The 72,089-nt window shown below is 34.2% G+C and overlaps 4 protein-coding genes across 4 annotated transcripts; 2 read left to right on the forward strand and 2 right to left on the reverse strand.

Moving 5' to 3' along the window:
- Positions 1-9,554: 9,554 nt before the first annotated feature.
- LOC136229475 (U-box domain-containing protein 35-like) lies at positions 9,555-25,571 on the reverse strand. The gene is made up of 10 exons (XM_066018308.1): positions 25,214-25,571; positions 21,586-21,674; positions 21,381-21,502; positions 19,909-20,156; positions 18,567-18,627; positions 15,097-15,439; positions 14,877-14,978; positions 13,110-13,538; positions 11,538-12,299; positions 9,555-10,010 (listed from the first exon to the last, which is right to left on the reverse strand). Exons 1-10 carry the CDS (start codon positions 25,407-25,409, stop codon positions 9,957-9,959), a joined length of 2,406 nt encoding a protein of 801 aa, XP_065874380.1. The 5' UTR covers positions 25,410-25,571; the 3' UTR covers positions 9,555-9,956.
- Positions 25,572-33,168: 7,597 nt separating this feature from the next.
- Positions 33,169-36,077, forward strand: LOC136230186 (pentatricopeptide repeat-containing protein At1g03540). The gene has a single exon (XM_066019165.1). The coding sequence runs from the start codon at positions 33,215-33,217 to the stop codon at positions 35,048-35,050; it is 1,836 nt and encodes a 611-aa protein (XP_065875237.1). The 5' UTR covers positions 33,169-33,214; the 3' UTR covers positions 35,051-36,077.
- Positions 36,078-38,142: 2,065 nt separating this feature from the next.
- Positions 38,143-41,313, reverse strand: LOC136230466 (pentatricopeptide repeat-containing protein At1g73710). The gene has a single exon (XM_066019530.1). It carries the CDS (start codon positions 41,214-41,216, stop codon positions 38,235-38,237), a length of 2,982 nt encoding a protein of 993 aa, XP_065875602.1. The 5' UTR covers positions 41,217-41,313; the 3' UTR covers positions 38,143-38,234.
- A 23,563-nt stretch (positions 41,314-64,876) lies between these two features.
- LOC136230679 (uncharacterized) lies at positions 64,877-65,635 on the forward strand. Its single transcript, XM_066019835.1, has one exon. The coding sequence runs from the start codon at positions 64,924-64,926 to the stop codon at positions 65,128-65,130; it is 207 nt and encodes a 68-aa protein (XP_065875907.1). The 5' UTR covers positions 64,877-64,923; the 3' UTR covers positions 65,131-65,635.
- The last annotated feature ends 6,454 nt before the right edge of the window (positions 65,636-72,089 follow it).

The raw sequence follows: 72,089 nt of genomic DNA on the forward strand, positions 1-72,089 counted from the left end.
CAGTAAGTACAGCCAACCAGTGATATGCTACAACAAGATTATGTAAACCTTTAATACAGTAAAAGACAAATAATTACAAATGAAAAGGGTATATTGGATGGATTAATATTACCTCATTGCAGATATACGTCCCCTCAAGCCGAAGGGTATTGAAAAACTTTGCATCAAGCCGGTACATATCTAAACCATCCAAACGTATTCCCTCAGTTGATTCAGGCCCGTTGATCCACGCATCTAGCTCCTCTATCAAACATGCATCTATTCGGTGGCGCTGATCATCAACATTACAAATAGCTGGTCTTTCCTCAAACCCGCCAATGTATTGGCCACCATATAAGGCTAATGGATCGGTGTACTGTAATGGATCGGTGAACGGTGAATTCAAATACTTGCTAATCTTAGGAACCCGTTTACCTTTTCCACGTGCTCTCCCTCTACCTCTAACTGTGCCTCCACCCCGGGTTGGAACTCTACCTCCTCGGGTTGGACCCTTATCTTCACCTTTCCCAGTCCCTCAACCCCTCATTGGACCTTTATCTTCTTTTATAGCAACCACCTACAAAAGGAAAAACATGGTAATGAGCTTATCTCATTGAAGCTGTAATGCAATAGCCTGTCGCATTGGAGGTGAATTCGCTCCAATGCGACAAGCTTTAAAGTAATAGCTTGTCGCATTGTAGATGAATGCGCTCCAATGCGACAAGCTTTAAGGTAATAGCTTGTCGCATTGTAGATGAATGCGCTCCAATGCGACAAGCTTTAAGGTAATAACTTGTCGCATTGGAGCGCATTCCACAACAAAATGCGACCCAGAGATACGATTTCATGTATAAATTCAACCAACTTCTACCTCTTGGACTTCTTGGACTTGCTGCAACTTTAGTGCCACTTCATGGACAACCTCCCCTACTTGGGCAACTTCCTCAGGCACATAATCATCAAGATGGACAACTTCCTCGGGCACAGAATCGTCTAATACGACAATAACTCTCTGAACCTCCTCTCGATTTCCACCCCTATTAACCTCATCGCCATTGGTCAAATCATCTTGAACCATAGCTGCCTCTTGTTCCTTTCCATCTTTAATTGGCTCCTCTTGGACCATGTCTACATCCTCCCGAACAATACTGGTCTCAACCTCCTCATTCTCCCGATTAGTATTGGGTCGACCCATCGCCTTTAAGTCTTTTATATCCCCTTCAATCAATGATACTCGTTCCTCTAGGCTGCCCAACCTACTGTCGACCTTGCTAAATTCTCCCTTGCACCACCTATGATGCCTATCAAGCACATCCATCAGAACTTTCTGAAGTTGATTTATCTCGGTCATTTGTGACCGTGATGCAATGATATATCTATCAACTTCATCATCCCCTTCTTCATCTTCAGCTCCCTCACCTCCCTCTTCATTATCACCACCCTCTTCATCATCACCTCCCTCCTCATCACCCCCCCTCCTCCTCATCTTCCACCTTCTCCTTACCTTTCCCTATTTGGGCAAATATTGCATCTATATCAGCTTCCCTCTTCATCATCACCTCCCTCCTCATCACCCCCCTCCTCCTCATCACCTTCCTCCTCCTCATCTTCCACCTTCTCCTTACCTTTCCCTATTTGGGCAAATATTGCATCTATATCAGCTTCCCGTCCTTCAACATGGTCCACCAAATACGTGTACCAATCGAACTCTTTCTCTTCACCCTCGACCACAAGACGCGTGTCTGGAGGATCATCAACCTTACATTGCAAAAAAATAGCAATGTATTGGTAAACAAATACAAAATAAATGGAAACATATAAATCTCATTCCACTTACAGAAAACGTTTCTCCGACTGTTTGGTTTGAGGGGACTATTCTCTGGGTCCATCTCAGCAAACGTGGAAGTGGATTGCCACTTCTTCCGCTGTAATATGCATGAGTCACCTTCCACAACTCAAGAATCCAACTCTGCAAATAAGAGATAACCCTAGATAAGAACTATAACCTTGTCGCATTCCATTTGAATGCGCTCGAATGCGATAAGGTTAGCAACCCAACCTTGTCGCATTCTATCTGAATGCGCTCAAATGCGACAAGGTTAGCAACCAAACCTTGTCGCATTTGAGCGCATTCAACAATAAATGCGACACAGATGTAACTTTGGTGATCGCATTCGTGCGCATTCATACACCAAACATATATACACAAATCATACGTCAAATGGAATACCGTATATAAAAATAAAAACCATACCTAGAATACGTGTGCAAATCCAATAAGTTGATATGGAACACGTCAACTGTCTCCCGCTGCATTTGCCTTGACTGCCTTCATTCTTTTCCTAATGGCCCATTCCAATGTCCTATATGTCCTCCCAAGCCAACGTACCCTATGGAAACTCATTAAACAGTTTTGGATAATCTGCAAGATCCAAAACCCAATCCTTTGCATGCCTATCGTTAGCATTGTCCAGTACATTGTCATGCACAAAGTACAACATGACAATCATCACAACATCTTGGTCAAATCTGTCAGTCGCATCCTTCTTCTTCCATTCTACACTTTTCAAAACTTCGAAGAAGTTAATTGTCGTTATTGTCTTGTATTGCTTGAAGTACTTCTTTCGCAGCCTCTGCGGCATCTCTAATTCATACATTCTTTCCGTGAATTCTCCCGTGTTTACCCCAAACCTTAAACCACTTATCAGGCCAAACTCCCAATCTCCAAACCTCATATCAACTCCCCTCACCCTGAACCACATCTCCCTGTGTTTACTTTCTCTATGTTTAATCTCCCGCGATAGGACATGATGAACTATTGCAGAAGAGAAACCAGCAATCTTCATATCCAAATATTGACCAAAACATGTTATCCTATAGATTTCTAACTGCTTTTCACTCAAGTACTTCTTTATCATGACCCCATAATCCATATTAAACCTCACTGTTACTTGAGCATCCGAATGAGACGCCTTGGGATATTTGAAAATGGAACTATGTTCGCCCTTTTTGGCTTCCCTGGGATCATGCTGTAACAATTTTAAACATACATATATTAAATCCACTAACAAATCTGACATATTCTATGTATAATTCCTTGTTTTACTTACAATCTTGTCGCATTCGTCTGTGAATGCGCTCAAATGCGACAAGGTTTAATGTAATAGCTTGTCGCATTTGAGCGCATTTAGGTAATAAATGCGACAGGTTTAACGTAATTGCTTGTCGCATTTGAGCGCATTTAGGTAACAAATGCGACAGGTTTACATACAGTTAATATGAGCGCATTTAGGTAACAAATGCGATCATATTTCCACGGTAGCCATTAACATCGCATTCGAGCGCATTGAAACGCATTTAAGCTTCATTAATGGCGGAAACAACAAGGAAGAAGATGATGCATGCTTACCTTATGTTTCGTTCGTCCTTCCTCTTCGTTTGCCGCCACCGCCGCCTTCCGTTTTCTCGCCATAACCTCCGCGCGTAGTAGATGGAAACGGGCCCGAGCCGAGGTAGGAGATGAAAATAAAAATGAAAATGCAGAGAAGAACAACCCGGATTATATATAGTGATGAATTCAAAACGTAAAATGCAGTTGAAACGAACTGAAACTGAAGAAGATGAACCACAATGAAGTTGAATGGGAAAGGTCAGGTGAGGAAGTCGAAGTGGAAGCAGCGGAGGTAGGAGATGAACCTTCAAACTAAAACAAGGGTAGTTTTGTCCAAAATGGGTTTAAATGTCTAATTTGGTAAAATGGAAGGAAGGTGGGTTAGATATGTAAATTGGGGTCCTTGATTGGGTTAGATTAGTAATTATCCCTTATAATATTCATATTGTGTCATTTTCGGGTTCGTGCTAAAAGAGTAAACTTAAACTCAATTTAAAAACTTTCGTTTCACAATCGTATTAATATGTTCGGATTAGTATCAATTTTGTATCGTGTTTTCAGGTTTACATGTAATTTTGTTATGCATATATATTGATGATAACTTTTAAATACTTTATATTATTTTTATATTAGTATGTTAACACTAACCATCGAAAAGTCCGCTAATATTATATTAAGGGATCATCTAATGTGTTTATAACAATTTAATATTCGAAAATAATAATTATAATTTTATTATCTTTATTAATAAAGTGACATATAAAAACACGAGAGAATATAACAATAATTTTAAATATTCATGTCATTTCGTGTCGTTTTCGGGTTAGCACAACCATAACCCAACCTAAGAACTTGCGCGTCAGTTTAGTGTCAACTAAAAAACGACACATTACCTACTAAGCTAAACTCAAGCACTAAAATTGCGTGTCAATTTCGTATCGTATAATCGGGTCATGTGTACTTTTGCCACCTCTAATAAAAAAAGGGTTTAAGATTTTCCGAGAAGTGTCAATTTAGCACAACATACAAAATACCATTATTTTAACATCAAAGTTTGTAAAATGATGTAATTATAGCTCTGGATAACCGAACTTGGAGCTATATTGATATAATGTCACGAATGTTGGGGGTGTCGAGTTTTGTTACCCATTTTATAATTATACCATTTCATAAACGTTGATGCTAAAACGATGTTATTTTGTATATTAGAGCTTAAATTGACATTTTTCCAAAAACTTTGAAACTATTTTAATATATTACCTCCATATCTAAAAAATACTAACCCCAATATAATACACTATTTATTTGGGTTAAGGTGCAAAAATACCCCTAACGTTTTGGGTCAGGAGCAACTTTACCCCTAACGTCTAAAATGGTGCAATTTTACCCCTAAAGTTTGTAGCCAATAGCAATTTTACCCCTAATGTTGGTAATTTAGGTCAATTTCAGACACTATTATAAAACACAATCAATTGCATATCAATTCATTCTAAAAGAAGGATTTCATGTTTTTTGTAATTTAATAATAGAATTGGAGATTAATATTTATAAATTCGGTGAGTTTTTTTATTTTTTTTGTCTAATTCGTATAAAAGACAGTATATTTTTATTTTTTATTTTTTTTCACATCCCAACATATGTTTATGATTTGTTACTGATAAAATTACGCACATGTGCAGTATAGATGATAAGATTCATGACCGAGCAGACAGTTTGATGAATTATTTCTGAAATTAATCAAATTTATCAATGTTAGGGGTAAAATTGCTCTTGGCTACAAATGTTAGGGGTAAAAATTGCTCCATTTTAGACGTTAGAGGTAAAATTGCTCTTGACCCAAAATATCAAGGGTATTTTTGTACCTTAACCCCTGTTTATTTAGACAGATCCAGATGTTGCTATGGTTGTGGAGCACCTAAATCAAATGAGCTTCTATTCTTCTTATCGGTTAATTTTAAATGATTGTAACGTTTTTATATCTTTTTTTATAAGGGTAATTAATTTATTAGTCTTTATATTTTGACAAAACACACTGTTTAGTTCCTGTATTTTTAAAAATACATAGTAAGATCTCTAATCTTTTTTTTTTTGTGAACTGTTTAGTCCTTTTATCTGTTTGTTAGGTTTTTTTACCGTTTATGAATTCGGAAATGACTAAATTACCCTTTACTATTTATCAGTCAAAAACAATTCAGACCTTTATATCTTTCTCTCACAACTTCCGCTCACAAAAAAAAATGGAGAAAGGATTGAATCTCTAACCCATAATCGAATCACGCATGCTCACTCTTCCTGTTTGAATTGAAGGTAGAAATCGACTCAAATCTCTCTCGCTTACCAGACCTAATGCTTACGAATTTGAACGATTAAGAAGAAAATCAAGAAGAAGAATACTCAAAGTTGATTTCAGATACAGTAGGAAAATAAAAGAAAAGAAGAACGCAGAGATGAGAAATAATGAATTTAATAGTCTTATATATTTGATTTTATGGTAAAGGGTAGTTAAGGTATTACATTTTTATTTTAAATAGATTTTGACTCAAATCCAAATTGACTAACGGAATCTTTATGAGAATCTAACGACATGGACTAAATAGTTCACCGAGAAAAACATTAAGCACTAAACAGTTCATCGAGAAAAATGTTGAGGATCTTACTGTATATTTTTGAAAATAAATGGACTAAACAGTGTGTTTTGTTAAAATATAGGGACTAATAAATTAATTACCCTTTTTATAATCACGTTTCAATTTTGTTGGTGGATCTATAAATAATGTTGCTCACCTTATAGCAGGAGCAGCTTATTCTATATCATGTCATAAGGAGTGATTTTTAAGCCATTCTATTTTTATTTTTGCATACTTTATACTTGTTTTTAATTGACTGAATTTCAATGGGTTTAAAAAAAATGACGAACTATAAGAAAATATATATTTTTAATAATAAAACTTAGAGTTTAGGGGAAAGTATGAAAAAAATGCTTGTGGTTTGTCCATTTTACAAACAGAGGCATGTGGTTTAAAAGTTTACAAATAAAGGTCCGTGGTATGTTTTATTTACAAAACAAATTATTACAATTACACAGTTAAGTTCTGATTATAATCAAAGATATTTTTATCTTAAAAAAATTATTCTTACATATCAGCATAACACAACCCTCGAAAAAAACAACTTTCTAAATCGAAAAATTTAATAATATGTTGGAATTTTACGTTTTTTCTTTTATTATATAACTATATAATTTTAATAATTAATATTAATTAGACGAATGGAACTAGATTGGACTAGCTCATTCTATTTTTATAAATATTAAATTTTCTAAAAAATAATACATTGGCTTTGACTGAGTATAAACTAGATCTAATGTGTATTTTTCTTAAATGAGATTTACATAGAAATACAGTTTTTAAAAACTATTAAATAATAATTTGAATTATATCAAACCAATAAATATTTGAGTAAATTTCAGAAAAAATTCATGTGGTTTTACTTTTTTTTTTTTACACAAAAAGGATTGTGGTTTTTTCTTTTCAAATACAGGATTGTGGTTTATTTCGTTACACTATTTACGGATTTAGTGAAGATGCCGTGAATTTGTTGCTGTGGCTGAAGGGTAAATATGAGTTTTTAAAAAAATTTGGGTAAGGATTGTGGTTTATTTCGTTACACTATTTACGGATTTAGTGAAGATGCCGTTAATTTGTTGCTGTGGCTGAAGGGTAAATATGAGTTTTTAAAAAAGTTTGGGTAAATTTTTAAAAAAAAAACCCTGTGGTTTCACTTTTTTTGCAGAAAAAAGATTGTGGTTTTTTTTTTCTTTTCAAATACAGGATGGTGGTTTATTCGTTTATTCGTTACACTATTTACGGATTTGGTAAAGATACCGTTTATTTGCTGACGTGGCTGAAGGGAAAATATGGGTTTATAAAAAAAAAAATTGAACAATGAATTTTTTATAACTATTTTAGATCTACAATATTAACCAATGGATTTTTTATAACTATTTTGTGGCTACAATATTGACTATAAAATCTCACATGAACGTAAATCTCACATGGTTGTTCAAAATCTTTTATAGTCAATTTTTTTGAAAACCAATATTTGCCCTTCACCCGCAGCAACAAATAAACGTATCTTCACCAAATCCATAAATAGTGTAACAGAATAAACCACAGTTCTGTATTTGAAAAGAAAAAAGAACACAGTTATTTTTCTGCAAAAAAAAAATGAAACCATAGAGTTTTTTTTAAATTTACTCCAATTTTTTTAAAAACTCATATTTGCCCTTCAACCATGTCAGTAAATTAACGGCATCTTCACCAAATCCGTAAATAGTGTAACGAATAAACCACAGTCCTGTATTTGAAAAGAAAAAAACCACAATCCTTTTTCTAAAAAAAATGAAACCACAAAGGTTTTTTTTAAAATTTACCCTAAATATTTTTAATATATTTTAATGACTAAAATTTATAAATTAGAGATCCAACATATACATTTTAGGAATAGTACTTATTGTGATATTATATATTTAGAATTAATTTCTCAAAATGGGAAAATGGGTGAAATTTAAATTTAGATCATGGCTTAATATCTAAGATTGTAAATTGTTAATTTCTTCACATTTCTGTTAAATATTTAGTCGTTCTGTGAATAAAGTAGCTAATGTCGTTGCTAGAGCTGTTCATTTTGTGCCGAAATTTATGGAGTGAAATCTTATCCCTCCAAATTTCGTTGTTGTTTTCTGATTCTCATTAATAAATTTTTTCTTCAAATTTTTTTTTTATCACAGTGCATTATTAGATAAAAATGTAAATTCTTTTACTATTTTTATATTTATTGATTAATAATTAAAAATCAAAATAAAAAAATTAAGGTATAATATCCATTCGGCTCCTTAAACTATCAAAATCATAAATCAGGTTGAACTAATAAAAAAAATCATCAATTGAGTCCACATTCTAAACAAAAATCATCAATTGAGGCATCATAGAAAATCATTCGGTTGAACAGTTTCAGACTCTCTTCCCCAAATACATTTTGAACCAGCACAAAGATTATTACAAAGGCTAATTACAAATCTAGTCCAACTAAGAGGGGTCATTTATATATCTAACTCACTTTGCTTCCATTTTACCAAATTAGATCATTTCATCCACTTTGGACAAAATTACCCTTAGTTCTATTGATTGATGGATCGACTTCTGATATCAATTGTTAGCGATTTTTGAAGTATTATGTTTAATTTCCGTAGAAGTGCTATGTTTCTAGCTTATACGCCTGCTTTTCTCGCTAGTCTTGCCTCTTTCTTCATCTATAATGGCATTGTTTCAATTTTCTCAATTTTCCACCATTTTTCTCCATTGTTATCGCATTTGTGACAAAATTTGCCGTATTTCGTCACAAATGCGATAACAATTGTCACATTTGTCGCAAATGCGACAAGAGTTGTCGCATCTGCGATAAGTGTTGGCGCATTTGCGCCGAAATGTGACAACTATTGTCACATTTGTGACGAATGCGACAAATTTCGTTACAAATGAGACAACAATGTAGGAAAATTGAGGAAAATGGTGGAAAATATAGAAAATTGAAACGATACCATTACAGATGAAGAAAGAGTGAAGACCAGCGAGAAAAGCAGACGTATAAGATAAAAACATATCATTTCTACGGGAAATCGAACATAATACTTCAAAAATCGCTAACGGTTGATATCAGGAATCGAAGAAGAAGAAGAAGAAGAAGAAGAAGAAAGAAGAAGAGGAAGAAGAAGAAGAAGATCCATCGATCAATAAAACTAAGGGTAATTTTATCCAAAAATGGATGAAACAGTCTAATTTGGTAAGATGGAAACAAAGTGGGTTAGATATGTAAATAACCCATCTTAATTGGACTAGATTTGTAATTAGCCCTTATTACAATCAGTTTCTGATTTTAAGATAAGATGGGAATTGTTGCTTCGTTCATGGACCTGATTGATAGTTTTAATAGTTTGAGATCCTAATTGACTTTAAAGCTTTAATTTGGACCCAAATGGGTGTAATGCCAAAAATTAAACTGAAATCAAATTTAACAAATTAGTACATGTAGTTAATTGTTTGAAAAACTGATAAAATGGTTAACCGGTCGAATTAAACGTAAAATATAGTGGTTAATCAGCTACGTATGCTATCAAAACGCTTAATTAAACAAAGAATAATCTTTTATATATAAGAAAAATTATGAAGTCACACATGTACATTACATTACAAGAACCAGTGGCTCAGAATTACATGATGAAACACTTTTGTACTGAATCAAAAACAACATTTCCTTCAATACCAAAACATTGTAAGAAGCTGAAAAATTCTGCTGTGGTCCGGGTTGAAACGCAAACTTGACGCCGTTAGCAGGGAGCTTATTGTTTATATCAAAATTGATACCAATTTAGCATCAAATTAACAAAAAGAATGCAAAATTTCTTTCTTGTTAATTGTTAGTTAAAGCCTATTGATTAATTATAATTACTACAAAATGTATAAAACTTGGCATAATCTTTTAGTTATTTCGGCTTCCTGACGGATTCATGTTGAGTTCATCGCCAATCTTAAGCCATTGGCATGCTTCTCGTTGAGCTTACATCAGATAAATTTCCATCGCTCTGCAACGGGACAAAAATCACAATCGTGTTACGTTATTTATATATTTCACGTGATCATATAAAGGGCGGCCCAGTGCACTACGCGTCCCTAAGCGAGGGGTCCCACCATAAGGGTGTAGTGGGAGCGGGTAGGGATCCTCTAGAGTTGAAAACCCTCTAGAGTTGGTGGAGTTGTAATCTCAACCATTAATTGCAACATTAATTGATGAGATTTAATTGATAAATTTTAATATTTAATTAGTCATTTATTGATTAATCAAATCTCATCCATTCATTTTGTAATTAATGGTTGAGATGCATATAACTCCACCAACTCTAGAGGATTTCAACTCTAGAGGATCTCTACACAGTGGGAGCAAGCCTTCCCCTGCCAATGTTTTTTGGTAAGAGGCCGCTCCTAAGATTCAAACCAGTGACAACATTTACCATTGCGCCAATGCTCGCCCTCATTTCACGTGATCATATATGATTCAAAAATAAAAAAAATGTGTCAAATGGGTCACGTTAAGCGGATTATCTTTGTGTCGTATCAGAAACTTTTGTAGGGACTCAATTGAAAAGGAGTAAACTTATAAGCTTCAAAAGAAGCTAATAAAATTAAACCAAAAATTTAAAGATTCAATAAAAACGAACAAAAAAAAAGTACAAGTATTCGCGGAAGAAAAACAAAGAGATATGATGCAAAAAAACTCTAACGTTGACCGCTAAAAGCAATTTTACCCATAACGTCTAAATATTGCAATTTTTCCCTAAGACACACATATCACAAACATATGTATACGAGTTGGGCAAAAAAAATTCAAATATTTTTCAAATTCTCAGCTATGAACGTGAGGGGTATTTTTGCACCTTATCCCAAAAACAAATAAATTCAAACGACATTTGGTTATCATAAGATTGATAATTTCTTTATTTATTTATTTTTTGGTTGCGTGTTTGTTTGATACTAACTTTTAATATTGACAACACAATTTACAAAGACAAACTGTCTGACATGACTCGTTTAACACGGTTATCTTTTTTTTTATTGTATTTATATCGTATATAATCATGTGAATACATAGATTGCATAACATGATTATGACACGATATTTTGACACCACTTTTGCAAATAGATATGTTCTTGGATTAGGGTGAGTCGAGTCTCATGGACTTTCACCTAAAAACACTTAGCTCAACCCGTTATCAATTTAATCGAGTTCAGATCGTGCTAGACTTAGGCTTGAAAATTAATTCCCGAACTAAGAGCATCCCCACCTCCTTATATATTTTTAAATTATATTATAATTTGTATATATAATATTAATAGGTCGGGTTGGGCTACGCTGTCCTATTTTTATAAATTCTAAACCCGGCACAAAAATAGGCAGACCTAGATCGGGCACGGCCTAATTATCTTATTTTGCTTTTCCAAACTCGATCTACTAGACATGGGTCTAGACAGACTGGGTAGGTACCCGGGCTCATAAACTGGTCTAATTGCAAAACAAGTTTAAAAATCAAATTAACCCGAAAGAAAATACTTACCAGTCGAAAAGAAACTTGGCTAGGATTGGGAGAGATAATACAAATGGCGGAACTCGGATCAGCTAGATGCATATTCATTGAAGCAATTGTATTCAATCTGTTAAGTTCAGGCATTATAACAGTTTTCAGATCTGGTCTATCTTTCCGTCGCAACTCAGCACATTGAAGCGCTAATCTCGCCAAAGATTTCGCCTCTTCCACCGGCCAATCAGGCACCATTGGATCTAACATCTGTTCAAATGTGTCCTCCTCCAAAGCCATCTCAACATGATGAGTCAAAGCCATAGGAGGTTTCGCCGTCAAAATCTGTAACAACATGACTCCGAACGAGTAAATATCCGATTTGATTCCTAACATTCCTGTTTGCTGATATTCCGGATCTATGTAACAGAATGTTCCTGCCGCCGATGTCATTCTGTATTGTGTGACTTTATCGGCAATGGACGGCGGGACTAATCTGGCTAATCCGACGTCGCTGATTTTGCTGACATAGTTCCGATCAAGAAGGATGTTTGCTGGTTTGAGATCACGGTGGACGAGTGGTTCGGGTTTGGCTTGGTGGAGGAAGAGTAAACCTTTTCCGATTTCAGCTGCTATTCTGAACCTTAATTGCCATGAAAGAGGAGGACTGTTTCCTTTAAGGAATAGACGGTCTTCTAAGCTTCCGTTTCCCATGTATTCATATACTAAACAACCGTATTCCGGGCAAGCTCCGAGGAGAAGAACCATGTTTGGGTGCCTTACGCAGCTTAATACTTCAATCTGCAGAGTTAATTGTATATTTGTTATATATCATGATAATTGATTAAAAACATAATCGTAAATGAATATCAAATTAGTGATGGAGGTAGCAAAAGTACACATGACACCATTACACGACACGAAATTTTAGTATTTGAGTTTAGCTTAGCAGGTAATGTGTCATTTTTGGGTTGACACAAAACTAACACGCAAATTTTTCTGGGTTGGATTAGTGTTGTTGTGCTAACCCGAAGACGACACGAAACGACACGAATATTTAAAATTATTCTTATTTTCTTTGGTACTTTCACTTTATTAATAAAGATAATAAAATTAGAATTATTACTTAGAAATATGATTCGAACCTTCCAAATTGTTATAAACACATTACATGATCACCTAACATGATATTAACAGATTTTTCGATGGTTAGTGTTAAAAGTTATCATTAATATATATGCATAACAAAATTACGTGTAACCCGAAAACACGACACTAACCCAAATAGGTTAACACGATTGTGACACGAAAGCTTTTGGATTGGGTTTGGGTTTACTCTTTTCAACATGAACCCGAAAATGACACGACTCGAACACGAAATTGGAAGGTCTATTCGTAGCACCCCGATCACCCGAATTGACCCTTCCCATATGAGGTGCTACAATTGGGGATACTAATACATTTGTAGTCAATTCCTAAACTATTTCTGTAGATACCTCTGCAATGTATTTTCACTAATACGAAGACTGATTAGCGTAATAAGAAAGTAAGAACTAACAAGTTATTACAGTATATATATTTTGTAGATAAAATTTCGGACAACGTATGTACCTCTTGGTTAAACTGTGACCTTCCTTGCGTTGCATCCGGTCGTAAAACCTTAATAGCGACGGTTGTATGATCTAGACTCCCTCGGTAAACAGGTCCATAGCCTCCCTCCCCAATTCTCAGAGACTGGGAAAAGAAATCTGTTGCTGCTTCAATTTCTTCTATGGAGTACTTTCTGTATCTTACATCTGAATTTGATAAGACATCGAGTGCCTTTCGTTTCTCTCGTGATTCTTTGATCACTTTCATTTCTGCTTCAGCTCTCCTTCGTCCTTCGATTTCTGCAATCTTTCGAGATGCTTCTGCAGCTTCAATGGCTGCTTTTGACTTTGCCTTCTCCCTCTCAGCAGTGGCCAACGCAGCTTCCTCTGCTTTTCGTGCTTCTCCGAGTCTCCGCTCTTCTTCCATTTTCCAAAGTTCAAGCTCTCTTGCCTGGAAATATGCATGTGTATTTATAACTTAACAGTAACAAAGTCATAACAAGATACTCGAAAAATCAAAGGACGAAAATGTGTTCAATTGATGCTAAATCTGCTATAAATTCTGAATAGCCTGTGATTACTAATGGAAAATGTACTTCTACTGGCGGACATTTTCATCCCCTCCGTTATTCTCCTAAATCCACCCCTGAAATTAATTATACTCCATTGTTTTTGAACTTTTTAATCAATCGAAAATGGATGTATAACTTCAATTTGAGTTGGATTAATTGCACTTGACATTCTTCTTTACCGGAATCACGTCATTATTACTATTTATTTGAAATCACTTATTTTAGATGGAAAATTCACTATTAGAAGAAATTTGTTATTTTTCATACAACCGTTTAGAAAAATGATGGTATTAGTTTTTTTATGACAAGTTGAATTGTTGATTTTGCTTATTTAACAAAGCCTAAGCCGGTGTGACCGAGAGGTCACAGGTTCGAGCCTTGGGAGCGGCCTCTTGCCAAAAAATTGGCAAGGGAAGGCCTGCCCCCAATACACCCTTGTGGTGGGACCCCTCCCCGGACCCCTGCTTAGGGCCGCCCTTAATAAAGTCTAAGCCGCTGTTGGGTTTTCTTTCTAACGGTATAAAACACACACAAAAAAAATCATTTTCTTACAAATCCGCTAAAGATCGTTTCTACTTTTTTTTATTGTGACACATTATTGTGACATTAGGTCTCATTTGTTTGCTGGAAAATATTGTGTTTTGAAAAATATTGGGTAGAGGAAATTTTTTTGTTAAAAAATAAATTATCTTCCAATGTTTGACTAAAACACCGGAAAATGGGAAGAAATGATGGGTGGCTGTTGTTTTCAAAAGGGTAAGAAAAAATAGAGTAGGGCTCTAAATCGTTTCATAAAATGTTTTAATCATTTCTAAAGGCTAAACATTTTCTTCACTTTCTTCGTACATTTTTCTACTGATTAACCTAAAACTTTCCGTTACTTATTTTCTTAAGCAAACAAACATCGAAAAATCAGGAAAATATTTTCCTGCACAATATTTTCCAGCAAACAAACGGCCTCCTAGTTGTGTGTGTTTTCCGGGTGAGGATGAACTCTAATGTGTTTAGCCATCCTGAGCTATACAATGTTTTCAATAGTGCAATTTAACCTTTTTTAAGAGATTTTATCGATAAATTTTATAAGAAAATACGGACAAGTCATAATCCGAAATTCATCAGCATCACTTCAAAAATGACAAAAATTAATTAGGACAAAACAATAAGGGTAAAATTGCAAGCTTAAAAATGTTTAGAGTTAAGAGACAACATATATATACCTTTTGTTTTGCTGAGAGAGCTTCTTTGCAGGCTGTACTATACATCTCCATGGTTTGCTTGAGCTCGAGTTTTAGCCTCCTCATTTCGGCTTCCACATCATCCTGTAACCCGAGTTTTTATTAAATTATGAAAACGTGACCCAAAACATTCAGTTTCCGAAACATTTCAGAAATGTGAAACGCGATTAAAATTAAAGTTTCCGTACAACATAGATCATACCATGTTAGTGGACTGGGAAGAACAGGATAATCTGTCACTGTCATAAGAAATGGTTAACAAATCAGGAGGAGTGAGAATCATCTCAGCTGATTTTCTTCCACCAGTACGATGATGTTGACTCGTAAATGAATATTCGTTGCTCTCTGCTTCGGACACATTTGAAGGCCTTTGGCTGCGACCACCCATTTCGATGAAATCATATAATGCTGGATAGAACCGATCAACGCTTGGTCTGCTGCTCGAAACACTTGGTCTACCAGAACTAACAAAGGATATATCTGTGTCTGGTACACTAAGTTCTGCATACGTTTTCCCATTCGCTCCTTTCCTAGTTAAGGGGGACCTTAAGAAAAGAAAAAAAAAACATTTATATGTTAATCAGAGTTGTCGATTTCTGACAGGATAACGAAATTAAGGGACACGGTTATCATTTTATTACATTCATATCATATATAATCATGTGGAGCATCTAGGGAATTGGATTCGAAAGTCATTCTAGCATGGAAAGCTTTCTTTTCTGGAATATGAAAAAATCCTCCCTAAGGCTCACCTTAGCAAGCTAGTTCTAAACAAAACAATCTTTGTTCCATAGCAATAGTTAAATATACTGTTCTCTTTCCTCAGAAGCTTTTATTACATTCATATCATATATAATCATGTGGAGCATCTAGATCACATAACACAGGTAATCTATTTTGACACCGCTAATGTTAATGTTCATGGTTGGATATGTATTTATATATATTTGGATACTTATATATATGATTATAAATATAAATAGCTAGTAAAAAATGGTTATATATAACTACAACCAGATTTTTACTAATAATTAATAGGGATAAGGTGCAAAAATACTCCTAACATTTAAAATGGTGCGATTTTACCCTAAAGTTGGCAGCCAAGAGCAATTTTTACCCCAACATTGGCAAGTTGGGTCAATTTCAGATATTATTATAAAACACACATATTTTGTTCCTTATTCAAAAGATTTCAAATTTTACGTGATTTAATAATAGAATTGGAGATTAATATTTATAAACTCGTGGTGAAATATTTTGAATTTTTTTTGTCCAACTCGTACAATAGACATTATATTTTTTAATTTTTTTATGATCTCTTACTAATGAGTGATAAAATGACCCTACTTGTGAAGTGTAGATAACAAGATTCATAACCGAGAAGTCAGTTTGATGAATTATTTCTCAAATCGACCCCACTTGACAACGCTCTTGGCTGCCAACGTTAGAGGTAAAATTGCATCATTTTTTACGTTAGGGTAAAATTACTCCTGACTGTAAATGTTAGGGGTATTTTTGCACCTTATCCCTAATTCATAGTTTTATATAAATATTTTATGTGGGGATGGGGTTTCCTATTACCCGTGGGATTTGTGGGAAGTGAGGATGGAGACAAAAACATCTCCGATATCTCTAACGGAAATTCTTCGTATCTGTCCCCAAAACTGTTCGGAATGGGAAATGTCTTCCCGTTCCCGCCCCACCCCCTTGGCACCCCTATATTAGCCATTGAGAACAAATGCGTCAGTATTATGTTTTATAGTAAATCACAGAAGCATCAACATTAATAAGCCCTCATTAGTTTTTAACTTATGGTAATATCACTCAAAAGTTTCTCCGAAGTTAAAAAAGAAATAAGGCAAAAAGCATAATTAAGCCCCTGAACTTTGCCCTTTTCTTTTCCACATTGACCCTTGATCATTGATTTTGTTATGAATTCAACCCCTATTTAAGTTTTCCATCGAGTTTGGACGACAGCGCCGTTAAGGGATTCAGCCTATTGACGTGGACATTTTTACTTCTATGTGGACAAATAAAAAAATAAGTTTCTTGACTAGGATAGAGAGAGTAAAAAGTAAAAAGAAACTACAGAAATCGATTTCCAGTATGTTTTTCTAAGATGGAAACTGAGCTTGGAAGAACCTACTAGAAATAGATTTTGGTGTTAGGGGAGAAGATCATGCTGGAAATCCCGAAATTGGAGAGGAGAAGATCGAGCTTGGAAGAACCTACAGGAAATTAATTTCTATAATTTCTTTTTACTTTTTAATTTTTAACTCTAGTCAAGAAACTCTTATTTTTATTTGTCCATGTCAACCAGCCGAATCGTCCTAACAATGTATGCAGCCCAAACTCGACGGAAAAGTTAAATAAGAGTCTGATACATAAAAGAATCAATCATCAAGGGCTCAATATAGAAAATTAATTGATCAGGGCTTGATCCTCAAAACAGGTAAAGTTCAAGAGCTTAATTATGCTTTTGGCTAAGAAAAAAAACTTAATCTTACAAAAAAAAAAAACTTAATTTAATAAGTTAAGGTATTTAACTTAGAGCCAGTTTGCCATTGTTGTGGATGAAAGTTCGACTTTCCTTATAAGTTGTGAAAGCAGCATTCCCGAAAAGCTACAAATTGTAGCTTCTCCTAAAAGGAGCTTTTACAATTTTCCCAACTTCTAGGGAAAACAATTTTCCATTTACCAAAGGCTACTTTTTAGCTTTCATAGCTTTTAGAGTCTGAAAAAGCAATATCAAACTGACTCTTACAATTTGAAGTATAGTTCAATTTTAGACGAAGACTACCCTAAATTTTTATTATAATAAATATTTATATATCCTTTAAATATATTTATATTACTACTTCTCAGAAATTTCCACAAATATAATTTTATATCTCTAAATTCAATACTTTACTTTTTTTAGTTTCTTATTAAACAGTTTTTATATTCAACACATAAACTAAGTTTTTATATTCAGTTGTACCAAATAACACATATCTTGAATTGGTTGAAAAACTAAAGATAAATAGATTATTGGGATAAGGTCCTATTTTGCTCCTATCGTTTTTGGAGAATGACAGATACGTCCCTAACGTATAAAATGGTAAAATTTTATCCCTAACCTTCCAAAGCAAGATCAATTATAATCCTACCTAACAGAAAACTTGAACAAATTGGTTTGACCGTTATTTGATTACCATGTTAGACCTTTTAAACTAGTTTGTCAATAAACTGAAACATTTTCGCGCATTTTGGCAGGTTGTTTGTAACTGCGTTAATAACATAGTAAACATTTTAGGTAGTTCTTTTGTGATTAACTTATATGCGGCAGACTTAGGTGATTTGTAATTGTTGTAGTAACACAGTAAACATTTTAGACATAATTGAAGTTTGGAAGGTCCAATTTAACGGTTAAATAACGAATCAAACAACGATAAACCAATGGTTCAAATTTTCTATTAGATAGGGGTAAAATTGATCTTACTTGGGTAAAATTTTACTATTTCATATGTCGGGTAAATTTGGACCTTATCCCTAAATCATTTGACAACAACATTTCAGAACTTGTTTATTTCATCTTTCTCTATATATATGTTCCAGTATTTTTAAAATTGAACAAAATTAAATCTAGTTTTAATTTTTTAATTAAAATGAAAAAAAATTGATTTGAAATACCTGAAGAAGTCAGATTCTTCTGATTTCCGAGGTGGATCCACTGTTGGTGGCTTCTCTTGAACTGACAAAATAATCATTAATTTCATAAGTAGAGGACATTAATAAGAAAATGAAAAGAAAAAGAGTTGAAAGATGGATAAAATACATTGTTTGGGATTATTTTATGAACTTCATTTTCTTTAATAAAACTAATGAATTTCACATTTGATTTCAATAAAGTATTCTGACCAATTTGTGCACAACAAATCCCTCAAATATTGAGGTGACATAAAAGACAGTTGACTATATACTAACTATGTGCTATATGACTCACGTGGCAACCATGTGTGTGTGTCACATCTAGGGTTCATGGGTCAATCCAATGGTTATTGGATTAAAAAAACCAATTCAATCCAATCAATCGAGGATTCATGGATTGATTGTAAATAACCAGTCCAACCGATGAATACTCTGTGAAGTTGGATTGGATTGGTTATTAACAAATAACCCATTAATTAATTTCACATAAACCTATATGTATTATTATTTTGATTAAATTAAATAATTAAATTTATTTTATTCAATCCAAATAAAATCCAATTTATTACTGGAGTTCCAGAAAATACTGTTCCAGATTATACTGGAATTCCAAAAAATATTGGAATTACAGAAATCCGTAATTCGAGAAAATACTGAAATTCCAGAATCTAGAATTCGAGATTCTAGATAAAGAAACCTGGAATTCCAGAAAATATTATTGGAATTCCACAAAATACTAGAATTTCAGAAATCTGGAATTCCAGAAAATACTGGAATTCGAGAAAATACTCAAATTCCAAAAAATACTCTGAAATTCCAGAAAATACTGAAGAAGGTAGCGAGTTGACTCAGGAATTGATCGAGTGGAAATTTTTGGGTGAAGGCGTAAATTAGGATATGTATGTGAAGATTTTGGTTCTTTTAGGTTTGATGATTGTAAAAGTTAGGGAAATAGTTTGAGCTGGTTTAGTGGATTGGTTAATTAACTAGTTAAATAATTTTATACATGTATTAAAATTGTATTGGTTTGGTTATAATCAATCCAATAGAATAAATAAACCAATAAACTAGTTATTTTGGTTTTGGATTGGGTTAAATCCATGGATTGGATAAAATGTTGAACACCGCTGATGAAATCCTTGTATAAGTATATAATCAATTTGTGCTACATCAATATTCCAGTAAGTTTTTATACAAAAATTTATTGAAAACAAATGTAAAATTTAGTTATTTTATTGAAAGAAAATGAAATTCAATAATCCAAACTTCAATAACTATCAGTGCATTTATCTTTGAAAATAGACAAAGTTAAATAAAAACAAACCTCTTTTATTATTGGATGCATAATTATTGTTGTTGTCATTAAGGGGAAGGAAAGTCTCCATGATAGGCTGATTATTGGCATGTTTGGAGATAGGCTGATTGGTATGTTTGGAATGTAATGGGAAGACAGCTGGCGCAGGCTTAGTGGCTGATCTTGTTGATTGAATTTTCCCTTTTGAAATCACATGAACTGTACAAAATTCTGGTGCTGTTTTCAATACACTGCTTGGTACATCTGTGACCTTGAATCTTATAAGATTAAGCTTCAATTAGTAAGACAAATTCTACTGTGGTCCGGGTCTATCTGGACTCGACTAATCGGAAACTATAACAGTCTATAAAATAGTAATTTCTGACAAGAATAGAATGTACAAAAGTAACCTGATTGGGGTTAAATGTATCATTGCACTGAACTTACATGATTGTCTCAAAATGGTCACTCAACTTCGATTTGTCTCAATAAGATCACTCAACTTTGAATTTTGTCTCAATTAGGTCACTCCAGCGATTTTAATGGTTAAAAGGCATCAGAATGATGTCATGGCTGACACGTCAGCATAAGTCAACTCAGATCACTGACCAAAACGACACGTGGCTGCCACGTGTAGGTTATTTTTATGAAAAAAATTAAATTTTGTGCTTTTTTTCATAAAAATAACTGATACATGACAACCAGGTGGCAGTTAGAGATCTGAATTGATTCATACTGACGTGTCACTAATAACATCATTCTGATGCCTTGAGCGACCTAATTGAAACAAAACTCAAAGTTGAGTGATTTTATTGAGACAAAATGGAGTTGAGTGACAATTCTGAGACACAACCATGTAAGTTCAGTGACCAATGGTGCATTTAATCCAACCTGATTGACATAGCACGACTAATATGATTATCATTTATCTTGCATTTATATCATATATAATTATATGAAACATATAGTTAAGATAAAAAGTTTGGAATATAGAGACAACATAACACGATTATGACATAATAATTCGAATTGCTACCCTAAGTACATATGAACCTAGATTATTAAAAAAAATCAAATTGACAAACATATCAGTAATAATTTTGTCAAAAACACCATTTAATTTCTCAACTTTTTATGTTTTATGTAGAATCTTTTATGTTTTTATTAGAATAAAGGGTCAATTTTGCCCTTTGGACTCGACTTGAAGTGTCAATCAGATGAGAAATTATACAATCATCCAAATGCACATGGATCCAATACACTGCTTGGTACATCTGTGACCTTGAATCTTATATGATTAAGCTTCAATTAGTAAGACAAATTCTATTGTGGTCCGGGTCTGTCTGGACTCGACTAATCGGAAACTATAACAGTCTATAAAATAGTAAGACAAATTCTACTGTGGTCCGGTTCTTTCTCTTGATTGGCCGCATTTATTACACTGTGACTGTATATTATAAAATTTAGACCCAATACTTAGATTTGAGAGGGTTGGAACAAACCTGAGAAAGCCTGTTTTATTGGATGCACCAAGGACTAAAGTCTCAATTGCAGTATGAGTTACATATTCAACTAAACCTTTTGCTATTTCGGTTTCTTGAAGCACAACATCTTTGCATTGAATCTACAAATATTAATTCAACACTGATTTCTCAATTTCTTATCAGAAAAAAAGGATAAAAAAAATAAAATAAAATGAATACTTACTTCTTTACGTGTACAAAAACAGCGAAAAGGAAGGAACAAGTCTCTGGTTTGAGGATCAGGATCTCTACACACCAATGAATTCTCTCTCTCTGCATTATCATTACAAACACACGTGTTAGACACACGGACGATGTCGTTCGACGCCTATGATAAACTCCATGGAGTCTGAGAATATCTGACTCTACATCATTATTAATGGCAGACTGATTTTGTCCGGCGGCGTGGTGAACTGAATTCACCACAAATCCAAAAATAGTTTGGAATCTAATGTAGATCGGGAAATATTTTGCAAAATTAATATGAATGTGTCAACTTCCCAATATAACACCGATTTTTATTGAATAATCTCAAACATAAATACAATAACATGTTCAAACAATCTCAAACATAAATATGTTGTTAAGACAAACTTAATAGGTCATATTCGAATAATCTCAAGATGAACATAAATAGGTTACGTTTGCATACTTTCAAACATGAAACTTGTGTCCACCAAGTGGTGGACTAGGAAAGAGGCTGCATCCTAGACCCTCTATCTAGATGGAAGGCTGCCTGGAACTATCCCTCCTAAGATGGTTCACCCTACTGATGACGACCAAATAATCTCAAACGTGAATACAAATGTTCAAACGATCTCAAACTTCTATACAACAACAACAACAACAAAGTCTTAGTCCCGAAATGATTCGAGGTCGGCTAACATGAACCATCATATAAAACCGTGAAATCAAGTCGTGTCAGCGATACAAATTCGCTCCCTCCACTCCGTCCTATCCACTACCATATTTTCCTCAATTCCCAGTAAACTCATATCACTCTCGATCACCCTCCTCCAAGTTTGCTTAGGTCTTCCCCTACCCCTCACCACTATCTCTCATTTTATTCTCAATAGATGTAACCCCTACTTTTGTCCTAATTATTTCATTACTCACCCGATCCTTTCTCGTATGACCACACATCCATCTCAACATACACATCTCCGCCACCGACATCTTATGGATGTGACAATGTTTCACTGCCCAACACTCCGTACCATATAACAATGCTGGTCTGATTGCCGTGCGGTAGAATTTTCCCTTCAATCTATTAGGCATGTCGGGGTCACAAAGGAAACCCGTAGCACTCTTCCACTTCGACCAACTCCTATGAGCAACATCTCCATCTACTTCTCCATCCGTTTGGATAATAGATCCTAAATACAAATAGGTCATCATTTGAATAAATCCCAATTTGTTCACATGAACAAAAATAGGTTATGCTTGAACCATTCCAAACATGAACCTTGTGTCACCCACTATTGGAGTTGAGGAAGAAGCTGCAACCCCATACCATCTTCCCAGGTGGAGGGCCCCCTTGAATCACCCCTCCTAGGATGGTTTACCACACCGATCATAGTTGTTAAAGGTGCAAGGCACGCTAAGGGGTCTTGAAGCCTAGGTTCAAGGCGCAAGGTGAGGCGCGCGCCTTAGGAACACGAGGCGCATAAAATAAAATAAAATTATATACTCTTTTACTAGTTAAGCATAAACCAAAAAAATACACTTATGAACACACAAACAAAACAAAATCACATAAGAACATAATACTAAATCATAAATATCATAGAGACATTAACATATACTTAATGTCTTAAACCTAAGTACCTAACTATAACTAATGCTACTAAACTAATAACCATTCATTGTCAATCAAAAAGAACACACAAAAAAATGAATTGGACGTGAGGGGGAGTGTCAAACATCCCACGTTGCTAAATTGGGAAGCTATATGGCTTATTAAATACAAGGCAATCCTCGTCCTCTAAGGTACCTTTTAGAGCTATAGCTCAATGTTCGGCCCCACTGATATTAGCTTTACGCACCAAATGAATTCGGCGTGAGGGAGAGCGTTAAACATCCCAGAGCCATGGTTCAATGTTGGGCCAGCGTGTTAAACATCCTACATTGCTAAATTGGGAAGCTACATATCCTAACCCGAACTTTTGGTGAGTTAGGCCTTTGTTTACAGAAGCCACTTTATCTAGATCCAAGTAGAACAAAATGTTAAACCTCAAATAGATCTAATCCTTCAAACAAAACCATGCCCATTACTATTGGATTCATTATCTGCAACACGAACATCAATTGATGCATTAATCACAACTTAACCCATTTTTCTAGTGCATAATATCTCAATCACATAGAAGATTAGGGTTTAACTGCTGATTACGGCGACAATGGTGAGGGAACTAGGATTTGGAGGTCACTGGATTACAATTCTTTTCCCAGAGAAAACAACAGAGCATAGAAAAACGAAAGAATCATGTTTGAACAATCTCAACTATAAACAAGCACGAATTAATGAAAAACAGGGAGGAGAAAGGAATATACATAAGGAGGGAAGGAACACAATGAGAATAATGTCAAGCCACTTTCACTAGATCCAAACAGAAAAAATGCTAAACCTCAGACAGATCTAATCCTTCAAACAAAATCATGCCCATTACTATTGCACAGAAAGGGAACCCCAGCAATGGAAATGAATGAAACAGATAACTGAAACTATATTTCTAAGAAAAATTAGCTAGGAAACAGTAATGGAAACATAAAAGAAACGGGCACGAATCATTGGAAAAGCTAATGACGAAGAGTTTTGTGCAACATAGCCATTGCATTCATTATCTGCAACACGAACATCAATTGATGTATTAATCACAACTTAACCCAATTTTATCTTACATAATATCACAATCACATGGAAGAATAGGCTTCCCCTTCGACAAATTAGGGTTTTTAACTACTAATTACAGCGAACAGGGCGAGGGAACTAGGATTTGGAGGTCACTGGATTACAATTGTTTCCCAGGGAGAACAACAGAGCATAGAAAAACGAAAGAATCATGTTCGACGCATGAAAAAACGAAAAACATCCATAAATTAATGAAAAATGGGGAGGAGAAAGGAATATACATACATAGGGAAGGAACACCATGAGAATAATGTCAAGCCACTTTCACTAGATCCAAACAGAAAAAATGCTAAACCTCAGACAGATCTAATCCTTCAAACAAAAGCATGCCCCATCACTATTGCACTATGTTGCACAAAAGCAGAACCCGGAAATGGAAATGAATGAAACCGATACCGGAAACTATATTTCTAAGAAAAATTAGCTAGGAAACGGTAATGGAAACATAAAAGAAACGGACACGAATCGCTGGAAAAGCTAATGAAAAAGAGTTTTGTGCAACATAGCTATTGCATTCATTATCTGCAACACGAACATCAATTGATGTATTAATCACAACTTAAACCATTTTTCTCTTGCATAACGTCTCAAACACATAAAAGAATCAATTGATGTATTAATCACAACTTAACCCATTGTTCTCTTGCATAATATCTCAATCACATAGAAGAACAGGCTTCCCCTTCGACAGATTAGGGTTTTAAGTTTAACTACTAATTACGGCAAACAGGGCAAGGGAACTACGATTTGGAGGTCACTGGATTACAATTCTTTTCCCAGAGAAAGAGCATAGAAAAACGAAAGAATCATGTTCGAACAATCTCACCTATAAACACGCATGAAAAAATGAACAACATCCATACATTAATGAAAAACGGGGAGGAGAAAGGAATATACATACGGAGGGAAGGAACACCATGAGTAGAACCCTTGACTTTGACATGAATGAGAATCACAACTTGGCCTCTTTGAAGAATATGATCAACAGCCCATTTTAGGGCATTTTGGCTAGTTTTATCTTTATCAATTGCTACAGCAACTGTTCCACTTCCATTATTTACTTCTTTTTTCTCTGGATGTAACTTCGTCATCCACATTTTCTCTCTCAGATTTTACTATATATATATACTTTTTTTTCTCTATAGCCCATAAGAAAAAAAATACTACATTAAAAGGAAAAATCTTTTTCTCTTTTTTTCTTCTCCTCCTTCTCTAGAAAGAGAATGTAGGATTAGAAAATGAGAAAAAAAGAATTTTTCCTAATTATATTTTTTCTCCCAAATTGTTCATGTTAAATCCTCTTAAACTTTGATGAAAGAAGAAGGAAGAAAATAAAACCTGGTTGTAAATTTTTTCTTTTTCTTTTTTAAAATATCTATTTTGAAATTTTTTTGATTGTTTCAAAGTTTGTTATTCTCAAATATTTAGTTATTTATTATTTCTCAAATATTTCCGCAAATGACTCTCCCTCTCTATTTTTTTTTTCTCTAGGTATTTTTTTAGACATAATGAGTTACAAGTCAAAGATTTTATTTAAGGGCTAATTACAAATATAGCCCAACTAGAAGGGTCCATTTACATATCTAACTTACTTTGCTTCCATCTCACCAAATTAGACACTTTCATCCACTTCGGACAAGAATACCCTTATTTCAATTCACCTTCTTCTTCAGACTCTCAACGTCTTCTTCACCATCCTAAACCGACGAAAAGACGGTGGTTTATAGAGATAAGAGATTATGTTTCGTTCAACCTTTGAAGAATTAGTGTTTGTGGAAGATGATTAGGATGGAAAGCTCAAAAAATGAGAAAGAAACAAAATATAACAAATGAACTGCTGCGATGTCGCATTTGTGACGAATTCGTCACAAATGCGAGACGAAATACGACAACTGTTGTCACATTTGCGACGAAATGCGATAAATTTCGTCATAAATGCGACAATAATGGAGGAAAATGGTGAAAAATAGAGGAAATTGAAACAATACCATTACAGATGAGGAAAGAGACAAGACCAACGAGAAAAGCAGACGTATAAGCTAAAAACATACAATTTCTACGGAAAATTGAACATAATACGTCAATAATCTCAAAAATCGCTAACGATTGGTATCAGAAATTGAAAAAAAATACCGAAAAAGAAGTTGAAACGAAGAAGAAGAGAAGAAGAAGAAGCGGAAGAAGAAGCAGGAGCAGATCGATCGATCGAATAGAACTAAGGGTAATTTTGTCCAAAGTGGTTGAAAGTGTCTAATTTGGTGAGATGGAAGCAAAGTGGGTTAGATATGTAAATGACCCCTCTTAGTTGGGTTAGATTTGTAATTAGCCCTTTATTTAAAGGTAAACCCCGGGTAAATTACATCTATGGCCACTGAACTTTACCCATTTAACATTGTGGCCACTGAAGTTCGATTCTTAACAGTATGGCCACTGAACTTTACACTTTCTAACACTAGTGGCCACTCAACGTCTCAAAACGACCGCTGACGGTCTGAACATAAAAAAATCGAAGAGTTAATGATATTCTAAGGAATTTTAATTCTTGAAAATTTTCGTTTTGAAATCATTTAAGTGTTGTTTGGTTAGGAGAGAGAGTAAATTTTTAGAGAGAGAAAGCTAAAAAAAAGGTGATTTGGAAAATAAAAAATGTGTTTTATGGTAAATGTCATTCTGAACGACTTTAATTCTTGAATATATTCATTTGGAGGTCGTTAACGGTCATTTTGAGGACTTAGTTAAAGTTGAGTGGTCACCGGTGTTAAAAAGTGTAAAGTTTGGTGGTCATACCGTTGGTCACAATATTAAAATGGGCAAAGTTCAGTAGCGATGGTGTAACTTACCCTTATTAGTTGCAAGTTAGAGTTTTTATTTATTTATAATTGGGATAATGTACAAAAATATCATTAACATTTATAGTCATGAGCATTTTTACCCCTAATGTTTAAAATAGTGCAAATTTACTTTTAATATTGGCAGCCAAGAGTAATTTTACCCCTAATGTCTAAAATATTGCAAATTTATTTTTAATATTGGCAGCCAAGAGCAATTTTATCTTTAAAGTTGGCAGGTTGAGTTAATTTCAGACATTATTATAGACCACAGATATTTGGTTGCTTATTCTGCACCAATTGCATATCAATTCATTTTTAAAAAAAATCATATTTTATGCGATTTAATAATATAATTAGAGATTAATATTTATAAATTATGCTAAAATATTTTAATTTTTTTGTCCAACTCATATAATAGATAGTATATTTTTTCATACTTTTTTTTTAATTTTTTCACGTCAAATCATATGTTTATGATCGGTTATTAATGAGTGATAAAATGTGATCAGTTACTAATAAGTGATATAAATGACTCATATATGAAGTATGGATTTACGACCAAGAAGACAGTTTGATTAATTATTTCTCAAATTGATCTAACTTGACAACGGTATGGGTAAAATTGCTTTTAACTGCCAACATTAAAGATAAAATTGCATCATTTTAAACGTTATAAATAAAACTGCTTCTGACTATAAACATTATTGGTATTTTTTACACATTATCTCTTTAATTATAATTCAAAGGATAAATATTAGGAAAATGAGAACTTTTATTGATTGTCTTTAATTTTTGGATTTGATATATTGTTTTACTTTTTTTAATTAATTATAATAACACACATTAAGCTTTCTATTATAAATGTTAATTGTAAATATAAAAACCAACTATATTTAAGAGAGTTTTTTTTTAACAAACAACAAATTTATTAATGGAAATCTGAATACAAATACTGAACAATAAAATTCGAAGGAATAGTAATTCACTCCAAGAACTCTAGTAAAAAAAGGTTTGTTCGAGCTAACGTATAGACACACCATTCGCAGAACGACCTATAAAAGCTGATAGTTATATCATTAAAAGAATCACGAAGAACCCTACACTCATCAACAATAATCCAATAAGCTGAGCGGAAGCTAGGCTGCTCGAGGTGATCCACCACAACTAACGCATTAGACCCTAATCTAATCTTATCCAACCCTTTGCCTTTTAACCAACTGAGTGTCTCACGAATAGCGATAACTTCACCCTATAAAGCTGATAGTTACATCATTAAGAATCACGAAGAGCCCTACATTCGTCAACAATAATCCCATAAACTGAGCGGAAGCTAGGCTGCTCGAGGTGATTCACCATAACTAACGCATCAACTCTACTCTAACCTCATACAATCCCTTAGATTTTAATCAACTGAGTGTCTTACGAATACTGATAGCTTCACCCTCCCTTAAAAAAAATTCTCAGATTTCCTACACGCAAAAGCACTACGTCCATAGGAATCGTGTAAGACCGTCCTGATACCAACGAATCCCGCTCGAGGACAATTGATGCATCTACATTCAGTTTTACCACATTTGGCCGAGGACACGACCAATCCTGCAACCCAACAGTTCTCAAACCAACTCCTTTCAAACTCGCTTGATAATTCTGCCAATTCTTTATGACCGAAACACATAATTTAATGATACTTTCCACAGCAACAACATAATCATTCCAAATTGTACAGTTCCTACCATACCACATGTCCTAAATTATTTCTATCTAAACATAACATTTATCAACATTGAAAACATCCAAAACGTTTTCGATACTTCCCCAAAACCATAAATATGTGTTTTGGTAACTTATCCCTGCATTTTTATATAAAACTTCTACTCATAGTGATTAGTTAAAAATTGGTAAAAAGCATCTGAGATCCGATGTTTTATTTTTTGATGCATTAAACCCCTAGTATTTTTATTTAGACACATTGAGTCTATGATCTTTTATTTTCTGTCACGTTAAATCATTGCTTATCAAATTAGTTAGTTGTGAATATATAATATAGTTAAAAATGTGTTATTAATTTCATCTATGTTTGAAATTATAAATTTTACAGGTTAAATGCACCATTGGTCACTGAACTTATATGGTTGTTTCAAAATGGTCACTCAATTTCAATTTGTTTCAATAAAATCACTCAACTTTGAGTTTTGTCACAATTAGGTCACTCTAGCGATTTCAATGATTAAAAGGCACCAGAATGATGATATAGGTGACACGTTAGTATGAATCAACTCAGACCTCTGACCGAAGCGACATATGACATCCATGTATGAGCTGTTGGGGTTTAGTGTCCTATAGACAATTGTTCTAGGATATAAACTTAATGTAAATGAAATGTTCTTTATATCATTTGTTTTAATAAGATATGATTTTATAACTATATAAAGGCAACCTCTTTTAAGAACTAAATAAGTCTAATAAAAGGAAATCCCTAAGTTTGTTTAAAGTGATTATAAAGTGTTCATACAAGCATGAAATGAGACGAAACTTTATAATAAACTAATAAACTTAAAACCACCCAAAGTCAAGTAATATGTTTAGAAATAGGATTGACATATCACTGTTAAGACTTGCATGTAACAATGTCTTCTGTCGAGACAGAGAGCTGATCTCACAAGCTTCAGATATGCAGATATTTGGACAGTTATATGGATCCGATGAAAAGGAGTTCATTAGGATTGGGGACCCGACTTGAGATAACAGGATGGGTAAATTTATCCTTGTCACCTGTTCATCTCATTGGTATTAATAGGTATAAGTAATCCTAAGACTCAAAGGAATGTTAATTAGTGATTCTGGATTATGGAATGTGATGCTTTGATCCTGTTGTAACACGATCCATAACAGAGATGACTCTAGGGTGTGAACGACAGACGTTGGGTATCATAGGAAGTAATTGCAGGATAGTTATACATTAGATTGAGCATTTGTCACTCCTGATAAATGGGAGATACGTCCAAGGATCGCTTGTGGAAGACTTGACTCTAAATCCTTGCAAGGTGATAGCTTAAGACTTGAAATGCAGATTTCACTTAACCTATCTAATTGGAGTTAACTCGGCCTGTACAAGTAAAACGAACGTCTCGTTATATGTGACTTGACATTATTGTTGAAACACCTTTCCACATAATTTTGATTTGACAAAATTGTTTAAGTGTAATTAAAAATATTCTAAACACACTAAGTTTAAATGCTTTGATTTATTCTACTAATGTGTTTGTTCAATGTTGAGTTAAATTGTTTATAAGACACAAAGATTAAAAGGCCCAAAGCCCAATATGGAAGTCAAAGCCCAAGTCAAACAGTTTAAGGCAACTCGGCCCGCGTATGTCAGAACGCTGTCGTTATGTACAAAACGCAGCTCAGCGGAAGAAGGATCTAGAAGACCTTCGTGGAACAACTTCGGGACGAAGCTGCTGAGTTGATTCGACAAAGAGTACAAGACAGCAGCTGGCTAAGAACAACTTCCAGACAAAGTGTTTCCACTTTGGGTAAAGTTCAGAAGACACAGAATGCTGTCTAGTTGACCTTACCATAAATGGAGAGACATTCTGCCGAGCTGACCAAAAGCTGACCGAGGACAGAAGATACTCAAATCTGATTGGCCGAGAGCTCTGAGCAAGACAGGATGACAACGACAGGAAGCCGTTTCCCTCCAACGGTTATTTCGAAATTCGAAATGACCGACACCTCAGACGTCTCTATAAATAGAGCCCTTCAGTTGCTTCATTCAACACAGAACTTGATCAAGCCATTACGCTGACCAAATATCTACGCAAAGTTCTGCAAGAAAAAGCAAAGCAATCTTACACTAAATTTCATATCTTTTGTGTAAAAGTCTAGAGTGATTATTCAATCATCTAATGTGTCTTAGCAACCGTTGTTTAGGACAAACACTTATCATTTCTAGAATTAGAAAGGAGAAGCTGAGTACTCGGTTATAGTACTCGGCGAGAGATTAGGATTGAGTAGAGGTATAGAGGAAGGTACTCTTGTTATACTCAGTTGCTAAGATTGTAAAAGGTTTGATGCTCTACCGTTAAAGAGCTCAGTAGAGAATTCGAAATCTCAGAACGTGTTCCGGGGACAGGACGTAGGCTTGGAGGTCGAACCTGGATAAATCTGCTGAGTAACATATTTCTAACCTTTAACTCCTTTATATATTTATTGCTTGCTTAAACAAAAACTGACCAAGTAAAAAGGTCAAGCTGAGTTGTGCGCATTGAATATCTGAGCTCAGGAATAGACTCTAAGTGCTATCTCCTGACTCAAGTAAAGAAACTGACCTAGTCACTAGTTGACTAAGCCAGTATCTTGCTATTCACTCAGCGCCGCTGTCCAAACCTTTTTCTCACGAAAAAGAAGTCTGCCCTAGCTTAAAATTTTTAAATAGTTCCTAACCCCCCTTTGGAACTATACTTGTAACGTTATAAGGGACCAACAATTATCCATAGTCATAAGATTCTGTTCAAGGATGTAGTTGATAAAGGATCGAATTATACTGTAACTAATACGGAAAGGTCAACGACAGAATCAACCTGTCTTCTTATAGCTCTGGGGGAATGTTTCGGATCTGCCAATCACATTTCGCGTACTCATTCCGTTATGCAAAGATTAAATATAATTCTGAGAAAATTAATTTAATGGTTGCATATGGCTAGAAGCAATAAGAACCTAATGAGTCACACATAAGACTTGGAGCCCAAAAGAGAAACAGATGTTAATTAATTGATGGAAGCCCAACTGAGTCCACTAAGGCCAGTACATAGGGGGGGCGATTTTATGTATATAAAATACATAAATAATTAATTTGATTTTTAACAATTCTAATTAGATTATGATTGTGAATTAAATTAATTAAAGGATAAATAAGTTAGGAGGTTTAATGAGATTAAATTGCTTCTATTATTATCCTGTCAAGTTATTATTATTATCTTTATATTTAGATATAATTATAGATAATAACTAATAAGAATTTTATTCCGAATTAAATTCTTATTCAATAACCTAATTCTATCTAACTAGGGTTTAGATACAAGAGAGTATATATACCCCTTACATGAGAATTTCGGCCAACCCCTAGCTAACCGAAGAGAGAGAATTTCGATACCCCCAGTTGAGGACGAAATAATCCACCGCTTCCTCCCGTTTCAATTGATTATTAATCTCTTTCTCTTATCCTTGATCTTGTGTTGATTTATTAGAGGCAATATACTTTGGTTGCTTTTATACGGTTGAGTTCTAATCATATTTTGAATTGTGTTTTTGTCTTGTGCTCGGGAACTTGGAGTAAGAGTTGTGGGCACTACGATTGCAACGGTAGATAGATCTTCAAAAGGTATTTCCTTCTATCCCTCTTTATACGAAATAACGATTAACGGATCTTGGTTAATGGAAAAAGGTTAAATTTTTTATATTTCTGCTGCCGTTAGCCTATTTTCCTTCACGAGCCACCTAGCTATCACGTGTTGATTATTTTTATAGGAAAAAAATAAAATTTAGTTTTTTCATAAAAATAACCGACACATGGCTGTCACGTTTCGTTTCGGTCAGAAATATGAGTTAATTTATGTTGATGTGTCACCATGTCATTATTTCGATGCATTTTAACCACATAAATCGATAGAGTGACCTAATTGAGACAAAACTTAAAGTTGAATGATTTTATTGAGACATATTGAAATTAAGTGACAATTTTAATACAATTATATAAGTTCAGTGACCAACGATGCATTTAACCCTAAATTTTAGGGTTCGAAATAAAGTTTTTTTACACATATTAAAAGTTGTTTGGTATGGTAAAAATTAAAGATTTTTAACATAGGTGAAATGAATAAATGAATAAACTAAGATTTATATTCAAAACGAATTTTTATAGTCATCGGAGGCTTAATGTAAACTTCACAAAGCATTATAAATGACGTGTCAGTGTCAGGTTCCGTTAATATTTTTACTTGGAGGGTAATTACTTATCCTGGGAACGTAACTTCCAAAATCAGAGAGGTTCTGTTTCCTTGACAATTTTCATGAAGCTTGTTTTCTCTGCAAAACGCCATTGCAGTTCTCTTCCCTCTCTCAATTCAAATTCCATCCTAAATTCCCAAACTAAAGAATTCAAAATCATCCAATACTGTAAATCCGGTGCTTTCTTTGATGCAATTCATCTTCTCAATTTTCTAGACTCCAGCAAACTCACCAACAAGCCATTCCTCTACGCTTCCCTCTTACAAACCTGTACCAAAGTCGCCTCGTTCAATCACGGTCTCCAAATTCATTCCCATTTAATCAAATCTGGTCTTGATCAAGATAGATTTGTCGGTAATAGCTTACTCTCACTCTATTTTAAATTAGGTTCTAATTTTTCTGAGACCAGACGAGTTTTTGATGGATTATGTTACAGAGATGTGATTACTTGGACTTCAATGATTACTGGTTATACTAAACAAGGAAACCCCCAAAATGCTATTGAATTGTTTTGTGAAATGGGGGATTTCGGAATTGAGCCGAATGCGTTCACTTTATCTGCTGTGATTAAGGCTTGTACTGATCTTGGGAGCTTGAGGCTCGGTAAATGCTTTCATGCGGTTGTTATTGGTCTTGGATTTGATTCTAATTGTGTAATTGGTAGTGGTTTGATTGATTTCTATGGCAGGAATTGTGGGATTGAAGATGCACGGAAGGTGTTCGATGAATTGCTTGAACCAGATGATGTATGTTGGACTTCTGTAATCTCGGCGTTTACTAGGAATGATATGTACGGTGAAGCTTTAGGGTTTTTTTATTTGATGCAAAGGGAAATTAAATTGGCTCCAGATGTGTTCACATTTGGGACTGTGTTGACTGCTTGTGGTAATTTACAGAGGTTGAAGCAAGGTAAGGAAGTTCATGCTAAAGTCATTACATCTGGTTATAATGGAAATGTGATTGTTGAGAGTAGCCTTGTTGATATGTATGCGAAATGCGGGTTTTTAGATCATTCTCAGCGCGTTTTCGATAGGATGAGTAGAAGAAATTCGGTTTCGTGGACTGCATTGATGGGGGGATATTGTCAAAATGGTGAATTTGAATCTGTAATTAACATTTTCAGAGAAGCAGAGATGGCTGATCTTTATAGTTTGGGGATTGTTCTTCGAGCCTGTGCAGGTTTGGCCGCGATTAGGCAAGGGAAAGAGGTTCATTGTCAGTATACGAGAAGAGGCGGTTGGAGAGATGTTATTGCAGAATCTGCTCTAGTTGATCTTTATGCGAAATGTGGATGCATTGATTTCGCACATAGAGTTTTCGTAAACATGCCTGTTCGAAATTCGATAACTTGGAACTCGATGATTTGTGGGTTTGCTCAAAATGGAAGAGGTGAAGAAGCTCTTCGAATTTTCCGCGAAATGATCAAAGATAGGGCTACACCGGACTACATTACTTTCGTTGGGGTTCTTTTTGCTTGCAGCCATGCAGGTTTGGTTGATGAAGGGCGGAAATACTTTCTGTTGATGACCGAGGAATACGGAATTGAACCCGGAATCGAGCATTACAACTGCATCGTTGATCTTCTAGGACGTGCTGGTTTGTTGGAAGAAGCTGAAAACTTGATAGAGAGTGCACATTGCAGAGATAAATCATCTATCTGGGCTGTTCTTCTCGGCGCATGTGCAACGGATACGAACTCTACTGCTGTTGCGGAGCGAATTGCGAAGAAAACCATGGAATTGGAACCTGATTACCATTTGAGCTATGTTTATCTTGCTAATATTTATAGAGCAGTAGGACGGTGGGAAGATGCTGTAAATATTAGGAAATTAATGGAAGAACGAGGAGTTAAGAAGACGCCCGGAAGAAGTTGGATAGAGACTAACAGGCACGGATAGCATTGATATAGACCGTCACCCCATTCACGTCCTCGTTTAGATGGAGAATTGATGTTCCCTTTTAAAGTGGATTTGTTTAAGGGCGGATCTTGGAAATTTTTAAACCAGATCAATCTGAATAAAAAAGTTTAAAATTGGATTGAATTGATGATTTTTTCTTTAGGACCAAACCGAATTGTATGATTTACTTTGGTCACTTTCAAAAGAAATTCGGTTTCTTGGATTCCTGCACGAAAGAATTGTTGAGAGTAGCCTTGTTGATATATATGGAAAATGCGGTTTGTTAGATCATTCTCACTGCGTTTTCGATAAAATGAGCAAAAGAAATTCGGTTCCTTGGATTGCATTGATGGGGGGATATTGTCAAAATGGTGAAATTGAATCTGTAATTAACATTTTCAGGGAAGCAGAAATGGCTGATCTTTACAGTTTCGGAACTGTTCTTCGCACCTGCGTGGGTTTGGCCGCGATTAGGCAAGGAAAAGAGGTTCACTGCCAGTATACGAGAAAGGCGGTTGGAGAGATGTTATTGCAGAATTAGCTCTAGTTGATCTCTATGCAAAATATGGATGCATTGATTTCGCTTTGTAAACATGCCTGTTCGTATTTCGATAACTTGGAACTCAATGATTTGTGGGTTTGCTCAAAATGGAAGACGCGGAGAAGCTCTTCGAATTTTCCGCGAAATGATCAAAGATGGGGCTATACCGGACTATATTACTTTCGTTGGGATTCTTTTTGCTTACAGCCATGCAGGTTCTTGATGAAGGGCGGGAATACTTTCTGTCGATGATCGAGGAATACGAAATTGAACCCGGAATCGAGCATTACAACTGCATCGTTGATCTTCTAGGCCGTGTTGGTTTACTAGAAGAAGCTGAAAACTTGATTGGAAGAAGTTGGATAGACTAATAGATGCTTGTAACGTTGCAAATAGCGCACGTGGAGATGTAGACAATCACCCCGTCTTCCTCCTCGTTTAGATGGAGAATGACTCATTCCCGTTTATGAAACAAGCTTTGATACATCTAGGAAGTGACATAACATCCGCTTTAAAAAATGATTGACTTTTATGTATGACAAAACAACCAGATAATAAAAAAAATAAATAAAAATATATCTATTGTTTACTTCATTCAATTGTTTGAAATTGTCACGTGACAGTAAAAAAATATATTTTTATTTTTTTAGTTATCACGTGGGATACACATGTGGTGGTTTTCATACCTAGTTGTCATGTTATGCGTAACAGAATTTTTTCCAGTGTGGTTATTTTCTGTGATTTTTGTGTCTAAATTAGTTGGAATTACTTTAATAAAATAAAAAGTAAAGTCGAATGACTGTATTGAAATAAAATGAAATTCAGTAACCTTTTTAAAACTGATCTCAAATTCACCGACTATTGTTGCAAGATATCCTAACGTTAACGGGTAAAAAGTAAATTATATCCATTTACTTTTTTTTTTACCATTAATCAAATCAAAATGACTGATAACAATATAAAAATCTAAAAATTAAAATTGATTAAAGTCTAATTTCTTATAAAACCATAATTTTCAATTTTCCAAATCACTATTTTCGGAGCTTTATTTCTCTAAGCAATCACTCTTTTTCTATAAATCATTATATTGGATCAAAAGACCATATTTAACTATAACATTGTAAAGGATGCGCGGATTTAGCTTTAACGTAAAAAATTGTGCAAATTTAACCCTAATTTTTTCAAGCAAGATCAATTTTAGCATTACGTTATAGAAAATTAGAAAAAAACTGGTTTGACTGGTATTTAACTATCGCTTCAAACCTTACAAATATCAATTGTGTACATCTGCTACATATAAGTCTAAAATATTTACTTGTTAATATAGTTACAAAAAAAACCAACAAAATACGAAAATGTTTCAATTTATCAATAAACTTGTTTGGAATGTCACTCATAACTAAAATTAATCTTACTTACAAACGTTAAGATTAAATTTGCACTATTTCATACATTATGCACTTCACTTGAAACGTTAAGATAAATTTGACCCTCATCCCTTATATTAATACCGTTTTTAAAGTTCAAAGACTATAATGAAAGTAGAAACGAAGTTAAGAGGCTCACCACCGTAACTCATAAATGTTTTAAAGGTTAAGGTATAAAATACCCCTAACATTTGGGGGTAAAGAGCAATTTTACCCCTAACGTTGGTAGTCAAGAGCAATTTTACCACTAACGTTGATAATTTGAGTCAATTTCTGACACTATTATAAAACACATATATTTTGTTCATTATTTTGCACAAATTGCATATCAGTTAGTTCTAAAAAAAAAGATTTCATGTTTTTTATAATTTAATAATAGACTTAGCGATTAATATTTATAAATTTAGTGAATTTTTTGAATTTTTTTTGTCCAATTCGTACAAAAAAAATAGTATATTTTTTTTTTCACATCTCAATATATATTTGTGATTTATTACTGATAAAATGACACGGTGTGAAGTGTAGATGACAAGATTCATGACCAAGAAAGTTTGATGAATTATTTCTCAAAGGCCTAATACACAAGTAACCCCCTGAACTTGTCTAAATGTTGCAACTGCCCCCCGAACTTTCAATTGTAACAACTTACCCCTCAAACTTATCCAATTGTAAAACATAACCCCAAATTGCTGACATAGACTGCAATTGAAGAAACTCGTGAAATACAAAAGCTGCAACGCTCGTGGAGTGTGATAATCAGATCTTTGGCGTGATACAAATCCGGGGAAACGTTTTTACAGTGCTTCAAGTACGGGGTAAAAAAATTCCCAATTTGGGGTTATGTTTTACAATTGGACAAGTTTAAAGGGTAAATTGTTACAATTGAAAGTTGGAGGGGGCAGTTGCGCCATTTGGGCAAGTTCAGGGGTTATTTGTGTATTAGGCCTTTCTCAAATTGACCCAAACTATCAACGTTAGGAGTAAAATTGCTCTTGGCTTCCAACGTTAGGAGTAAAATTGCACCATTTTAGACATTAGAGGTAAAATTGCTCATGACCCAAAACGTTAGAGGTTTTTTTGCACCTTAACCCATTATTTTAAAAAGTAAATAAATCTCAAGTTCATGAGCTTTTCAATATTAACATATAAACTTCATCAAAATCTTATCACTGTAACAAAATATTTTTGCTGTACATTTTACACCTTTAATCTAATTCTAAAGAACATCTTCACCTTCAATTTCAGAATATTGTCCCGAATCAGAATCCGAAAACTGGGTAGAATCAAACCCGAATCGCAGCTCTTGGTTAACCATATCAGCAAGGTCATGCCGGTTGGCAATTTTGTAGGCATCCACAATAGCCTTCAATAAAGAATCACTTGGCTCGATCTCTCCATATTTCAGCTGTCTATATACCCTCTTCACGCCTTCGATCATGCCAGCCTTTCCGTAACAACGAACCAAGTTTATACGAGTAACAAGATCAGGTTCTAGACCCTCATCCTGCATTTTCATGAATGCATTTAAAGCTTTATCGATGTCCCCCGACGACTCATAAGCATATATTGCAACATTGTGAGCGAAGGCATCGAGAGCCACATTAGCTTTCGTGAAGATCTCGCAGGATTTGAGAGCTAAATCGTGCAAACCGACAACAGAGAAAACCGCAGTAATGACAGCTTGTCTAGCGTAAGGTTTTCCTTCCTGGTAGGATGACTCTAACTGCGTTACAGCCTCCGTTGGAAACCCTCCTTTCTTTAACACAGTGAATAAAGTTTTGAAAGTCCCTGGATCAGGTAATAGTTTTCGGTTAATCATCTCGCGCAGCAACGAAGCGCACTCGAGTAGCTGACCGTTTGTGGCGTAACATGACATTACTTTATTATAGGACATTGAGTCCCTTAATAAACCCGATTGTTTCATTTCCTCCGCAACATCGATGGCTTCATCGAGCATTCCCATGCTCTTGTACAGATACATCATGGAGGCATAAGAAATTTCATCTACTAAACCCTTTTCTTTCAAATTATTGAACACCAATTCGGCTTCGGATATCATCCCGAGATCTGCATAAAGACTGATCATGCTATTCGATGCAATAATATCCGGACCGCCCTCCAAACCCCTCATCTTCTGATACAACTGTTTCGCACTGTCGAAACATCCCAACTTGCTGTAAACCTTAATCAGGGAAGTTAAAACTATCTGATTGGCTGGAATCCCGGACTCTTCCATAATACGGAAATATTCAAGAGCTTTATCCACTTCTCCAGCCTCCGCGCATCCATTAATTAAAGCCCCGTAAACAACTTCATTCGGTTTCACCCCGACCTTTACCATTTCTTTGTAGATCTCAACTGCATCTGATAGTTGGCCTAGGCGGATATAGCATGCAATAAGAGAAGAAAATGTTAGGCATTTTGGTTTAAATCCTGCTCCTTGCATTTCGGCTAATAGGTCGCTCGCTTGCTCGACTAAATCAGCTCCCGAGAACATTTGGATGATAGAATTATACGTGCATTCGTCGGGCCATGTCCCTTGATTCCTCATGCTCTTAAAGAGATAAAAAGCTTTATCGTAAAGCTTTCCTTTTCCATAAGCTTTGATCATGACATTATATTCCAAAATGTCCCGCTTTTGTCCCACGAAAGACCGCTTCCTGAAAACAGCTTCCGCTTCATCCCAAAGCACCGTTTCAGCATAAACATCCATAATTGCAGCACGTGTCTTAGACGACAACCCACCATCAAGCTGACACGTGTCTAGAAAGTCCTTTGCTTTATCAATCAACCCTTTGTTAACATACATTTTTACAATACCGGGCAAAGAATGCTCGTCGATACGCTGTGAAGACTTGTACATTTCGTCAATTATCGCCTCCACTTCTTTCACCATACTTTTCTCACATAATTCATGAAGAATAGCTCTATGAGATACCGTGTCCGGGAAAAGACCCACCTCTCTAATCTTCTGATAGCACTCGATGGCTGCATCGATGTTTCCCGCATCAGCATATAAAGAGAGAAAGATGTTATAAGTTCTCGTATCAGGGGATATTCCCCTCTCTTCCATCTTACTAAGTAAAGATTCCGCTTCCGACAAATGCCCGTGACTTCCACAAGTAAAGATCATAGTATTAAACGTTATCGTATCCATTGCTATCCCGGATCTCATCATCTCTGCAAACACATTTGCCGCATCATCAAGACGTCCGGCCTTCCCATACAAATCAATCAATGTATTATACGTAGACGTCATACGTGGCTTCCGCACCATACTTTCAACATCCAACGACTCCAAAACTTCCGGAGGAGTTCTCCCACCAACCTTGAAAAGCTCAGTCGACAAGAAATGCTTAATGCTACCGTTTCTGAAATCACTCGAATCATCTAATTCAAGAACATCCAATTCAATCTGTCCGGTGCACCAGTTCTTATAAAACCGATGCGCCCGGTTGAATTCCCCTGCATCTTTCAAAACCTTAACAACTGTGTTCATCGTAACCTCGTCCGGAAAAAGCCCTCTAATTCTCATATGCTTAATCCACAAAAGTGACTCATTAACAAGACCACCCTTTCCATACACATCAACAAGCATTCCATAAGTATTATTCGTCGGTAAAACGCCGTTTTTCGCCATTTCGATCCAACAACGTCTTAATTCATCCCATTTTTGAGCTCTACCCAATGATCTAAGCACAATATTATAGTGAATTACATTTGGCACATAATCTAACCTAGATTTGAAAAATTCAAAAACCCTAATTACTTTCCCCCAATTCTTCTGCCCTTTCAGAATAACAGTCTGTTCTTTTGGATTCAAATTCTGACAAAACGAATTAAGGCTTTCTTCAATATCATTAGCAGACTCCAAAGACCTTAAAATTGAAGGTAAAACACCACCATACCTCTTCTTTTTACCATTGAAACCAGAACTTTTAGCGGGTACAGATTCAGTTTTTAAGTGATACTGAAGCTTAAACCCTAAACAAATCCTATTTCCTTTATTTGAGTCGCCGGAGAAGGGACGTCGTTTTGTAAAATTTCGGTGATTAAACGCTAGAAAAAACCTAGGTTCAGAGGGAGAATGAAGAGAGAGAAGCTTACTTGGAGAAGAGATGTGAATCTGAATACTTTCATTTCTTAATTCTCTGGAGCTGTGACTATGGCAAGAACTGTAACTGCAACTATGGAGCATGTTTGGTCAAAATCTGTGGAGGCGAAGCGAGCCGGAAACTGAGAAGTGGACGGATTTTAAAATACTGGTCGCCGGTGGGAAGAGGGGAGACACGGATAGTTAGCACACACAGGAGACGGTATATGCAATTTTCTGTTGTAGTTAGTTAGACCTGTCCACGGGTCCGGGTACCCACCCGACCCATCCAGATCCGTGTACTTTGGGTTGGGTTTGGATAATAAAAATTAATCATAGGCCATTTCGGTTCAGGTCCGTTCAAGTCTGACTATTTTTTTTTGCGGGCTTGAGATTAATAAAAATAGCATGGACCGACCAACTTGGCTCATCTATTAATATTAATTATTAATTTATATATTTATTTATTAAATATTTAATTTTAAGTATAAGTTTTATTTTTTATAATTAAAAATTATGGTATAAATAAAACCCATGTGGTTTCACTAATTTGCAGATAAAGGACTGTGGTTTACTTTTTATCAAAACGAAGATTGAGGTTTCGCACTTTTAATAAAATAAGGACCTTTCAAATTAATGCTATTAAAACCATCTTTAACGACCTGAAAATGGAAATTTTCAAGAATTAAAGTTGTTCAATGTCATATTTGCTAGGGAACTACATCTTCGATTTTCGAAAATAATCTTTTTTGGAACTTTCTCTCTCTAAACATTAACTTTCTCTCTCTTTACCAAACATCACCTAAATAATCTCAAAATAAAAAAAGTTGCAGAATTAAAGTTGCTTAGAATATTAGTAGTTCTTAAAATATGTCATTTTTAAAGTCGTCAAGGGTGATTTTAATAGTATCAATCGAAAAAGTCATTATTTTGCTAAAGTTGAAAACTTCAGTCCTTACTTTGAAAAAAACTAAATCACAGTCCTTTATCTACAAATTAGTGAAACCACATGTGTTTTATTTGAAATTTACCCTAAAAATTATGTATATATTTTTAGGTGGGTTAATATGGGTTGGGTTTGGGATTTGATTTTTAAACCCGAACCCAGTCCAGTCTGAGCCCACCTAAATTAATAGTGGACTAAGCTAGGTTTGGATTGGGTATTTTTACATAATGGTAGACCTGAGCCCGGCCCAGTCCAACCTATGGACAGCTAGTTGTAGTTAGTTATCAGGATCAATTACAACTATGGTCACTGAAATTTGGACATGTCCACTGTTCAAGGTATCCGTCTGGCCCGTGTCTATTAGGTTGGGTTTGAACAATGAAAATTGATCTTATATCCAGTCCGGTCCAGGTTTACTAAAACCCGTCTATTTTTTGGACGAACTTGGGATTGATAAAACTAGCACACGTTGTCCCAACCTGTCTTATTAATAGTAATTAGTGAATTTATATGTTTGTAATTAAATAAAAAATTTATAGTTTGTCCGATTTCTCGGTTCAAGATTCTTCAGACACCCTTTAAGTAGATCCTCTTCCAATTAAAACTTTCTGTATATGCTAGGACTCAAACTCGAGATGAAACTTAAGCGACTTCAGGCCGACAACCTTAATTAGTGTTAAATATTTCTTTTTAAGTATAATTTATATTTTTTATAATTAAAAATTATGTATATTTTTTTAGGTGGGCTTATGTGGATTGGATTTGAGATTTGATTTTTAAGCACGAGTCTGCCTAAATTAATAATAGACTGGCTGGATTTGAATGAGCATTTTTACATAAAAGCTTGTTAGACACGACCCGAACCCAATCCAGTCAAACTCATGGACATGTCTACTAAAATTTAACTTTACTAGCACCGGAATTTAACTCTATTAGCATTATGGCTATTAATTTTTAAAATGTAACATAATCATCATTGATGTCTTCAATACTGAATACAATCCTCGATTTGTCCTCTGATGATCTAAATCCATAGTAAACGGCTGGAATCCGGCATCCCTTTCTGATACTTAAGTCATTGATTTACTTGAAAGCACTTAGTAATGAATTGTGAATAGTGAACATACCTGGAACTCAGTTTCCAATGCTATTTATAGATAATTATATACCTAAATTATAATGCACTTTACACATGTCAGCTCTTGATTGGGTTCGTCCAAATACCTTTACACATGTAGACCATTGATTGGGTTCAGACTCTAATCCCTTTATGTCACTCTGTAATTTCTAACGTGATCTAGGATTATGAGTGTGACCTTGAAATCCGAAGCTCCCATTCATCCACATGTGAAACTAGGTACCTTCCCATTAAAATTTTCTATTTAACCGCTCCACCTATCTTCTTCAACTCATTTTGATATGGACCTTTAGCTTAGGTTCATTAAGTTGATTCGGCTAGGCGTTTGCTCCCGTCCTAATTCATTATCCTATAATAATCAATAATTATGGATTTTACTTTGCGATGAATATTTATTTGAATTTTTTTGTTTACCATAAAAAAAATTACACTAATACTTTTCTCTATATTATTATTGTCATTAAATTGAAAGGGACAGATTTAAAGGGGCAGATGAGTTCTTATATTAAGCATCGGGTCTTCCATATCACTTGGAGGACCCTCAATTCACATTTGGACACGTGTATTATGACCCCACGTAATAATTAAAATAGTGGGGCATCTTATAATTTATATGGGTCCATATTACACGTGTCAAAATATGTATGGTAGGTCCTCCATTTGATATAGAAAATCGGGTGTTTCTAATAATTTGCCCAGATGAAGACTCATACATCCATTGGTCATTGAAAACACCGAATTCATAAAATTGTTTATAAGATTTTAAATTTTCATGCAAAAGCACCTAAAAATCGCAATTGCACACTTATAAATCACCCGAAAGCACCATAAACCCCTTATGTTAAGGGATTTTAGATTCATCCCTGTAAATTGGTATTTATTTTTTCAATCAAAATATTAAATGCCTTAAAGAGTATAGCAATATTTTTATTCTTTTAATTTGGAAGTTTAAATAAGGAGGAAATTTTAAGTGGATTGCTATTTACCGTCCCCAAATTACTTATCACCGCTTCTTTTTGGACACTTTTGCCCTTTTCATTTTTTAAACTCAAAAACTGAAATTCTCTCAAATTTTTTCGAAATTCAAAAACCCGAACAACATTCAAGGGACTTAAACACGGTAAAGGAAAAAGACTAATAATTCCTCGGATAAGTATTTTTATTTGAAAATCGAAAACACGAGTTTCATCTCCGGATTCGGAGAAAAAATTCATCCAAAATGTACTAAACGGATGATTCACACCACTTCGCCTAGGTAGAAACTCTTCCTAGGTGGAAATGGGTGGCATAGGAAGAAACAGGTGATCCACCCGTTTCCGCCTAGGTAGAAACGGATAGTTCATCCGTTTCTACCTACGCGAAATGATGTGAATCACCTGTTTAGCATATTTTGGATGGATTTTTTTTTATATATAGATTAAATCGGTTAGTTTTTTTAGACGAATTTCAATTAGTGTAAATAGGACCTGTAGTTATTCGATTTTCTCGACGTTCTCGGGTCCATTTTTCATAAATCCAATTTTTGGCTCGGGAGAGAGATGATATTAAGTTTTTGAATGGAAAAATGAAAAGAGCGAAAGTTTCCGAGAGAGAGCGGTGATAAGTAATTTAGGAGCGGTGAATAGCAAAACCCAATTTTAATCCTTTCTTTTATTTTTGGGTAATTAATTTATTAGTCCCTATATTTTGACAAAACACACTGTTTAGTCCCTGTATTTTCAAAAACACATGGTAAGGTCCCTAACTTTTTTCTCAATGAACTGTTTAGTCCTTCCGTCTATTTGTTAGATTTTTTACCGTTTATGACTTCATAAATGACTAAATTACCCTTTACTATTTACCTTCAAACTTTAGAAGGGGAAATTCAATTTAAAAGAAGAAGCTATTTGTATGGAGAACAAGAAAAAGAAAATACACAATGCTTACGAATTTGAACGATTAAGAAGAAAATCAAGAAGAAGAACACTCAAAGTTGATTTTAGATGCATTAAAGTTTAAAGCAAATGAAAAGAAGAACGCAAATCCAAATTGACTAACAAAATCTTCATGAGAGTCTAATGGCAGGGACTAAACAGTTCACTGATAAAAAAGTTAGGGACTAAACAGTTCATCAAGAAAAAGGTTAGAGACTTTATCATGTGTTTTTAAAATACAGGGACTAAACAGTGTGTTTTGTCAAAATATGGGGACTAATAAATTAATTACCCTTTATTTTTTAGTTCATTAAGCTCTTGATCTTTTACTAATTTGGTCATCAAAGGCTGAATGAGATCAAAAATAAAAGATCAGGGGCTTAATGTATTCGAATAAAAGATCAAGAACTTAATGAACCAAAAAATGAAAGATCAGGGGTCTATGCAGATGGTTTGCATTCTTTCCATTCCCAAAGGTGAAGATCGAACCCTGGACCTTTGGTTAAGGGAGGAGGAGCCTTTACCACTCTACCACAACCTCGTGGTTCCATGTTCAAGTTTTTTTAAGTTTTCTTTAAAATAAAAATATTTTAGAATTTCATATGTCAGCAAATATCTTGAATATTTCAGTTTTTAAGATATTGTTTATGAACCTTAATTTTATTTAAAAAAATGATTTTTCAGTCCATTTAAAAAAGGGATAAGTATAAAAAAAAAAAACCCTGTGATATACCGATTTTGCGAACTCGAACCTGTGGTATTTTTTTTGCAAACAGAGGTATGTGTTACAGGCCGTTAGCAAACAGATGCTAAATTGACTAACGGTGTTAAAATTCAAAGAGAAAAGAGTTAATTTGGTCTTTATATTTATTTATTTTATAAATTAACTCCCCTAATTATCTAATTATCACAAATAAACCCCAAAATCAAAAACAGAGGCTATGTGTACAACCGCGAATCCGTTCTACACTCCGCAGGAGATAAAAAAAAACAAGTGGTAGCGTCGAAGGCGAAAGTTATAATTAGATAATTAGGGGGATTAATTTATAAAATAAATAAATATAAGGACCAAATTAACTCTTTTCTCTTTGAATTTTAACACCGTTAGTCAATTTAGCCTCTGTTTGCTAACGGCCTGTAACACATACCTCTGTTTGCAAAAAAAAAAAGAAAATATCACAGGTTCGAGTTCGCAAAACCGGTATACCACAGGTTTTTTTTTTTTTGTCTTATCCCTTTAAAAAATTTATGCTACAAATCATATTTACTATTTCATTTTTAAGAATTATTAAATTGATTAAAAATATTATATAAGACCTTCCACTAGTTAACCTAATTTCAATTCCCTCAATATATATATATGCTTGAATTTTTTTTTTTATATAAAAAAATATATCATTCCATTATTTGCAACTAAATTTTCAAACCACCACCAAGTATGTCATTTCAAATCCTAATCCTAACTCCTCTAAATCTTTCACTGATGTTAAATCTCTAGATAATCACAACAAGAAATCATCATTTTTTGAAGATACTCGTTTGCTAGATTCTTCTCAACCTGATAGAACACAATTTGTTCCGATGAAGCCCTCAGTTACAGCTACTGTAGGAAATGCTAAAGGATTCATTTTCTAAGTTAGGATTTTGTTTTCCGCACTGATTTTATCATGAAGTGTTTCCACTAAAGAATTTTATTGCTTCTCTTTTCAGGCGCTTCGTTTAGCATATAAAAGAAGCACATGAAAAGATAAGCAACAAAAATCCTTAATAGAAACACGACGTGATAAAATTAGTGTGCGAAACAAAACCATAACTTAGAAAATGAATCCTTTAGCATTTCTTATAGTAATTGTAACTGAAAGCTTCATCGGAACAAATTCTGTACGATCAGGTTGAGAAGGATACAACAAATGAGAATCTTCAAAAGATGATGATTTCTTATTGCCATTATCTAGAGATTTAATGACAATGAAAGACTCAGAGGAGTTAGGATTAGGATTGGAAATGACATGCTTGAAGGTGGCTCAGAAAATTCACTTGCAAATAATGGAATAATATATTTTTTTTGTTTATTTTATCAAATATACATTAAGGGAATTTATAGGGGTAAATTACACCATGGCCATTGAACTTTGCTCTTTTTAACATTATGGTCACTGAACTTAAATTCTTAATATTATGGTCATTGAATTTTACACTTTTAATACCGGCGGTCACTCAACGCCTCAAAACGGCCATTGACGGTCTCAAAATAAAAAATTCAAAGAGTTAATGATATTTTAAGGAACTTTAATTCTTGAAATTTTTTGTTTTGAAGCCATTTATGTATTGTTTGATTAGGAGAGATAGTGAATTTTTAGAGAGGAAGCTCCAAAAAATGTGATTTTGGCAAATAAAAAATACGATTTATGGTAAATATCGTTGTGACCAACTTTAATTCTTCAACATTTTCATTTTGAAGTCGTTAACAGTCATTTTAAGGAATTAAGTGGCCACTAATGTTAAAAAGTATAAAGTTCAGTTACCATACTGTTAAGAATTGAAATTCAGTGATCACAATATTAAAATGGATAAAGTTTAGTAGCCATAGGTGTAATTTATCCGGAATTAAAGTTAGAATAATTTGGAGAATAGTGGATGGTTTGAAAGAAAAGATAAAATGAGAAACTAAAAATAAAAATTTGGATTTTTTTTTGGTAATCGGTGGAGGATGAAAACCCAAACAAAATAAGGAAAGTGAAAACCTAAACAAAACAAGAAAAAGAAACTAATTAACGACCTATCCTATGTGAGTATCAGCTCACAAAGAATAGCCCTGAAGCCTACATGAGGAACACCACACTCATGATGATCCAAAGAAAATGGCGGTGCGAAGTTCGTCATCTAGTCAGCAGCTTGATTACCTTCACGAAACGTATGAATCAGACTCAGCTCCCAATCTCGACTCCTGTACTCCCGGCATCTCATCAACAAATTATACCCTAAATTTGCATTAAAAATTGGCAAATGATATATACAGCCCTTAGGGTTGTATATAAGCATTAATTATTCACATATAATAATAAAAAGGAGAATTTTAAGTATTTATTTGTATTGGAAATATAACATTCTATTATGAATATATGCATTTAAATATTTAAGCATTTAAGTATCAATAAATTTTATGTATTGAAAAACTAAATGAACACTAATAATAAGAATTTTTGGATTTTATTTATAACTCTAAGGGCTGTAAATATTGGAACCCTTAAAAAATATATCTGAAATAAAATGGAACCTAACCTGAAGACATCATTAAGAATCTGTTTGGTTCAACCGTTGATGTTTGTTTCCCTTGGCTCTTCGATAACATGTATGATTCCATAACAACGAATTAACAATATTGATCATAGATCAGTTTTGCTAATTGATATAGGGATGTTTTTTTTTTACAGTTTATCTGATTTTTCGGTTTGAGGATCGTCGAGTATCTTTTAGGTACATTCTCTTCCAATTAAAGCTTTCTGCATACTCTAGAACTTGAACTGGAGATCTAACTTAAATGACTTGAAACTAGTGGCGAACACATGATTGTTCGGTTGGGGGGGGGGGGGGGGCGATTTTACACGTACGTGTGTAAAATTTCTTTTTACTAAATCAAACTTGTTCAAACAAAAATTCGTATATATACGTGTTATAATCTTAGTCTGAGTGGTCAATAACCAATTTTTAAGTACCAATCTAAAACTTCTCAAAATTAAGCTATATTGTGTTTAAGATTCTTAACATGTAAAAAAAATTTGTGTCTAATAGAAAAAATCGGATTTAGGAGAGGGCCTAACAGGCAAAAAAAAAAATTAGAAATTTAGATTTAAGAACGGTCTAACAGACTAAAAAGTTTAGAAATTTGGATTTAAGGATATAATTTTGGATTTAGAGAGGACCTAAGAGGAAAAAAAATAGAATTTTGGATTTAGAGAGCTAATAAAACCTGAACCAATTTTGAGGTGTTAATTCAACACCCGATCTAAATTTTTTGGAGACTAAGGGGCCGGAACCACCACAACCTCAAATTTTATAGAGATATGTGGACCGAAACTATACTCGTGGTCATGATATTTCCGGCGACTGGAAGGCTCGGGCCACCCGGACCTTCTGTATCCTCCTATTTGAAACCCTTAACCACTGAAAGGTGATATAGGTATGTTTTCGTTTTCGTTTTCGGTACTAGAAATCACATGTTTTATTTCAATGCAATACATATCATCTATTTATAAGCATATAATGAAATTAATTTTATTTAAGTGCAATATCACCTATTTATAAGCATTCAATGAAATTAATTCAATTTGATTAGGAAATATTTTTATTTCCAATTCAAAAACTATTAATTCTTAATGGAATAATTAAGAGAAACATTCAAATAACAGATTTTTTTTCCCTATTCATCAAAATTGATTTATGGCCTAATACATGTCCAACTATCCAAGTGTCCAAATACTGCAACTTACCCCGAACTTCAAAAAGTTACAATAATTCTCTCAATTTGATTATTTGGAACAAATAACCTTTCAAGTTGCTTATTCGGAACAAATAACCCCTCAAATATCCCCTAAACCAGAAAACATTCAATATAACATTACAGTAAAAATAAAAAAATGTTCAAAATATCTGTTGTTACATCTAATTAATATGCTGATACATTAATAAAAGGGAGAAGTACGAAAAAAATGTCTGTGATTTGTCCAATTTGCAAACAGAGGCATGTTGTTTAAAAGTTTACAAATAAAGTTCTGTGATATGTTTTATTTACAAAATAAAGTATTACAATTACATAATTAAGTTCTGATTACAACCACATATATTTTTTATCTTAAAAAAATTATTCTTACATATCGGCAAAACACAACCCCTGAAAAAACAACTTCCTAAATCGAAACAATAAATAGTATGGTGAAATTTTACGTTTTTTATTAATCTGACAGTTTATGAACTAACAGTCTTGATCACATGCACCTTAATGACCATGAACCGTTACATCTAGGTTTATTAGAATCCTAAGATGGAGATTCAAAACATCATGAGGTTTAGATTTAATAAGCCTAGATCTAACGGTAAATGACCAAATTCACTTGGTCATTAAGGTGCATGTGAACATTCCTGTATGAACTAAATTGATATTTAAGTTCATTTTACACAGTTGCAATTTGATTTTGAGATCTGTGTTTTGTGATTACATAAATGTAATTGAAAAAAAAAATAAAAAAAATATATTCTTATTGCCTCAATTACTTAAAAGTTTAATATTAAATACTTTGTTTTGTAAAAAGAGTATACCACATACATCTATTTGCAAACTTTTAAACCACAGACCTCTGTTTACAAATAAGGCAAACCACAAATTTTTTCTACCGTACTTTACCCTTAATAAAAAGGTAAAAAAAAAACTCACAAAAGCACAAATAGAATTTATTCCAAATATTAATTATAAATTCAGATTAATAAAGGGTAAATTTCAAATAAAACCTCTGTGGTTTCACTAATTTTCAGATAAAGGACTGTGATTTACTTTTTGTCAAAATGAGGATTGAAGTTTCGCACTTGGATTAATGCTATTAAAACCATCTTTAACGACCTGAAAATGAAAATTTTCAAGAATTAAAGTTGTTCGATGTCATATTTTCTTTGGAACTACATTTTCGATTTACGAAAATCGTCTTTTTTGGAACTTTCTCTCTCTAAACATTAACTTTCTCTCTCTTTACCAAACACCATCTAAATAATTTCAAAATAAAAAAGTTGAAGAATTAAAGTTGCTTAGAATATTAGTAGTTCTTAAAATATGTCATTTTTGAAGTTGTCAATAGTGATTTTAATAGTATCAATCGAAAAAGTCCTTATTTTGCTAAAGTTGAAAACATCAATCCTCATTTTGACAAAAAGTAAACCAGAATCCGTTATCTAAAAATTAGTAAAACCACATGAGTTTTATTTAAAATTTACCCATTAATAAATTAGAACAATAAAACCTGATTTGGGTGTTTTACGATTCTTACTTTCAAAGCAAGAAGAATAAGAATAAAATATAGCCAAACAATTAGTATAATTCGTTGTCACATGAATAAAGACCAACTGGAAGAAGATGATTCGTATGAAAACGTCAATTTCAAAGAGTTCAAGAAGATGATGTCAAACAGGGGAAAAACTAATAAGTCGTAATTGAATTTTCTAAAGAACATTGGAGAAATTGGAAAATTTTCTTTTATATATTACTGATTAGCTATAGGTATTTATACAAGACGTAAAATGCTAAATTAGGAAAGCAATAAAAGCTAATAAATTTGCATCTACAATTAAGCGATTGACTATTGACTATTGATTTGTCCTAATTGGTGAAATTTCACCAAATTTAGACGGAGATTTAATAGAATTGTTATCCTATTAACACATGACGATATTATGACAGCTAGACTTGATAAATTTCAGTTTAGAGATTTGTATTTATTTATTTTATTTTAGAGTAAATTCCAAAAAAAACCCTTGTGGTTTGTTATTACAAAAAAAAAGGACTGTGGTTTGTGCCGTTAACCAAAAAACGGAAAATGGCTTAACGGTGTTAAAATGTTGACGTGGCATAGGGGTAGAGTTGGAAATTCGAATTTTTTTTATTTTTTTATTTTTTTTCTCTCTCATCTTCTTCTCCTTCCTCCTTCTCCTCCTCATTCTTCCTTCTTCTTCATCCTTCTCCTTCTCCTCCTTCTTCTTCTTCCTTCTTCTTCTTCCCCCTCCTTCTTCCTTCTTCTTCCTCTCCTCCTCTTCTTCCTCCTTCTTCTTTTTTTTTTTCTTCCATTCTTTTTTTTTAATTTCCGATTTCCGAAGAAATCTGGAAATTTCCGAAATCTGGAATCCAGATTTTCGGAAATTTCCAGATTTCTCCTGAAATCTGGAATTTTTCCAGATTTCCGTCGGAAATCTGGAAGATTTCCGACTGCCCCTGCGTTTAATCCTTCCTCCGCATGAATCATTGCTGCTATATTCCATACCTCCTTCAATGATCTGGCCTTTAACGTTGCTGCTTCGCGTAATGCTGCAAATTAAACCTTTAATTAAATCCCAAACTCATACCACCAAATTAATTTCAATCCATAAGATTCCAAATGTTACTCTGTAATTGAATAGTGCAAATCAAATTAAATCTTTAGATAGCAGCAGCCATATACAAACAAATCAAAAAGAAAAAGAGAACCTTAAATGAAAGAGATAAGCAGAAGAGAAGTGTGCGGTGATAACAGTCCTCCTTGCGTCTTCTTGAAGGAAGATGAGATCGTAAGGAACCTACAATATATTTTCTTTTTTTTCTTTCCTTGAAGTTTCCGTCATCGAGTCAACTGAAAATGGATTTTGGATAGAAGCATGAACAGTAGCCTCTGTGTAAAAGGGTGTTCCAGAAATCTGGAAATTTCCAAATTTCCGCAAATCTCCAGATTTCTTCGAGTATCGAAAATAAAATAAAAAAGAATAGAAGAAAAAAAAGGAAGAAGAAGGAGGAGAGAAGGAAGAAGATGAAGGAGGAGGGAGAAGAAGAAGGAGGAGAGGAAGAAGAAGAAAAAGAAAAAGACAAAAGAAAAATTAAAAAAAAAATAAAAAAAATCGAATTTCCAACATTACCCCTGTGCCACGTCAGCATTTTAACACCGTTAAGCCATTTTCCGGTTTTTGGTTAACGGCGCAAACCACAGTCCTTTTTTTTTTGTAATAACAAACCACAATGGTTTTTTTGGAACAACATCAAACCACAGGGTTTTTTTTGGAATTTACCCTTTATTTTATTAATCAAATTAATTGTTTTCACATAAGAAAGTTTATGTGGCAAATAAACTTTAAGGCGTATGACGTGTTAAGTTCATGTGTCAAAATATCACTATATATGAGGGGATAATGATTTTGTCATGTCTTCGTCTAAATGAGGTGAAATTTCACAAATTGAGATAATTCAGGAGTTAAAATGACCAAATAACAGGATGTAATTAGTACCGGTGGTCACAAAAGTTTGGTCTCCAAAAGTTTAATTTGTCTCCATAAAATCACTTAATTTTGTTTTTTTTTTCCAATAAAGTCACCTTGGACGTTTTTCGATCATTTTTTCGCTGAAATTTCTCCTGTCGCATCTCAACGTTATGTCAGCGCCACCTGACATATTAAAAAAAATGTAACTACACATTTTAATTGATAATCGATATGTCACATAGGTTAATCTGTGGTTAAAATTTTAATTGAAAATCTTTATTTACTTGAGTTAATTTGTAGTTAACTTTTTTTATTATGTCGTATGGTGTTGAGACGTGTGGTTAGATGTCACATAATTAATTACGATGAAAAAATGATAAAAAAAAACGTATAAAGTAATTTTATTGGGATAAAAATAAACTTAAGTGATTTTATTAAGACAAATTGAATTTTTGTAACCTTTCGGGATATTGTCCAAACTTTTGTGACCACCGGTGCTAATTACCCACCAGTGCTTACACTTAAAGGCCAAATTTTAGGGTTAATATCAAATAAAACATTGTGATTTTTTTTTTCATATCGATACATCTGGTTGGCAAAATTTACATTTTTCAAAATTTGGCTGATAACGACTTTAAAATAAAAAAATTCAAGAATTAAATAATATTTTAAGCAACTTTAATTCTGCAACTTTTTAAGTTTGAGATTATCTATGTGTGTTTTTTACGAGAGAGAAAGTTAATGTTTAAAGAGACAGAACTCTAAAAATGATGATTTTAAAAAATTATAAAATATAGTTTCATAGTAAATAGGTATGTTCACGGACTCGAGTACCTGTCCAGACCCGTATCCCTTGGATCGGACTTGGACAAGAAAAATTACCTTTAGGCTCAGACCCGCTAAAGTCTGCCTATATTTTGAATGGACTTGAGATTAACAAAAATAGCATGGACCGGTCCAGTCCGATCCATCTATTAATATTAATTAATAAATTTAAATATTTAAATATTAATATTTATTTTTAAGTATATATTTAGTTTAAGTGGGTTTATATAAGTTGGTCTTGAGATTTGATTTTAAACCTGAGCTCAGCATGACCCAAGTTCGCCTAAATTAACAGCAGATGTGCTAGATCTCGCTAATCATTTTTAGATAAAAGCCCGCTGGGTCCGGCTCGAGCTCGGCCCATGAACATGTCTAATGGTAAATATGATAATAAACAACTTTAATTCACAACTCTAAAACTTAGAAAGAATGGCAGCCACCCTCTCCCTTTACAGCTTGTTTGGATGGGGGTTAATTAAGGTAAGGTAAAGTAAGTGTATTGAGATTACCTTGTTTGTTTTGAGGGTAAATTGAAGAGTAAGATAGGTAAGAGTATGTGAGGGTAAATATTCTCTTATTTTCTTTACACCCCAATTTGGGGTGAAGCATGGTTAAGTATTTTTTCTTACAAAATTACCCTCATTTCTTTTATTTTTCAGCCGTATATCCTGACTAATTATATTTGCTGTACCTGTTGTATGAAATCCTTCTTCTTTTTCTTTTTGTTTTTACGGTCCCTTTTTCCTTCAGTTATAATTAAAAGAAATTTTATGTCAATAAAAAATGAAAAAAAATTCCATATATTCGTAGATTCCATCCTCCTTATTTAGGTTGATGCTTAATGTAAAAAAAAAATAAAAACTAAATTAAGATTGATGGTTAATTTCATAAAATAATTAAATCAAGGTTAATATTTAATTCGAATCTTAAATTGATACCATTTTTTAAACGTTAAATCTATATTGGTGTTATTTTGCACATTAAGCTTAAATTGATGTTCCCTAAATACCGTAAACCTATTTTGGTACCTTTTACCTAGTTTAAAAGAGTAAGGATATAAAAGTAATTTGGTATTTAACCTTACCTTACTTTACTTTCAAACCAAACACAATTACATTATTTAACCTTCACTTATCTTACCTTCCATCCAAACACAACAAGTTATTTTATAAACTTCACTTACCTTACCCTACCTTACTTTAATTAACCCTCATCCAAACAAACCCTTACCGGCTGTTTTAGATCCGGCATTCTTTCTCTTTCCTTCACTCACTTCACCTCTTTTCCCGAGTGCGCAACCAGGATCTGCGGAAGCTCAGCCGAATCCCGTCATGGTGCCGCCCTGATCCATCAGCTTCTGTCTTTCTGATCTTCTCTTCGTAGCGTTGTCGTTGCCATTTACACGATTCGCTCATTCTGAACGTCAGTGACGGTGGTCAGAGATGGAAATACTAATTACGTTTGATGGATCTGGTTTTTTGTTTAAATTTTGATAGACAGACTTGCTAGTCAAATGAAAAACTGATTTTGGAATTGAAAAACAATGGCCTATACAGAATAAAACAAGGTTTTGATATTTATTTTTTTGAATAGATGAACTTTTCTGGAAAAGTTTAAACAAATAGATATGAATGATGGCTTTATTTCTTTTCCAAATAAATGAATTTCGGTAAAATAGAGATGAATGGATTCAAGTAAAAAATAGCATAGTTATTGGTCTCTCCACGTGGAGTGGTTTTAGGTCTTCTCTCTGTGAGAAGTTTTCGCTTTTTTCTTCTTTTGATCGTTTTTTGACCATAAATCTCAGACCTTACTATGGATAAAGGCAAAAGTATGATGGATGCCTACGCTAGACTTTGTTTGGCAGACGATGAGGAGATTGGAATTGAAATCGCAGAGGAACAAGTTCTTGTAGAGGAGGCACAATCGATATTCCTTGTAGTAGGGCAATTTTTAGCACCAAAACCGGTGCACTTTGAGAGTATGAAACTAACTCTGGTGTCGACATGGCAGCCTGTAAAAGGGGTTATGATCACGGAGACTGACATTGAAGGGCGCTACCTCTTCCAGTTTTATCATGAGCTCGATATGCTTATGGTTTTAAACGATGGGCCTTATACGTTTAATCAAAACGTAATTATCGTAAAAAAACTTGAACCGATGGAACAGGCGTCACAGCTTGATATGTCTGAACTTTTAATCCGGGTACAAGTGGCTGATCTCCAGGTGGGATTCCAGACAGAATCGATCTGTAAGCTTTTGGGGAATCAGATTGGACGGTTTATTGAAATGGACCCAAAGAATTTTTCTGGTGTAAGACGAAGTTATCTTCGAATAAAGGTTGTCCTAAAAATCGATTCACCTCTAAAGAGGGGACAGAAGATAAAACGTAATGGTGGATCATGGTTTTGGGTGAATTTTAGATACGAAAGGCTACTAGGTTTTTGCTTCTTTTGTGGGGTCATCGGTCACTCAGACAAGTTCTGTGCCACATTGTATGATCAGGCTGAACGGCCATCTGAGAGACATTATGGCAGTTTTCTTCGGGCTGTAATTCGTAAATCTGGTACATTAGTGGGCAGGGAGTGGCTTCGTGAAACAATGGAGGATGGGGGTGAGGGGAGCTCGATCAACATACAGTAAACTACTGAGCTTGTAATCAGCAAGGAGGCATCCCTGGGAATTTCTGTAAATTCTAAGGATGACACATCACGGAAAAAAGCAGGTTTGGTAACAAACTCAATATCCAGACAACCTCACAATGCAAAAGACACAACAGGTTCAAGTTTGAAGAAGCTTGAGTCACAAGGAATTGAACATGATCCTAAAAGACCTAGAACTGAGTTGCAGGAGATGGAAGTTGATGCCGAAAACAACTCAAAAAACAGCTATGGGGCGGGACCTGGTACATAGGCCCGCCTATCCCAATGAGTATCCTAAGTTGGAACTGTCGTGGGCTAGGCAACCCACGCACAGTTAATGTTCTTGTGGACCTGGTTAGGGTTCATAGGCCTATGGTTACTTTTTTAATGGAAACTATGATTAAAGAAGAGAAAGTGATAACAGTTTCTAAAAAACTCGGTTATAGCGGATACTTTATTGTCTACGGGCCTGGTCATGGGGGTGGTCTTGCTTTACTTTGGAAAGAGAATATTTCGGTCACCATACAATCTTCATCTCTTAATCATATTAATGCTTTTATCACTTTTCCAAACATACATGTTTGCCGTGTTACTGGATTCTATGGTTTCCTGGAAAGACAGCGGTGGAGGGCCTCTTGGGATTTGTTGCAATCCCTCAAAGACCAAGATGGTTTAGCCTGGTGCTGTATCGGGGATTTTAACGATATGCTGAGTTTGCGTGAGAAGCGAGGGGGAAGAAGTCAACCTAATTGGCTTATTGAGGGCTTTAAGGAAGCTGTAGAAACAAGTGGTTTAAGTCCAATCCATATGGACGATCATCCATTCACCTGGGAAGTCAGGCGAGGCACGGATAGATGGATTGAAGAGACTCTCGATCGTGCCCTTGTCAACACAAAGTGGAAAGAATTGTTTGCTGACTCTAGAACCCGAAACCTTGCAACCGTGTCTTCTGATCACTCGGCTATCTTTCTTGAGTGTAAAATGTGGCTTCACTGTTCCGGGATTAAACGCTTCCAATTTGAGAATGCCTAGCTTCAGGAGTCTAATTGCGCAGCAGTTGTGCACCAGGCGTGGATGTCTGAGTCTAGCAGTTCGATATCTGATAAAATTGTGACATGTGCGGAGGCTCTTAAAGGGTGGAGCTCCTTGCTGGAATCGAATTTCAAGCAATCCCTGGACATTTACAGGACTCAGATGCAAGGCTTTAAAGGAAGGAGGGATGCATATGGTATGGAGAGATATAAGCAAGTTTCACAGGCGTATTTATCAACTTTAAGAAAACAGGATGACTTTTGGAAGCAAAGAGCTAAGTTGCTCTGGATGAGGGATGGTGATGCAAATTCTCAGTATTTTTATGCATACGCATCTGACAGATGGAAAAGAAACAGGTTCTCGACATTGAAGGACTCCAACGGGATATGGCGCACAAAGTGCAGTGGGATGGACGATATACTGTCTGAATATTTCAATGGAATTTTCACCAGTACGGGCAACAATGATTTTGCTTTACTGCTATATGTTAGATCTAGGGTCTCTCCGGAGGAAAACGAATGACTGTCTCATGCGTTTTCTAGGGATGAAGTTAAAAATGCATGCTTTTCAATGCATCCGGACAAAATCCCGGGTCCTGACGGGCTCAATCCGGTCTTTTTTCAGCACTTTTGGAACATTGTGGGACATGATGTCTGTGAAGCATGCTTCGCTATTCTCCGAGATAATAGGCTCCCACCGACGCTTAACGACACTTTTATCATGCTCATTCCAAAAATCAACAAGCCTGAATTTATCTCTGATCTACGCCCGATTGCACTTTGCAATGTATTATTTAAGATTCTGTCAAAAATGTTGGCTAACCGTCTCAAGGTAATCCTCCCATCTATAATTTCTACAACTCAGAGTGCTTTTATTGCAGGAAGATCTATATCTGACAACATCATAGTGGCATATGAAACAATCCATAAGTTAAGAGGGCTAATGCAAGGGAAAAACGGAACTGCTGCTTTGAAGTTAGACATGAGTAAAGCATACGATCGTATTGAATGGGGCTTTTTGGAGAATATGCTTTTCAAGATGGGGTTTAACGGAAGATGGATACAATGGATTATGATGATGGTATCTACAGTTTCATATAAAATCGTACAGGAAGGCAGAGAGATCGGACCTATCATCCCTAAACGGGAACTGAGACAAGGAGACCCTTTATCTCCTTTCTTATTCTTAATTTGTGCTGAAGGCTTATCTGCTTTGTTATCAGCGAAGGAACAGGCTGGTTTAATTCATGGTGCTCAGGTAGCTAGAAATGCCCCAAAAATCTCTCACTTATTCTTTGCAGATGACAGCTATCTATTCTTTCGAGCCAATAAGAGAGAGGCAAGGGTGGTTCAAGACTGTTTAAGGTGCGTAAACTTCCAAAAGTCCTCGATATTTTTTAGCGGCAATTCATCAATTGAAGATCGGTCTGATGTATGCAACGAACTTGGGGTTGCGGAAGTTGAGGATATGGGATTCTATTTGGGGGGGCACCGATTGTTGTTGGAAAAAGTAAGATGCAAGCATTCAGTTTCTTAAAAGATAGAATTTGGAAGCAGATCAATAATTGGAAGGAGAAATATTTATCCCGTGCCGGGAAGGAAATTCTCATCAAATCTGTATTGCAATATATTCCAACTTATGTCATGAGCATATTCCTCATGCCTATGGAGTTCTGTAATGACATTAACAATATGCTGAATAGGTTCTGGTGGAATTCATCCTCCTCAACCTCAAATGGAATCCACTGGAAAGTATGGGATAAGCTATGTTGGCCGAAAGCTAACGGAGGATTGGGCTTCGGGGACATCAATAAATTTAATCTCGCTCTTCTAGCAAAACAAAGTTGGCGCCTTGTTACGAATCCGGATTCTCTGATAGCAAGAACTCTAAAAGCAAGGTATTTTCCTAATGTTGATTTTTTACAGGCTACCTTGGGGCACAACCCTTCCTTCGTGTGGCGCAGCATCATTGCGGGTCGAGGGATCTTGATCGACGGGTTGAGGAGGAAAATTGGCAATGGAGAATCCAGCTCTATTTGGAACAGCCCTTGGCTGCCGGACGATCTGAACCCTTTTCCAACAAGCTCGGTTGTAACGTCTTTGCCCTCAGGACTTGTTAAAGACCTTATGGATGCTCAAGGAAATTGGAATCACGAGGTTATTAACAACTTGTTTAGCCCACGAGATGTCAAACTCATTTATTCCATACCGGTCAGGCGTACGCGTATTGAAGATGGGTGGTTCTGGCCATCTGATAAATCTGGTTTTTATACAGTTAGGAGCGGATATTTTCGGGCAAGGAGACTGATACCGACGAATCAAATAAATCCGAACGGAATAAACTGGAAGCTGATATGGAATTTGAAGGTTGCCCCGAAAGTTAAGAACTGCTTATGGCGAATTTTTACCAACTGTCTGCCAACTTTGAATAATCTTACAATTCGTCATAGTTCGCTGCCTAACTGTTGTCTAGTGTGCGGAGCTTTCGGGGAAAATGAGTTTCACGTGTTCATAGGGTGTCCTCGAGCTGCTCAGGTATGGAAATTATCATTGAAAGACAATCGGGTGGATCTAGTCTCGAATTTTATCCACTGGTTTACAAATCTCCTTGGTGATGTGACAATGAATTGTAACCTTATTGCGATGATCTGTTGGCAACTTTGGAGGGCACGAAACGAAAAAGTTTGGAATGATAAATTTCGATAGCCTGAGGAAATATTTCAGACCGCCACTGTGGAATTGACGGCTTTGGGAGGCAGCGCGAAGACATCACCTAGATCAACAAAATCAATACACGGGTGCATTGTGTAAATGGAAGAAACCGGAAGCAGGTTGCTACATCTGCAATGTCGATGCAGGGGTAAATGGGTTGAATAATTTCTGCTCTTTTGGTTTCCTTATACGCGACTATCAGGGGCATTGCTTTGCGGCAAGTATGGGTTACCTTGCTGAGATAACGGATCCACCTTTGGCTGAGGCAATGGCAATCCGCGAAGCGTTATCATGGATCAAGAACTATAACTTAAGTCATGTTGAAGTTCAGTCCGACTGTCTGATGGTGGTACGGGCTATCCAGATCCAAAAATGTCAATTATCTTATTTATCTGATGTGATACGTGAGTGTTGTGATTTGTTACGAGATTTGAACTCATGTTCGATCTCTTTTATTAAACGATCAGTGAATTTAGCAGTCCATAGCCTAGGTAAAGCTGTTACTTCTAGTTCTGTTCGTGGTGAGTGGGCTTGTCCACCACCGTTTATTATTGATGTGGTATCTTCTGATTTAAGTTAATAAAAGTCACTTTTTGATTAAAAAAACAACTTTAATTCTAGAAATTTTTTATTTTGAGGTCATTATACAGCTAAATTTGAAAAAATAAAAATTTTACCAACCACAAATTACGATCCGGAAAAATGTGAAACCACAAAATTTTATTGGAAATTAACTAAATTTTATTATTTCATAGCTTAAAAAAATATAAAAGCAGTAAATATTCTCATAGTTTAGAAAAGCAGTAAATATTCCCATCTGGACAACAAAGTCAATCAAAAACGCCATAGGATAGGGAACTCCATAGCCGGTGGCCGGCCACCATTCTACGATGATTAATTTCAACTTCAACTTCTTAAAAAATTTGTCCACGTGTACGGTGTAGATTACTTCCAATTTCCAAATAACCCCCTCATTAATACAAGGTAAATTACACCCACAGTACTGAATTTTACCTATTTTAATATTACGGTAGTTGAATTTAATTTTTAACGATATGACTACTGAAGTTTACACTTTTTAATACTGGTGAACACTCAACTTTAACAAACTCCTCAAATAACTATTAAGGACCTCAAAATGAAAATATTCAAGAACGAAAGTTATTCATAACGACATTTGCTATGAAAACACATTTTTTATTTTCTAAAATCAAGTTTTTGAAGCTCTATTAATTCACTATCTTCTAACTAAACGAGACCTAAATGACATCAAAACGAAAAATTTCAAGAATTAAAGTTCCTTAGAATATCATTAACTCTTTGAATTTTTTAGTTTGAAGCCGTCAACGGTCGTTTTAAGGGGTTGAGTGCCACCGGTTTAAAATGTGTAAAGTTTAATATCCATACTGTTAAGAACCCATGGATGTAATTTACTCCTAACGTTTTGGGTTAGAAGTAATTTTACCTATAACATCTAAAATGATGCAATTTTACCAATAATTTTACCTCTAATATTGGAAGGCAAGAGCAATTTTACCCATAATATTGATAAATTTGGTCAAATTGTCTTATCGGTCATGAATCTTGCCATCTACACTTCAAATGTGCATTATTTTATCAATAACAAAGTAATGGTACTTTGTGAAAAACAAAATAACCATAGAAGGCACCTTGTTTTGATATGTAATTAAAGAGTATAGTAAGTGAGGGCAGATGAAGTGAAGTGAATTTTGGTTAATTTTCTTTACACTCCAAATAGGAGGGGAATCATGATTGGGATCTTTTTCTTTCAAAATTACCATTGATCTTCTATTTTATTTATACAAATGAAATGATATGAGAGTAATTTTATATAGGATAAATTTCAAATAAAATCCCTGTGTTTTCACTAATTTTCAGGTAAAGGACTGTGATTTACTTTTTTTCAAAGTAAGGACTGAGGTTTTCAATTTTAGCAAAATAAGAACTTTTTCGATTGATACTATTAAAATCACCCTTTACGATTTCAAAAATGACATATTTTAAGAACTACTAATATTCTAAGCAACTTTAATTCTTCAACTTTTTTATTTTGAGATTATTTAGATGATATTTGGTAAAGAGAGAGAAAGTTCCAACAACGATGATTTCCGAAAATCGAAAATGCAGTTCCATAGTAAATATGACATTGAACAACTTTAATTCTTGAAAATTTTTATTTTCACGTCGTTAAAGATGGTTTTAATAGCATTAATCCAAAAGGTCCTTGTTTTCTTAAAAGTGTGAAACCTCAATCCTCGTTTTGACAAAAAGTAAACCATAGTCTTTTATCTAAAAATTAGTGAAACTACATGGGTTTTATTTGAAATTTACCCTTTTATATATAATAATATTATTAAGCTATTACTTACCTTACTTTCCATCCAACACAACAAGTTATTTTATACACCTCACTTACTTCACCTTACATTATCTTATTTTAATTACACTTCATCCAAATATGGCCTAAAATTTCACTCTATTTCATAAACAAACAACACATAAATGACTTTAAAACGAAAATTTTCAAGAATTAAAGTTTTTTTAGAATATCATTAACTCTTTGAATTTTTTATTTTGAAGCCGTCAACGGTCGTTTTGAGGCGTTAAGTGCTACTAATGTTAAAAAGTATACTATAAAACTTAGTAGGCTTAATACATCATTTGCCCCCTGAACTTGTCCAAGATGGTTGATTGGCTCCCTGAACTCTCAAAGTGTCTCGATAGCCCCATGAACTTACATAAAATGTTCAGTTAGCCCCCTGAACTTGCGTAAAATATAATCAATTAATTATTCGGTCGTAAAAAAGTAAGTCAAATACGGAAGATATGTTACACGTGCCTTAGAATGTTATTACATACTTCACAAAATAAATTAAAACATGTTAAAAAAGAATTTCTTACTTATTCAACTATAAAACATTTTCTTCTCTAATATTATAATCACATACCCCAATCTTGGTCGTTTTACTTTTTAAGATGCGTGCAACATATCTTCCGCATTTAACTTACCTTTTTACAACCAAGTAATTAATTGATTACATTTTATGCAAGTTCAAGGGGCTAACTAAACATTTTATACAAGTTCAGGGGGCTATCGAGACACTTTGAAAGTTCAGGGGACCAATCAACTATTTTGGATAAATTCAGAAAGCAAATAATGTATTAAGTCAAACTTAGTATGTATACTGTTAAGAATCGAAGTTCAGTGTAGCCATCCCTTGAAAAAATATAAAAGCAGTAAATATTCCCATCTCGACAACAAAGTCAACCCAACACCATAGGATAGGGAACACCATAGCCGGTGGCCGCCGGCCACCATTCTACGACGATTAATTTCAACTTCAACTTCATAAAAAATCTCCACGTGTACGGCCTAGATCACTTCCAAATAACCCCCCTCATTAATACACACCCAACTACTATTAAACAGGTGGAAAAAGACGACAGCGTATTCATTTAATGAGGCAACAATCAACGTTAAACCGATCAACACCTAACAAACTGTCAAATCACAATCTACTCCTACACATCGGATAAATTACACTCATGGCTACTCAATTTTATCCATTTTAAACATTATAACCACTGAACTTCAATTCTTAACAATATGATCACTGAACTTTACACTTTTTAATACCGGTGGTCACTCAACTTTAACCAAGTCCTCAAAATAACTGTTAACGACCTTAAAATGAAAATATTCAAAAATTAAGAGTATCTACAACAGTCTCTTAAGTTGACTCTTAAGTTAAAATTTGAAGAGTGAGAATGAAAAATCAGCTCCAACAGCTTCTTAGTTGCTCCTCAAATCACTAAGAGCCTCTCCATCCTCTTTATTAATAGAGAGCGTCTCTACAACTCTTAGTGCATCTTAATTCATTTTTTATTAATAATTTATTATTAAAGAGTCTCTCTCGTCACACTATTAGTAAATATAACAAAATTAATAATTTTAATGATAAAATAATAAATAAGGAGTGAATTCAATGAGTATTGTTGGAGATAAAATGTCTTAGTCACTCTTAAATCACTAAGAGTCAATTATTTATATTATTTTTAGAGAGTGCACTAAGAGTCTCTTGGAGATGCTCTGAAGTTCTTCAGAACGAGATTTACCATAAAACCACATTTTTTATTTTCTAAAATCACACTTTTTGGAACTTTCTCTCTAAAAATTCACTCTCTTTCCTAACAAAACAACACCTAAATGATCTAAAAACAAAAATTTTCAAGAATTAAATTTCTTAGAATATCATTAACTTTTCGAATTTTTTATTTTCAGACCGTCAGTGTTCGTTTTGATGCATTAAGTGGCTGTCAGTGTGAAAAATGTAAAATTCAGTGGCTATACTGTTAAGAACTGAACTTCAGTGGCCATAATGTTAAATGGGTAAAGTTCCGTGGCTATGGGTGTAATTTACCCCCTAAACATCACTTTCAAATCGAACGGTTGAGAACTCTTCAACTTGTTCGATGTTTAACATGCTTCTCTTTTGCTTATTTATAAATGCTCTTTTTCACCTACATTTTTTTTTATTTAGAGCCTGCTGCGATCCGAAACCCGATATATCGGCCGAAATATTGGCGAAACCCGAAATATGGTGGTTTTCTGTTTTCTCGTTGATCAGACAAGGAAAGTTCGGAGGAGTAAGCCGGCGGCGGGAACTTGTTCAAGGTGCGGCGGTGGAGCTAGTGTCGCCGATATGAAAACTTGTACACGATTTTGTTATGTCCCGTTTTATTGGAAGTCTTGGAAAGCTATTATGTGTACTTTTTGTGGAGCTATTCTGAGATCTTACACTTAATTTTCTTTTATTTTTTCTAATTTTGGCTTGTAGGTAGAATTTAATTATCATAATAATAATGTTTCGGGTTAATTCCAGATAAAACTCTTGTGGTTACACTGATTTATAGATAAAGAATTGTAGTTTTTTCTGTTGTGAAACGAGGATCGTGCAATTTGGGTTAAACCCTTAACGGGCGGTGGAAACTACCAAGATCGAGTATGGTAGAGGCGGAGAGAATTTCTGATAGAACGGTGAAATGCGTAGAGATAACAGCAACAATGAAAGAACTCTACTGGACCAACACTTACACTGATAGACGAAAGCTAGGGGAGCAAATGAGATTAGATACCCAGTAGTTCTAGCCGTAAAATTTGACCGTTAACCATGCCCGTCCTTGAGTTTGGGCAGGAGGGACGCCTGCCCAGGGTCCAAGGATGAGAATGAGCCCAATTATAATAATATATTAGTACTTATTAAATTATACTTGATTAAATTAAAAAAAAAATTATACTTGATTAAAAACGTTGGCATCACTTATTAAGTAGTCTTTGTAAATTTCCTAATTTATCTCGAATTCTTTCCAAATTTTCTAATAAAAACTTTGGGCATCAATTCCCTAATATTTCTCAAAGTATTTCTATAATTATCTTTCCACCTATCAATCCGAATAAAAATTTATAATTTATCTCACCATTTTTTACTCAAATTCTAATATTAAAGAATATTAAACAGTAATATTATCTTACTCCTCAGTTCATCTTCAATACACTAGCTATATAATCAATTTTGTTTTCTAATCACCTCACTTTGAAACTTTCAATTACTAGTAGCCTTTTTTGTTGTCTTTGAGAAACTCTATGGACTCGTTTGGTTCGCGGAATAGAGGGGGAATAGAATAACTATTCCTAAAGAATAGCTATTCCCACATTTGGTTGAATTTTTCGGATGAAATAGCTCTTCCATGGAATCCATATTCTTTGTTTACATGGAATAACTATTCTTCAATTTAGCCAAGGAATAGCCTATTCCTAATATTGTATTTTGTAATTTACAAAATTATCCTCCATTAAATCCCCAATATTCTCTCTATCCAATTTCTCAAATCCTATAAATTTTGGCGAATCCATAATTTATATCATAAAAAACGTGAAAAATGAAAAATTAAGGAAAACGTTAAAAAATATAAAAATACACAAAATATGAAACACGAAAAACGCAAAAACGTTACAAACAAGAGAATATGAAAAAACATGAAACACGTGAACAAATGCAAAAAAAAAAACACAATAACGTGAACAACACGAAAACATGACAAAATGCAAAAAAAAAAAAAAAAACGAAAATGTGAACAAGCACGAAAATAAGAAAACTTGGAAAACACGAAAAAATGCAAAAAAAAAAAAAGAGATTAGATACCTAGTAGTTCTAGCCGTAAAATTTGACCGTTAACCATGCCCGTCCTTGAGCTTGGGCAGGAGGGACGCCTGCCCAGGGCCCAAGGATGAAAATGAGCCCAATTATAATAACATGTTAGTACTTATTAAATTAAAAAAATTTATACTTGATTAAAAACGCTGGCATCAGTTATTAAGTAGTTTTTGTAAATTTCCTAATTTATCTCGAATTCTTTCCAAATTTTCTAATAAAAACTTTGGGCATCAATTCCCTAATATTTCTCAAAGTATTTCTATAATTATCTTTCCACCTATCAATCCGAACAAAAATTTATAATTTATCTCACTATTTTTTAATCAAATTCTAATCCCAAAGAATATTAAACAGTAATATTATTTTATATCCTCAGTTCATCTTCAATACACTAGCTATATAATCAATTTTGTTTTCTAATCACCTCACTTTGAAACTTTCAATTACTAGTAGCCTTTCTTGTTGTCTTTGAGAAACTCTATGGACTCGTTTGGTTCGCGGAATAGAATAACTATTCCTAAAGAATAGCTATTCCCACATTTGGTTGAATTTTTCGAATGAAATAGCTCTTCCATGGAATCCATATTCTTTGTTTACATGGAATAACTATTCTTCAATTTAGCCAAGGAATAGCCTATTCCTAATATTGTATTTTGTAATTTACAAAATTATCCTTCATTAAATCCCCAATATTCTCTCTATCCAATTTCTCAAATCATATAAATTTTGGCGAATCCATAATTTATATCATAAAAAACGTGAAAAATGGAAAATTAAGGAAAACGTTAAAAAATATAAAAATACACAAAATATGAAACACGAAAAACGCGAAAACGTTGCAAACAAGAGAATATGAAAAAACGTGAAACACGTGAACAAATGCAAAAAAAACACAATAACGTGAACAACACGAAAACATGACAAAATGCAAAAAAAAAAACGAAAATGTGAACAAGCACGAAAATAAGAAAACTTGGAAAACACGAAAAAATGCAAAAAAAAAAAATGAAAATATGAAAAAACGTTATAAACGCATTTTTCACATTTGCGTGTCTTAACGTTTTTTTCACGTTTTCACGTTTTCGTGTTTTTGGTTTTTTATATTTTTTGCTTTTTTTTTCACATTTTTGTGTTTTCCACCCTTTTCCTGTTTTTAATATTTTTTACTTTTCGTGATTTTGAATTTTAGTATTTTTTTTGTTCACATTGTAGTGTTTTTAACAAATTTTCACGTTTTTTTTGCGTTTTTCGTGTTTTCGTGTTTTTTACATCTTCGCGTTTTCCGTTTCACCTTTTTTTTTATGCTTTGTGTTTTTTTCATTTTCTTATTTTCATGGGTTTTTTCTATATTTTTTTTTCTATTTTTGCGTTTTCATAGCTTTCCACGTCTCCACATTGTTTTTGCGTTTTACCGTTTGCACATTTTTTTTTGTGTTTTTGTATGTTTTGCGTATTTTTTTGTGTTAACAAGTTTATATTTTTTCGCGTTTTAACCATTTTCCACTTTTATTTCGTTTTTTTCTTTTGTTTTTGTGTTTTTAATTTGCGCTTTTACATTTTGTGGTTAATGTTTTCCACCTCTTTTTTTCGTGTTTTTACAATTTTTTCATTTTTCTATTGTTCGTGTTTTTTTTCCGTGTTTCATATTTCATATTTTTTTGTTTGTTATATATTTTTAAAATAATATATATTAAATTTTTGAACAGTTTGTAATAATAATTACAATTTTAAAAGAAATAAGAAATTACATTTGAGAGTATATTGTCTTTTGAATAAATTTTTTGTCTATTCCGTCCTATCTTATTCCACCAACCAAACATAGAAATAGTTATTCCTAAAGAATTTCTATTCCATTTCTCGATGTTCTATTCCTTTGGAATAGCAATTCTATTCTATTTCATTCTATTCCGCGAACCAAACGGCACCTATCAGATTCTAATTTACTCGGTCTTCAAAGAACATTTGGAAAAAATGAACAAAATCTTTAAATTTCAAGAACTTAGACGCTAAATCGTTAAATGATGTGATTTTCAGATTTGGTTTTTCATTTTTCTATTATCATGTTTTGTGTCGTAGAGAGCATAAAATCTATTAGAACTATTTCATAATTTATTAAATTTAAAAAATTTACATCTAGAAATGCTCATAGACATCATTTTATATAAGATATTGGTACTTAAAGTAATATAAAATATATGTATCCTTATAAAAAAAATAATAATAATAAAATGTATTTATCAGATATTTTGTTAAATGTAACAAGAAAAAGTGTCATTTTTAAAAGTAATCTTCTTTTATACAATTTACTTTTCTATTTGTTTTTTTTATTTCAATTTATTTATTAGAACCCCATTTTTGGTAATTCACTCCTGGGCCTCTAAAATCTCAGGATCGGTCCTGCCGTTAACGGTTTCAAAATGAAAAGTTTCGAGAAGTTAATGATATTTTTAGCAAGTTTAATACTTCGCTCTTTTTTTATTATTTTGAGATCATTTATGTGTTGTTTGGTGAGAAGAGAGTTAATATTTAAAGAGAGAAAACACGATGCTTTTGAAAAATAAAAAATATGGTTCGATAGTAAATATGATACTAAATAATAATTTTTGAAATTTTAATTTTGATATCTTTAACAATCAAATTTAGTAATGTTAACCTAAAAGTTCTCGATTTGTTGTAAATATCGACAAGCACCGTACTTGTTTTGCAACAAAAAAAACTACAATTTTTCATTTGCAAATTAATGTAACCACGTAGTTTTTTTAAAATTAATCATAATATTTATATATAATTAACTAATCTTGTATGAAATATGAATCTCAATTTTTTTTTCTTTTTTTGAAGACAAACTAGTAAAGGATTTATATATGAAGGATCGTTATCAGTGGCCATCACAGAACATAAAAAATCCGATTCTGAGTGCCAGAAAGTAGGCGTAACCAAAGACAAGGCCTCACAAGCTAACCTATGAGCCGCTTGGTTGGCAGACCTTTTAACAAAAACAACTGAAACATTCACTATACATTGAATTAACTGACAATATTCCCTAATTACCATACCAAATTCTGATATATCGATCTGATCCGAAAAGCACGCATCGACAACCTCTTTAGCGTCCAATTCCAAGATGATCCCCTCCCACCCCTGCTGCTGAACCAGACGCAGAGCCTTCAGTAGACCGACTGCCTCAGCCATCCGCGGGAGGACCATTCCTTGAACAGCCTACGCAGATGCAAAAATAAACTCACATGTGTCATTCCTTACCACACCCCCAATCCCAAATTTAGAAAGTCCACCCCCGAACAGAGGCATCAATGTTGAACTTCAATTTTCCAGCCAGCAGAGGACGCCATACACCGGGTCTGCACACCGGAACCTGGGCACTTTCATGACCGGTTGCAGCAGTAAAGGAAATGAAAAAATTCCTGCACAAACCCGCCACAATACGAGGAGGAACAGAAGAATTTTCCCAAATACCAGCATTCCGCTGACTCCGCTGACTCCGCAGCTCCCAAATTCCCAGACAAAAAGAATAACATTCCTGATCCTCCCTAGCTTCCAAAAAGTTTTCAAACCATTCAATAAAATAGTCACTCGTCTCAATATGTGAATCAACGTCCATTTCAATCCAAAAACATCTCGCATATTCACAATCCATGAACAAGTGAACCGTATGCATCTTAATTTTTTTTCTTAATTGAGTCTGTGTCATTTTTTTATATATCTAATGGAATATTTTTTTTTAGGTTTTTTTAAAAGGATGTGTTCGAACTCAATTATTTTATAAAAACTGTAAATGAGATATTAATTTTTTTATGTAAAAATACTTAAAAAAATATCAATTATTAGCATCTATAAATCATAATAAACACCCTTTCCGTGAATTTTAAATTCGTCACTATCTATAAGTTTTCACTTTTAATTTCAGAAGTGTACTAACGAAACTATGTTATTTAATTGAATATTGAATATAAGCTTCAATAGTAATTAAAAAAAAGGGTTAATACACATATTTGCTCCTATGTTTTCGCGGAAAAACAGATTTGTCCTTAAATCAAATAAACCCACAAAACTATCTCTGAATTTTTCACAAACCTACAATTATACCCTAATCTAACAGAGCTGTTAAACGACATTCACATCAAACCTGCTTGTCTCCAGAAAAACTTCAGAAAAGAACAACCAATCACAAACAGAAAAAATATGCACATTCAATTTCGATTAAAAGCAAGTTAGAAGAACAGATTGCTCAAAATTCATTTTCAGAAGGTTTGATGTCATCGCCGTTTAGCAGCTCTGTTAGATTAGGGTATAATTGCAGGTTTATGGAAAATTCAGGGATAGTTTTATGTGTTTATTTGATTTAAAGGTAAATCTGTTTTTCTGCGAAAACACGTGGGCAAATATGTGTATCAACCCAAAAAATATAGAACTGTTTACCAAACAGGACCAACAACTAACAGCTATTTGTCATACAGACGGAAATATCAGACCGACCTTAGTACAATTTACCGACGAATTAATGGCTGCTATTCGTATGAATCATTAAAAGTGTAATGATGAAGGATATTAATGGGGTAGACAGGGATAATAGCAAAGAGTAAAGGCTAGCAGAGGGGCTGCAGGTAGGTAAGTTTAGTAAATGGTTTAAAATTATAAGTTCTAAATGAAGCATACATACATACATGGTCATATTTCAAAGTTGCATTAACTTATTTTAGGAGAAGTTTGTACCTTTTTTACTAAGAAAAATTGACATCATGAAAAGCATTAATTAAAGGAGTGGACATATGTAATTAAAAGCATGCTTTATGGTTGCTTAATAGTATCTTTATAGGTAGTAGCGGAGTCGGAAATTTAGATTTGGGGAGCTAATTTTAGCCGTGTGGTGGAGGGTAAATTTTCAAAATCCAGCCCGTGAGGGTTGGACAAAATTTGTTTAGCCTCCAACGCGTTGAAACACCGTCGTTTTGGTGTATTCGCTAAAACATTAAAAGTGTCAAACATGAAAAGAGTAAACATATTTAATTTTCTATTAGTTCAATACTAGTTTCTAAAAAAGTATAACATTTTTACATTTTAAGTAAAAGCATGCATCTTTAACCATCCAATCTACCTTTAAACATTGAAATAATACTACATAGAGTCTATATACACTAATATTAGGAAGAGGGGCTACGAAGGGCAAAACCATCGGTACTCAATGGTGTAGCTGGTGGCTGTGGGACTCCGCCCTCCCCTCTCCCCCTCTCGAGTCATGGGTTGGCTCTGCCCCTGTTTATAGGGTTAATCATAAATTTGGCCCATTTTGAAAGCTCATTTACATATTAAGTCTTGTTGTCCAACATCTTACAAATCTAGACGCTTTTACTACACTTGCACAAAAATACCATCATCTTCCTCATTTCTTTCTTCTATTTCAGAGAGCAGCTCCGGCTTCCATAGCTTCCTCCCTTTTCGGTCTCCCTTTCTCTCTTCTTTTCTCTGCCAAATCCGAATAGCTAATCTTTCCTTCGTGATCGTCACTTCTCTTCTCGTTTCTTTTCCCCAAT

The sequence above is a fragment of the Euphorbia lathyris genome, chromosome 5 (assembly GCF_963576675.1).
Source record: "Euphorbia lathyris chromosome 5, ddEupLath1.1, whole genome shotgun sequence".
In the NCBI taxonomy this organism is placed as follows: domain Eukaryota; kingdom Viridiplantae; phylum Streptophyta; class Magnoliopsida; order Malpighiales; family Euphorbiaceae; genus Euphorbia; species Euphorbia lathyris.

What these genes read in the sequence shown, in the direction of transcription:
- LOC136230679 (XM_066019835.1), top strand. Translation starts at nt 64,924, where the DNA reads ATGGTGGTTTTCTGTTTTCTCGTTGATCAGACAAGGAAAGTTCGGAGG.
- LOC136230186 (XM_066019165.1), top strand. Translation starts at nt 33,215, where the DNA reads ATGAAGCTTGTTTTCTCTGCAAAACGCCATTGCAGTTCTCTTCCCTCT.
- LOC136230466 (XM_066019530.1), bottom strand. Translation starts at nt 41,216, where the DNA reads ATGCTCCATAGTTGCAGTTACAGTTCTTGCCATAGTCACAGCTCCAGA.
- LOC136229475 (XM_066018308.1), bottom strand. Translation starts at nt 25,409, where the DNA reads ATGTGGATGACGAAGTTACATCCAGAGAAAAAAGAAGTAAATAATGGA. An exon ending in AATAAAACAGGCTTTCTCAG is followed by an intron (nt 20,157 to 21,380) that starts GTTTGTTCCAAC and finishes TAATCTTATAAG; the next exon opens with ATTCAAGGTCACAGATGTAC. An exon ending in GGTCACAGTTTAACCAAGAG is followed by an intron (nt 12,300 to 13,109) that starts GTACATACGTTG and finishes TTAACTCTGCAG; the next exon opens with ATTGAAGTATTAAGCTGCGT.